This window comes from Gordionus sp. m RMFG-2023, chromosome 1, assembly GCF_954871325.1.
Source record: "Gordionus sp. m RMFG-2023 chromosome 1, tfGorSpeb1-WG-v2, whole genome shotgun sequence".
NCBI classification, from domain to species: domain Eukaryota; kingdom Metazoa; phylum Nematomorpha; class Gordioida; order Chordodea; family Parachordodidae; genus Gordionus; species Gordionus sp. m RMFG-2023.
In genome coordinates, this window is record NC_088775.1 from 14742648 (window position 1) to 14806162 (window position 63515).

The 63515-nt window shown below is 26.1% G+C and overlaps 6 protein-coding genes across 6 annotated transcripts; 2 read left to right on the forward strand and 4 right to left on the reverse strand.

Moving 5' to 3' along the window:
• Positions 1 to 700: 700 nt before the first annotated feature.
• On the reverse strand, positions 701 to 2079 carry LOC135922014 (tigger transposable element-derived protein 4-like). The gene is made up of 3 exons (XM_065456419.1): positions 1935 to 2079; positions 959 to 1894; positions 701 to 917 (listed from the first exon to the last, which is right to left on the reverse strand). The coding sequence occupies exons 1-2, from the start codon at positions 2062 to 2064 to the stop codon at positions 1110 to 1112; spliced, it is 915 nt and encodes a 304-aa protein (XP_065312491.1). The 5' UTR covers positions 2065 to 2079; the 3' UTR covers positions 701 to 917; positions 959 to 1109.
• Positions 2080 to 5878: 3799 nt separating this feature from the next.
• Positions 5879 to 6816, reverse strand: LOC135931981 (uncharacterized). Its single transcript, XM_065469303.1, has 3 exons — positions 6708 to 6816; positions 6300 to 6434; positions 5879 to 6180 (listed from the first exon to the last, which is right to left on the reverse strand). The coding sequence occupies exons 1-3, from the start codon at positions 6814 to 6816 to the stop codon at positions 5879 to 5881; spliced, it is 546 nt and encodes a 181-aa protein (XP_065325375.1).
• Positions 6817 to 21001: 14185 nt separating this feature from the next.
• LOC135931995 (meiosis-specific with OB domain-containing protein-like) lies at positions 21002 to 37907 on the forward strand. The gene is made up of 14 exons (XM_065469323.1): positions 21002 to 21113; positions 21195 to 21320; positions 25012 to 25087; positions 26762 to 26996; positions 27795 to 27898; positions 34417 to 34472; positions 34534 to 34629; positions 34919 to 35058; positions 35110 to 35175; positions 35341 to 35447; positions 36311 to 36456; positions 36964 to 37106; positions 37175 to 37261; positions 37842 to 37907. The coding sequence occupies exons 1-14, from the start codon at positions 21110 to 21112 to the stop codon at positions 37905 to 37907; spliced, it is 1452 nt and encodes a 483-aa protein (XP_065325395.1). The 5' UTR covers positions 21002 to 21109.
• A 69-nt stretch (positions 37908 to 37976) lies between these two features.
• On the reverse strand, positions 37977 to 40648 carry LOC135931773 (histone-lysine N-trimethyltransferase SMYD5-like). The gene is made up of 6 exons (XM_065469070.1): positions 40406 to 40648; positions 40162 to 40333; positions 39986 to 40092; positions 39805 to 39914; positions 38528 to 39426; positions 37977 to 38361 (listed from the first exon to the last, which is right to left on the reverse strand). The coding sequence occupies exons 1-6, from the start codon at positions 40641 to 40643 to the stop codon at positions 38076 to 38078; spliced, it is 1812 nt and encodes a 603-aa protein (XP_065325142.1). The 5' UTR covers positions 40644 to 40648; the 3' UTR covers positions 37977 to 38075.
• Positions 40649 to 47108: 6460 nt separating this feature from the next.
• Positions 47109 to 53224, forward strand: LOC135932004 (uncharacterized). Its single transcript, XM_065469336.1, has 5 exons — positions 47109 to 47143; positions 47287 to 47392; positions 51030 to 51215; positions 52139 to 52264; positions 53171 to 53224. Exons 2-5 carry the CDS (start codon positions 47300 to 47302, stop codon positions 53222 to 53224), a joined length of 459 nt encoding a protein of 152 aa, XP_065325408.1. The 5' UTR covers positions 47109 to 47143; positions 47287 to 47299.
• Positions 53225 to 55977: 2753 nt separating this feature from the next.
• LOC135931429 (ER lumen protein-retaining receptor 2-like) lies at positions 55978 to 56986 on the reverse strand. The gene is made up of 6 exons (XM_065468527.1): positions 56851 to 56986; positions 56658 to 56809; positions 56509 to 56616; positions 56397 to 56469; positions 56176 to 56355; positions 55978 to 56131 (listed from the first exon to the last, which is right to left on the reverse strand). The coding sequence occupies exons 1-6, from the start codon at positions 56939 to 56941 to the stop codon at positions 56097 to 56099; spliced, it is 639 nt and encodes a 212-aa protein (XP_065324599.1). The 5' UTR covers positions 56942 to 56986; the 3' UTR covers positions 55978 to 56096.
• Between the last annotated feature and the right edge of the window lie 6529 nt (positions 56987 to 63515).

The window sequence follows — 63515 nt, forward strand, 5'->3', positions numbered from 1 at the left end:
AATCAAATAATATTAAAATATCTGAAGCACTTGAAAGTAATGTGATATATTTTGATATATATATTTATATTTTCTCTAGATCTAGACATGATTATAGACAGAAAGGAACAAAGAAAACAAGACTTTTAATTATAAAAAGATTGTATTTATTTATGTATTAGCATTATAGTTGTTAATAAATTATTTTTTATTGAATAAAATTATAATTAAATTTGTTTACTTGATTTTATCTCATTTTTTTTAAGATATGTAAGAATTAAATCAAAAAAAAGCTTTTGTGAAAGATAATAACATTTTTTCCTTTACAATACCCTAATATTTATTTCCATTAATTTTAACTACTTTTGTCATTTTACCTTCATTAAATTTACTGAAATATAATTTTACACAAATATATTATCACTTTTTAAATTCTAATTTATTATTAAAGCCAAATTTTAAAATATTTAGCCTAAAAAACTGGAAACAATAAGATTAATATAAAAGAATTTAAGTTTATTAAGTGTTTTGTTTTCATTCACATGATATTTGATCTAAAATCCTGTGCCTATTCAAATCTTATGAATTCTAATATTATAAATGTAAATGTATTAACAGACCATGCTGGAATGAAAGTTTATTAATGCTTTATAACATAAGATTTTATTTGAACTAATTTTATTATACATGCATCACAATTATTATAAAATAATGTAAGATTTAATAAAAATATTTTGTGATAAGAGTTTGACTAGACTCTGGAGTAAATAATTCTTTTTCCACTATATTCTCTAGCTTTCTTAGTGAATCTTGATCCCTTAGATGTTCATGAGCATATTCAAGAAAAGTATAATAACCATTAAGAGCCTGATTTTTTGTAATTAAATGATCAGATATCTCTAGGTTCCCTTCGTCCTTGTCGGAGCTTTCATAACCTTCTATAAAAAATAAGATTAATTAAAATTTTAAGTAATTAAACCTTCCAACTCTAATCTTATCTGATTACAAATATCCTGATCATCTAAAATTCCATGGCAGCTAGCATCATCATCGTGTAACGCATATTCTTCAAATATGGGATCAAATTCATCTTCTTTGTTGTCAGTTAATGCTATATCATCCTCTGATTTTCAATCAAATGCCATAGACTTATCAAAAAATTTAGCTTCAATAAAACACTTTATGATTGTGGTACTTGTCACCTCACCCCATGCAAATTTTATAAGATAGAGGCTATCATAAAGTGTAAATCTTTTATAAAAAGAAGTGGTGTCATTTCCTTCCATCAATGTTATCATTTTTCTCATGATACCCTTTCTATAATGACATTTAAAGGATCTAATTGCACCCATGTCCAAAGGTTGAATTAATGATGTTGTATTTGGTAAAAAAATTAATTTTATATTGTTAAATGTTAATTTTGTTTTGTGACAAGATGCATTGTCACAAAACAATAAAATTTTCTTCTTTAATGAGGAATCCCATTCTTTAAGAATATCTTCAAAAGTTGAGGTTGTCACCCAGCTGCTTTTATTGGAGTAGTATTTAACTGGTAATTTTTTATTTTTAAAGCACCTAGGGTTTTTAAATTTCCCTACAACATATAACTTTTTATCAGGTCCATCCCCATTTATGATAAATAGAACTGTGACCTTTTCCTTGTCTGGTTTGAAGCCCAGTGGTTGAGTTCCACTAAATTCCATTGTGCCCTTTGGTAATGCTCGGTAGTATAGTCCTGTCTCATCACAATTGTAAATATTACTCCTTTGATAATCTTTAATCAGAGATGGGAGTGTATTTCTGCTCCATTCATTTGCATTAATAATATCTGCACTCCCCTTTTCACTGCAAACATTATGAAAATTTATATTCTGTCTTTTCATAAATCTTTGCAACCAGCTGCTAGTAGGAATGCCTATAATTTATATATATATATTATAAAAACTTATAATTACCTTCATTGAATGTTTGACTAAAAAACATAGCTTTTTCTAACATCACTGGCCCATTTAGACTGCAATTTTTACTTCGCATTTGGGTAAACCAAACCAATAAAGCTGCTTCTGTCTTTGGGTAACAACTCATTCTAACATTTTTAGTTGTAGGAGGTTTATTCCTTAGAAATTGTGAGCATAGATTTTTTTATTCGCTATTAAACGGTAGATTGTCGAGACGTGGCAATTGTAATTTGATGCTAATTGTGTTTTTGATGTAGTGTTTAATTTATCAATTATTTCTTTTTTATGCTTCAGGGTTAATGTTTGGAATGATTTTTTTACCATTTTTATATTAATTTCTGGCGTGGTAATGAATGAATGAATGAATGGAAAAAGGTTAAATAAAAAAAATGATGAATAATTTTTTTCGATAAATTTTTTTTATTTTTTCACTTATTTGATTAAATTAACGTTATTGTTATATAAATGGGACCTGAAAAATTTTGCAATTATCCGATATTTCGCAATTAACCGATTCGCAATTATAAATGTAATTTAACATTATACCATAGTAATTATTATCAAAATCGCGGGGTTTTTTCACATTTAAAAGTTTTTGCACTTAAGCGATATGCAATTAAACGGTTTTGACTGTATGCCTAAAAAAATTGGCATAAGAGAAATGAAGAAATCCAGATTGCGACTTACAGCCTACGATGGAAACTTGATTAAGATCCTTAGGACAACTCAAGTCAAAGTAAGTTATGAAGAAATCACTAAATATTTACTAGCAGTAGTTGTAGAGTCAAGAAAGAACAAGAATCTGGATCAATGTTTTTAAAAATATTTTAAATAAATTCATAGGAAATATCGACACCAAATATGAAGACGAAATTAATAAACTAATTAAAGATTGTGATTCCAAATTGACCAGAGAACCAATTAACAAAGTAAATGTCAAATTACAATTAAGATGTGACGCCCAACCTAAAATAATATTACCAAGACATATATCTTATTCAAAGATTAATCTTGTGGGCGAAGAACTAAATAGATGGATACATGGAAAAATTATTGAGCCGGTAAAAGATGTGCGATGGGCGAGTCCTATAACCGCAGTATACAAAGATGATGGGAGCATCAGGCTTTGCGCTGATTTTAAAGACACTATAAACCCAGCTCTAGAAGACTTCAGATACCCACTTCAACCTATAAATGATCTTATAGCTAAACTTTCGGAAGGAAAAAATTTTACCAAAATCGATTTCAAAAATGCTTTTCTACAAGTTCCGATCGATAAAAATAGTAGAAATCTTATGACTATATCCACACATAGGGATACTACCTATTTACCAGACTTCCTTTTGGGTTAAAAACTTCATTTGCTATATTCCAACAAATCATGGATCAGATTTTCGGTGATATGAAAGATGTTATATTTTATATTGAAGACTTAGTAATAACTGGAAGTAACGATGGAGCACATTTAAACAACCATCAAAAAGGTGTTTGAGAGAATTTTATCCTACGGTTTAGTACCTAACTTCGCCAAAAGCTTATTTTTTAAAAATAAAGTTAGGTTCCTGGGTCACGGTATAGACGACAAGGGGATTCATGCTAACCATAATAAAATTGAAGCGATATTTAACATGCCAGAGGCAAAATCAGCTGCTGAGTTACATTTCTGGGTATGGCTGGTTATTATAGAAAATTTTTGAATAACTTCGCTGATATTGCTGATCCGTTATACAAAATGGTCAACAAAGAAAAATGGGAATGGAACTTAAAACATTTCAGCAATTTTAATGATTTAAAAAAGTTGATTAGTCTCCCGCCAGCCTTGAGTATTTTAATCCGGAATTACCTATTGAGATTGCGAGTGATGCATCCAAATCTGGATTAGGGGCTATATTATTTCACACAGTGAAAGATAGCAAAGAAAAACCTATAGCTTTTGCGTCTAGAACCTTAGCAAAATCTGTAATAAATTATACCAATATTGAGTGTGAGGCTCTTGCCATAATGTTCTCAATTAAAAGATTTCAAGAATATTTGATTGGGACTAAATTTACTATCATCACGGACCATAAACCAATAGTCCATATTTTTACCAAGGGACTCAAGAACAATAGTACCATGTCCTTAAGGTTACAAAAGTGGAATATAACTTTGGGGGTTACGACTTCAACATAAAGTATAAAGCAGGTAAATAAAATGTTGTTCCTGACTGCCTTTCAAGATTACCACAAGAAATTGGTGATGATGTTATTGGAAATATTGAAATTGAAAATAACTTTGCAGATACACCTATTAATTTTAATAAAATACATGATGAAACATACAAAGATTTAGAATTATCTCAAGTAAGGAATAATGAGCCTATAAGAAATAAAACATATGAAAATATGGAATTAGAACTCAGCGTTATTAAAGATTGTCTTTTCAAAAACAACAAAATTATTATTCCATCAAGTTTAAAAAAAAATGTACTGCAGACATTACATGAAAGTCATTTGGGAGCTGGTAAAATCAAATCCTTAGCCAAAGATTTTATGTGTGGTCTGTATGAATAATGATATAGAAATGGAAGTTAAAAGTTGTGATGATTATAATATTTATCACGACAATCCTAATAAAATACAAAATCCATGGGTCTCGGCGACTAAACCATTTGAAAGGACCACATAGATTATGCGGGTCCATTTTGTACCAATATGGGATTGATATTTATATTACTGAGGCTAGTGGGAGAGACTGAACATAATGCAATATATATAAAATTTATTGAATTTGGTGATCTTACGGAATACCCTAAATGATTCTCTTTTATTTCAAATCTTTTATTTTATTCCACTTTTAATATTCCAAAAAATTATAATTTCGTAAAAATTCATAACGAAAATAAGTAATAAAAATTATATGTTTCTTTTTCAACTATCAAAAATATCCATATTCATAGACATTTTAAACAAATTATATTTATTTGCATACAAAAAAATCAATGAAAGTTCATTTATATAAATTTGAATACCACTCAATTAAGAAAAGCTCAACTAAATATATATTTGCATACAACACCTCCACCCTTTAAGATTATCTTTCCAAGGCTTCCTTCGTTAGTGCCCCACCTTCTCGCACTTCCAACTCTGAACCGCTCATTGAAGACGTTGTTGTCGTCGGACAAAACCTTAATTTATGCATTCCCCCGCATGCCCAACATGCTAATCGACTCTTCCGAACCCAATATGGCTCCACTCGTCGTTCTTTCCTTTGTCTTCTGGGTGTTTCCTGCAGTAACTCTCCGTATCTTTGTTGCGCTTCTACCCTTGCTGCTTCGATCCATATGTTTGATTCCGCCGATCCACCTGCTTCCCTGATTTCCATCTTGATAATCTTGTTTCCTACTCGGACATATGATGCCATCTATAAAATTACTATAAAAATATATATCTTTCCTAATCTTCTAATAATCTACTATTCACCTTATAATTTCTTCACCGTTTAAACCCTCATAATTAGGTCTATCATTAAATTTATTTCCTTGAGAATGATTATTCTCCTCATTGATCTCTTGAAATTATGATTCTCCTAATTATGTCTATAATCAATTTTCTTCATCTAACGATATGATTGTCAAATTAGATCTATCATCAATTTATCTTCTTTTACTTGTATCCCCTTATGATTCTCATCATTATGTCTATCATCAATATGATTCTCATAATTATGTCTATCCTCAATTTATCTCTTTAACAATTGATTCTCATAATTAAGTATATCATTAATATGATTCTCATAATAATGTCTATCATCAATTTATTTCTTTTAATTGTATCCCCTGATAAATTATGATTCTCATCATTTTGTCTATCATCAATATGATTCTCATAATTATGTCTATCCTCAATTTATCTCTTTAACAATTGATTCTCATAATAATGTCTATCATCAATTTATTTCTTCTAATTATCTCCCATATCTTTTACTTGCCCTAAGCTTCTCAGTCTTACTTGTTTTACGTGTCTAGTAAAAGTGCCTTCTTGCCCTTCAATTTCAATTTCTACTTCTACTTTCTTTTTTCCTATATTCTTACTTATTATACCCTTCCCCCATTTAACTGGACCTTCAAACAGTAGAATCCATACTAGACTTCCAACTTTAAATTTATCATCATATGTATCCTCCTTTTGCTTTATTCTTTCTTTCAGAAAATCTAATTCCTTTCTTGTTTTTCTACCTAAAAACATTTCTGATGGTGAATTTCCTTTGCTTGTTTTAGTATTGTTATATGCTAATAATAACAACCACCATTTTCCCTCTCCATATTTTTCTTTTTTAGCCAGCTTTTAACAATAGCTACCATTCTCTCGGCTTGCCCATTACTTCTCGGGTAATGTGGTGGCGATACTAAATGTTTAATATTCCACCTATCACACAATTGATTAAAAACTCTACCTTTAAATGCTGGGCCTCCATCCGAAACTAAAGTTTCCATTAATCCATATTTACCTGCAAAATCTTTTATTTTAGTCAACGCTATCTTTGTCGTTAAACCCGAAACCTATTGACAATCTATTTTCTTTCTTTCTTTCTTTCTTTCTTTCTTTCTTTCTTTCTTTCTTTCTTTCTTTCTTTCTTTCTTTCTTTCTTTCTTTCTTTCTTTCTTTCTTTCTTTCTTTTATCTTTCTTTTATCTTTCTTTTATCTTTCTTTTATCTTTCTTTTATCTTTCTTTTATCTTTCTTTTATCTTCTTTTTTCATATTCTAAAAAATCTACATGTATTCTTTTACATGGAATGTCCGTCTCTGGCCATTTATCTGCTTTATTCCTTGGTGGTACATTAGCCCTCATGTTACATGTCTCGCAGCTTCTAGCTAATTCTTCAATTTCACTATTCATCTTAAAATATATTCTCTTGCTTTATTCTTCATTCTTTCTATGCCTTGATGTCCTGAATGTAATACGTCTAATGTATCTTTTCTTAACTTAATCGGTATCACTAATCGATATCCTCTCAATAAACAATTGTCTTCTATATTTAATTCATTCCTTATATTTTTAAAAGCTTTGTCTTCACCTTTCCATTCTGCCTCTCCTTTCAAACAAGTTCTAATTCTTATTAATTCTTCATCTTTTTTGGATATTTCCTCTATTCTTTCAAACGTTATCGGTTCTTCTCTTGTATCTATCTTCAAATCTCTTATAACTTTGCTATTTAATATTTCCTCCTCTTCTATATATTCTAAACTATTGATTACTGTATCCTTGTTTGTACTGTCTTTTTTAAACAATCTCGATAATATGTCTGGTAAACAATTTTGTTTACCTGCTCTGAATCTTATTTCAAAATCGAAATTACCAACTAAAATTAACCATCTCTGTAGTCTTGGTGACATCATAAGTTCTTTATTTTCTTTTTTGCATAAATCTACCAACGGCTTATGATCCGTTCTTCCTATCAGATATTCTTTGCACTTCTCTAGCCCGAATTTCACAGCCAGAGCCTCTCTCTCGATCGTGGAGTAATTTTTCTCAGTGCTACAAAACCGTCTCGATAAAAATAAAATCGGTTTCTCAACCTTATCGGTCATCTGTAATAAAACTCCTCCTATACCTTCATTAGATGTATCAACCGCTAATATAATATCCAATTTCTCATTAAAACAATTTAAAATCGGTTTCTCTACCATCTTAATCTTCAATGTTTCGAAACTTTTCTCCTGTGTTTCTCCCCATTCACACTTTTTATTTTTCTTTAATAAATCATACAACGGTGAGGCGATTTCTGCAAAATCTTTAACAAACCGATGATAATAATTCGTTGCTCCCAAAAACGCCTGTACTTCCTTCTTATTATTTGGGGCTCTCATATTCATTATCTTATCTATATTCTTTGCAATTGGCGTAATTTCATCTCCCTTTATAATATGTCCTAAATACTTTATCTTTCTTGTTCTAAAAACACTTTTATTAATATTTTTAAACCATTTTCTAATATAATATCTAACACTTTAACTAACCTAGCATTGTGTTTTTCTTCTGTTCTACCAGATATCAAAACATCGTCTAAATGATACATTATTCCCTTTATTCCTTGAAATAATGCCGCCATCGTCTTTGAAATATTGGAGCTGATACTTTCAAACCAAATGGTAAACTCTATGAGTTGTAATCGTTAATATCTTACTTGTTCTCTCACTTACCTTTATTTGTAAGCAGAGTTGTTAAAATATAAAAATGTAGTATCTGTATCTAGATAGATTTTTTAGAAAGGTATCTGTCTGTATGTAGATAGATTTTTTAGAAAGGTATCTGTATCTCGATATTTTTTAGAGGTATCTGTATCTGTTTAGATACTTTTTAAGATACATTTTATATACCCCTTTTTTTATTATAAATAAAAATATTTGACTGTAAAATTTATTTTATTTCATCTGTTTACCACTCTTAGATGCCTTACTTAAAGGGATTGAGGATAGGTAAATTAATATAAAAAATTAAAAATATTTAATAATTTTAGGTTTATTGTGACCTTATTTGAAGATGATAATATTATAGCAACCACGCTCCACCCTTTTTTTAAACTTGATTGGACATGGTTGCAAATGGAAGAAAATCTTAATTAAAAAAACAATTGATACAAAGGTAAGCTGGTGAATTATCAAAGTCATCAACTGACTGCAAGCAAATAACCTGCCAAAAAAAACAAATAATTTAATTTCAGATTTTTTTCAGTACCCTACAGCAGATATAATTTCTATTAATGATTTAAATTTTGATAATCAACAAATTTTAAATAATTTTTTCAAAAATGAATGTAGAGATTTTAGCATTTTTAAAGAATACCCTGATATAAAATTGTTATTTATTAAATATAACACTACAATTCCTTCAAGCGCCCCTGTGAAGACTATTTAGTGTTGCTAAAAATGTCTTTACAGATAAACGAGGATGCCTAAATGATCAAAATTTTGAAAGTATTTTATTACTGAAATCCAGAGTTGTTAAAAGATACTTTTTAAATGGATCAAGATACAGACACATCGTCTAAAAAAATATCTAGATACCGATATTTTAATCAAAAATCTATCTAGATAAATATACAGATACCACATTTTTATATCTAGATACAGGATCTAGATACTTGTATCTAGATCTTTTAACAACTCTGCTGAAATCTAATAATTATTTATAATTATTTAATCATATATTTTCATATATTATATTAAAATCATTATTTTCATATATTATATTAAAATCATTATTTTCATATATTATATTAAAATCATTATTTTAGTTATATTCTGATAAATGTTATATCGCGTCAATAAATTTTTTAGCTCATTTCATGAATTTTCACAATATAATATTAATTTAGCTTTATGCAAACCTATAAGAGCATTTTTTAAAAATTGTATCTGTATCTTGATAACTTTTTAGACGCTGTATCTGTATCTAGATAACTTATGAGACTATGTATCTGTATCTGTATCTGTATCTAGATCCATTTAAAAAGTATCTTTTAACAACTCTGTTTGTAAGTAAGCATTCGAAAAATCTATTTTTGAAAAAATTGTTGCTCCTCTTAAATTAGCCAGCAATTGTTCTATTCTAGGTAATAAATATCTTTCGTTTATTACCCACGGGTTAACTGATACTCTATAGTCTATACACAGTCTTAAACTGTTGTCTGGTTTTCTTATGGGAACTAACGGTGTGCCCATACACTATGCACTATTGGTTTTATAATTCCTTCTTTTAACCATTTGTCTAATTCCTTATTTATATCTTCTATCCACGAAAACGGCAATCTTCTTGTGCTGCAATATTTAGGTCAATAACCTTGTTCTAATCGTATATCTACTTCAAAATCTCTAAGAGTCCCTAATTCTTCTTTAAAGACTTCCTTATATCTATTCAAAATAATCTTTATTTCTTTGTTAAAATTGTCCTCAACAACATTCAGTTCTACCCTTTTATTAATTTCTTGTTGTTTATCTTCGACTGTATTTACCTCTATTGTCTTTATATCTCTTATTTCCTTATTTTCTTCTAAGTTACTTCTATATCTAATTAAAAATTCTGGTGTTCGATTTTTGAGTATATCGAGAACTATATCCTGTTTAAAACTTAAACAAGGTAAATCAGTCTTCTCTTTATTCACACTTCTTATTATCTCATTCGTTATTTTGTTTTTCTCACGGACATTTTCAAACATAGACCACCAATTATAATCAGGACCTATCTTTTCAATGTCATTCCAACCTAAAATAGGCTCTATCTTTAGTGTCGTAATCCATAACTTTACTTCCTTATTTATATCTAACAATTTTATCACATAAAAACCTAAAATTTTAACCATGCTACCGTCTAATTGTCTAACCTTTATTCTCTTTGCAATGAATCTTTCTTTTGGAAAATATTTATTAAAATCTTTTACAGTCATTAGGTTAATCTCCGTTCCTGTATCCAATAAAAAACATATCTCTGCTTCTTCAGCCTTTATCTTGACTCTCGGACATTTATTTTTCATTAAAAAATCCTATAATTTAATTTTTCGTACATCTACACCAGTTCAACCTTTTATTCTATATATTTCAAAATTCCTACTTTCTATCTTTATATTTCTCTCTTTACCTATACTTTTATTATCATTATTCAAATTATAATTATCAACATTAAAACACTCATTATCATCACCGGATTTATCATTAACATAACAATACTTATTCTTACTTGAACTAAAATTATCAACATTAGAAAAATTATTATCATTACCAAATTTATCATTATAATTAAAATATTTATTCTTACCTGAATTAAAATTATCAACATTAGAAAAATTATTATCATTACAAAATTTATCATTAAAATTAAAATATTTATTCTTACCTGAATTAAAATTATCAACCTTAGAAAAATTATTATCATTACAAAATTTATCATTAAAATTAAAATATTTATTCTTACCTGAATTAAAATTATCAACATTAGAAAAATTATTATCATTATATCATTAAAATTAAAATATTTATTCTTACCTGAATTAAAATTATCAACATTAGAAAAATTATTATCATTACAAAATTTATCATTAAAATTAAAATATTTCTCTCTTAGTCATTTATTGCAATTTTCTTGTGTGTGTCCTTCTTGGGCACAATTATTGCACCTTACAATTGAATTGTTTACTCTGCAACTTATAGCCACGTGGCCATTTTTGCCACACCTCGCGCATCTTAGATTCTTTGTTATCTCACACTGGCGCGACATGTGGCCCGGCTGACCACAACTATAGCAAATTATCTGTCTGTAATTAACAGTTCGTATGAAGTTGTTTATATTTCTTTTCTTATCTTCCTCTCTTAATATATTCTTAATAATCTCTATCTTAACGTAAGTCGTATTTCTTCCTATAATTAAACCTAACGTGAAACTTAAAATTAGCAACAAAAATATAATTATACTTATATTTTCAAGTATTAAACTTAATAAATTTATTTGCGTAATATACATTAAAGTGTACTCAATACCACTTGATTAAAATAATTTTAACTAATCTTAAACAATTAAATAAATATAAACATACGAATAAAACCAATACAATGATCTAAAATTTATATAACATCAATAAGAAAACCGAAATTATCAAAAAAATTATATATATTTATTTATTTATTTTTTTTACCTGGTTCCAAAGTATAATTAGACTGACCTTCGGTCTTCTAAAGCCTGGATCAATGACTGTAAGGCACCACTGTACCAATATGGTATTGATATTTATATTGCTGAGGCTAGTGGGTGAGACTGAACATAATGCAATACATATATAATTTATTGATTTTGGTGATCTTACGGAATACCCTAAATGATTCTCTTTTATTTCAAATCTTTTATTTTATTCCACTTTTAATATTCCAAAAAATTATAATTTCGTAAAAATTCATAACAAAAATAAGTAATGAAAATTATATGTTTCCTTTTCAACTATCAAAAATATCCATATTCATAGACATTTTAAACAAATTATATTTATTTGCATACAAAAAAATCAATGAAAGTTCATTTATATAAATTTGAATACCACTCAATTAAGAAGGGCTCAACTAAATATAAATTTGCATACAACACATTTTTCATAAAAAATTGGTTAATAATAGTTGATGCTTACAGTAAATTTCCAATTATAGTTCCTGTTAAAAATATTACAATTGAGATTACGTTAAAAGAAATTTATAAGACTATTTCGCGATTTGGTATACCTTACTATAGTACGGGAAATGGTACTAATTTCACAAGTAAAGATTTTGAAAATTTTTGCAATGATTACGGCATAAGAGATAAGACATATACTAACATCCGCCTACCACCAGCAGTCCATGGCCAGGTAGAACGTATGGTGAGGACGTTTAAGGCACATATGAAAAGAAATATTAAGATTGATTTAAACACTTCACTCGACAAATTCTCATTCAACTACAGAAATACACCAAATGATACAACAGGAGTGGCACCTTCTAAAAGAATGTTTAATCGTGATATTAAAACTAAATGGGACTTATTTAAACAGATAGAAGAAAAGGAAATTAGAGTTGATAAAACGTTACCATTTAATAGAACTTTTAAAGTAGGGGATTTTGTGTGGCATAAAGTATAGAGAAATGATACATGGGACAAAGGGACAATCACATTGAAGGAAAGTGACACTATGTTCCAAGTTGATATAGATAAAGGCATTACAAGGAGACATCTGGACCAGTTAAGAAAAAAATGCTTTAATACATTTATATACCACAACTCTCAACCTAAGAATTTTTTAAAGGAGGGAAGTGTGGACGTAAATAAAAATGAAAATGTAACACCAATAACGAGACCAATAAGAATTAAGTAAAAACCTAATTATTTAAAAGATTAGGTTACTTAAGATATGAAAGTCAAATATAAAATAAAATAAAACTTTAAAAAAAAAATAAAAAATAAAACAAAAAATAAAAATTAACACTAAACAGCAAAAAAATAAATTAAACATTAAAATATGATATAACAATCTTGTTGATTTATTATATCGATATCTAATTATTCAATTATTCACATCATTCCGATTATTCATATATTCCAACATCCTACTTGATAATAATAATTTTACAACTGATGATAATAACAATCTTGAAAATTGATAATGATAACGACGGAGCACAACGACCAACGTACTCAAGTCGATATAAACAAACCAAAGCACAACTAAAAAAAAACAAAAATGATGTTAACAAACCAACGTGATAGAATCAAACCAACGATAACGCATGATGGGTGCTATTATGAAAACAGCCAAAATTGCAGACAATTTGAACAACAAGCTCTCGCATCTCAGAAGAGGGAGAATGTTAAATAATGGAAATTTATTAAATTTGTATTGATATTTTATATAACTTTAATTGGTATTATTTGAATATACCTTATTTAATATGTTGATGGAAACTTACGATTATTTTAACTTGTAACCTTATTTTTATTTAAATTGCTTTTGTAATATAATATATATACCTTATTTTTTATAATAATTTTTTAGTTAGTTAATTATTTTTTTAGAAAAATATAATAAATCTTTTAAAATCTTTAAATTCTTTTAAACACCATGTGATTACCATGATGATTTTTTGTCTTACTAACAAATATTTAAATTCTTGGTATAAGTAAATATTTAGTATACTTTAGTTCACTCTACCTTAAAAATGTATCAACCTATATAGCAGGATATATAATAGGTAAATTAGTATCTGAAAAAAAAGTAACATGTTATACCTATATAACAGCTATGATGGATAATCAAAAAATAGTGATGCGTATAATTTGATTAAAATAAAAAACATCAGGGGTTAATAATTCCTTCTAAAAGTATATCAATATTTTGCCAACTTTCTGAAAGTGCATTCCATGTTTTTGAGGAATCATTGTTAATAAAAAAAAATCTATTTTCAAAAGGATTGTATCATTTATTTTTTCTAAAGTAAATCAAACAAATATTTTTGATGAACTTATGTATCATATGCTTAATCAAGAAGCACTATTCACCCATTATCAAATTCTTATAACATTAATAATTGAATGTTATTTGCACACCCGATTTCATCATTATGGTGTTAATCAAAATAGAAAATCTAATATCAATATACGTCAGAAATTGACCAAAACAATTTTATTTAATGACCAATAAATAAATTTGTATATTGTGACTGAATTAAGATTAATTTATTTAATTGTATATTATTAAACTTATATCATACCATATATTTTTAAATGTTGATATTATATTTTGTTAGGAATATTTATTATATCTTATAAAATATTATTAGATTTATATTGCGACCGTATACTTTTAAATATTGATATATATTATTAATAATAAACATAAATATTACAAACAAGTAATGTTAAAAACATATTAAAAATAATAAATAATATAAAACTAATTGGGAAAATAAATACCAAGAGATAAGATTATACAAGGGAATAGAATATTGTAATAAAAGTAAAAATGTTTTAAATTTTCTCCATAATTAGGATAGGATTGCAAAATGTTAAGGTTAAATAGTTAATAAGGTCAAATTAACACAACTCCTTTAAATATTAATTCATAAGTATTTTAATTCTTTAATTATAATAAATATTAAAAACATTTTAAATTGGCCCTTAAGAAAATTAAGCAAACACATATTTATAATATGCACAAAATAAACAAATTGTTATATTATTAAGAATATACCTGAAGCTAAGCATTTATTTTTTAAGATAGAAGACAACAAATTTTTATATTATTGAGGGAACATTTAATCTACGAAAAATATAAAATATTTAATTTTATCCATAATTGGGAAAGGATGCCTAGAAGTGAAGATTTCTAAATTTTATTTAGCTTTAAAATTACTTTTGGGGTTTTTCTTAGTAAATTATTTATTTAGCTTGAATGCTTTAAAGATATAATTTAAGTTTGGATGTTAAAGCTAAACAGTCTTTTGTAATTTAATCATGATTCAAAACTCCTGATAATTCAGTTTACCGTATAAAGCTCATAATATTAAAGAGGGTAGCAAAGTATAATAAAAACAAATAACCAAAAGCAACTTTATTAGATAATATAAAATTTTTATCAAAATTTAAAATTTATTAATATTAATATAATAAAAAATTCATATTTTATCGAAAATATGTCTAATCATAAGAATGGCTTTGAATGATTTATTTTGAAGTCATTGCCTCAGTTTTACATATTTTTTTATTACAAATTTTACCATGTATGTAATCAACATGGCGTTAATGTCGTCTCCAGCTGATTTGCATTGATGCATACTTTTATGGATGAATTGTCAGCCTAGGTATTATTATATGTCATTGGGTTGGCGATACCAGTGAAGTTATCAACTATAAAAACAGAGGTGGAGCCCACTTGTGGCGAACCAGAATCATGACTAGTGTCAAAAAGAGAGTCCTCTAGCTGAACAATGATAGGCGAGACATTTTCCCTTAGGCAATTGGCGCCTAAGGAGGACCGGGAAGTGGAAGTTAAATTGTCTATAGGCCATTCCTGGATGCCTAAATCCTTCGACATAAATGAAACAAAATCTGATGTGGATTCGGGATGTCGACTGGTGGCAGGAGCGTTTTGGGAAACGAAGGCATAGGGGATGTGTTGTTGCTTCTGAGACCGCTGGACGTCTGCTCATCATCAGGAAAGAAATTTTGTCGCCTTAGTTGGTTTAAGTACTGATTTACTTGTTTAAACCAGTCAGGAAACACACTTTCCTCTTTGAACCGGTGGGCCGTAATCCGGTACCCGGTGCTCTCAGACATCAAATGAATCTAGCCGTGATTAATGGCAGATTCTAGTCCTTAAAAGGACCGTTGTGAATATGGCCCTGAAAATGGCCGTTTGGTTTTAAAAGAAAGGAGGGGGGAGAATTTAAGAAAGAAAGATAGGGGTGAGAGATAGAAGATGAGGAAGAAGTATAGTAATCACTAGTGTTGTTGAAAAGCCCAATTTGGGCATTTTTCAAAACGGCCCGATTAAGATTTTAGCTAAAATAATATTATGTAAGCATCGAGATTTAGCAAATAGATGTCCAAGCATTTCTGCTAGCTATGAGAAAAATCGTTGGGTTTAGATAATGTTATTTTGGTTATAATCCTAATCGAGCCGATTTTTAAAATTGATCCTAATCAGAATTTTTAACAAAATTAACAATCACTCACTTGATTATCACTTCTTTTTCTTTCTTTTGGAGGTGGGAATCTTCTTGTGGCTTTTACGCCCGTATGTGGACGCTGCTCTCGAGGCGCGTCCTTTTTGAAAAAAGTACCTGTTGAGGAAATTTCAATTTTCTCGGAGCCCATATACTATTATTGGTATAACGTATAGTGGGCTCTTTCTATGGGCCGATTCAATGGATGGCCATAGCATGTATTCTTTCTGTCAAAGCGTCACAGGATGCACCTGACGACCTTGCGGATATGTTTAAGTTAATGGCGATCTCGTTTATTGGCTTTGCATTTTAGTTTTCGCAGATAAGATATAAGGCCTTTCATTAGCTTTTGAAGATTGAATATTTAATCAGCTGGTAAGGGCGGAAATATGAGCGCACCTGTTGGTGTGCTTGCGAATCTGGCTCGGGGAGTAGATTCACCGCCCGTTCTTATACTGAATCGATCATCGAGATCGTCTTCGAACTCTGAACCAGACAAAGGCTGGGGTTTGCACGTTTTCACGATATTGAAGAGGGCTTCTCATATGTTCGGAAAAGAAATTTTGCCCGCTGGTAGAGCATGAGGTAGCAGAGGAGCGGATGTAACTTTAGCGTCCATACGTAATGTGAGAGCGGTGATGGCAACATAATTAATTATATAAGATAGATAACGAGGATGCTAATTTTTGGCCATATCTTCTTTATCTGGATGGCCACCTGGGTTTTCGGGTTGGTTGCAAATAGGAGGGGCCTGACCGTCCTGGTCTCGTGCTTTAACCATTTAAAGTTATATTCAATAGAAAAAGTAGTAAATTTTGAATAAAAGTGGAAGCCTTGCACATAATAAAATAGTAATAAAATGGCTAAATCTAATTCAAGGTTGTAAAGTTCTTATTTTATCTTAAAAGCAAAAAATTAATTGATAATAAAATTCATTTACAATTTTTAGCTGCATTTCTTTTGTAATGCTTTCAATTACAAATAAAGCATTCTAAAATAAAAAATATGTTCCATATCTAAACCGTTGTGCGCTCATAAATCTACTAACGATTCAAAATCTACATATTACACCTTTATTTAAAACATTGCTAGTAAAAACTACAAATGGCATTCCCCTATTTCTATTGGATGCTCTGTTTTTAAGAACCAATTAGAAGGAATTATTGGAATTATAAATGTATAATTGTATTAATATGTATAAATTCTATTTGTAAAATATTTTAATGAGACCTGGAGGGGTACCATTTGCATGGCCCGCTCGGATTTTTTTAAAAACTTTTTCGGCCAGGGCCTGCTTGGGTTTTATATTTTCAGGCAAGGCCAGGATTTTTTTTAAAAAATATTTTCAGGTCCGACCCGGATATATTTAAAAAAAATTAAAATACGGCCGACTAGTGTACCCAGGCTGGGCCGGGCCTGTAGGTCAATTTTCATGATAAAAAATATTAATAATATGCTAAAATACCATTATAAGTAAAAATCAAATTTTTTGGTCCCCTATTTTTTTCAAAGGGCATACTAAATTATCTCTGTAATATAATTTAATATTTAGGAAATTAATAATACATTTTTTTTAATTAGTACATAAAATATTAAAACATAGAACGCCTAATGGACCTTTTAGCGTGTTATGGGTCTCTTTTTTTAAAGACTTTTTTTATAGAAAAATGTTACCTATGTAAATAAATAAAAATACATCATCAATTATGTTAATTTTACCAGATTCTTCCATTATATAATCAACGGCAATAATTTGTTGTCAATTTAAAACTAACATAATTTTCAAAAAACCCACAAGAGTTTTACTAGTATTCGTGGCTTTAGCTAAACTCGTAGCTTCTGGTTTCTTCATAAATAGTTTTTTTAAATTAAAAAATGAATGCCTGTTTAAAAAAGGTTAATACATACCCGGGCAAACCCCACTTCAGGTAATAACATTTAATTAAAAGTTAAGTTTGAGATTTCAAATTAATATATATATTGTCAAAATTTTATGTATGCTATAATTGAGATTTAATTTAAAAAATTTATAAAAATTTTTAAAATGCTTAAATATTAAAAGTTATTTTTGTAGTGTTAAAATATATATTTTAATTTGCATTAAATAATTTTTAGGATAAATTTCTTCTGCGAAGTGAAAATTGAAACATTCATTACAATTCATTTAAAAATAATAAGGCCTGGTCCTGATCCACCTTTTTTACGCTGCGATTGAACCTAGTCAATGATATATAAATACTACTAAATTTTCGCGATTCATTCTTTAAGTGCACTTAACTGCATACATGGGAGTTAACCGCAGCGCCATTTTATGGTTTGCACATCGATTAAATGACATTAATATGAATTCTTATAACGATAAATACACTACTAGTCAACATGCAAGTCACAAAATGGCGCTACAGCTGACCCCTATTAAACACTTTTAAAATGAATCGCCAATCTAGTAATATATACACATCATTGGGCACAGTAATCGAAATTCACATTTTTAAATAATTAGTTTCACTGTTTTATAATAATAGATTTCACAGTTTTTAAATAGATTTGTTCAGCTTTTGATTCATGTTTTAACAGTTTCAAATAAAATTATTTTTCAGTTTTTGTTAGATTTTACCAGAGACCTGCAGGGCCGACCCGTGTACAGCCGAGCCATATATTTTAAAACCGAATATTTTAAAACGCCATCATTAGCTATAAAAATTAATTTAATATATTCTAAAATAATTCGGGTCGGGCCTATAAATATAAATCCGGGCAGGGCCGAAAGTATTTTTTTTAAAAATCCGGGCCGGGCCGTAATGGTACCTCTGCAAGTCTCTGGATTTTACTAAATGTAGTGGGTTTGGTGTCTAATAAATTTAGTATTTCTCCTTATCTAATATAAGCACTAACCTTATCTTTGTTTATAAATTAAAATAATATATATATTTTACAAGGTGTAATGCCTTTGATAAAATTTGGGGGCTTTTAAAGCTCGATAAAGCATAGCTATTGACATTCCTGTAAATTTAATATAACATGGTTTTACTCTATGATATTTAATTTAATATTTTATTACGCTTATTCATATTTTAAAAAATAAATAAAATATATTACATTTCATTATATAATAAAATCGTCTGGTATTTTTCCAAAAATATAATTTGAAATGTCAACAAAATGGCCAACAATTAAGAATTTTCATGTCAATGGCGGAGAACAACAAAACAGCCGTGAAGATCGTTGTAATATATCTGAAATAATAACACCTAGTGGTTACATAGTATACATATAATATGCGACAATTATCAACTTTTAACAATTATTTTTAGAATATTGTGGGAATTGTGATTGCCAAATGGAATAAAAGAAGCTTCACAGATAAAAATGGTAAGCAAATTTTATAAATAACTATTTTTTGTTATCTATTGAAATATGACTCCTGGCATTCCTTAAAAATAATTTAAAAATATAAAAATTAATGCAAAAATATAATTTACAAATTGTTTCATCCAGTTAAGCTTTATATAAAAGGATTTAATTAAATTTTTATATTTATTTTATAAAATTGCAATCAAAAAATATTGGTAAGCCTTGAGAATTCGCTAATAGATGTCTAGACTTTTGCACCATTTTTAGCAAAATTCTGGATATAATATTGAATTAGCTGTTTTTAAAAATCGGCTCAGCCGTTTAACACAAATGGTCAACCAAAATCAAATTATAATTTTAATAAATAATTAAAGTATGTATATTTTTTTAAATTAAATATTTTGTATAAGTAAAGTAATAAGATAGACCTCGTTTATAATAAACGCGATTTGTTCAATCGGTGCGGTATTTAGCACTGTCAAACCAATAAATAGGTAAAATTTATAAATATGAAGCGAAACGATGAAAAAGCTATGATAAAATTTGAAGAACATATGTTGCGAGGTAAATTATCATCCCTATTATAAATCAGCATGATTTAGATAGCATTAAATATCGCACCGCTTAAATAAAACGCGTTTATTATAAATGCAGCGATAGTCTTTTAAATTTAGGTTTAAAATATTTAATGATCAATACTATAATGTTTTTTATTATAGTATTACAGACCGTATGATTTTATAAAACTAGGCCAGTTAGAAAAATAAATTATAAACCCTAGTCAAGTCTAAATATTTTTTTTATTGAGGGTAAAATATATTTAAATTATACCAATTAACTAATTGGAAAAAAAGCAAACAATGAGCCATTTAAGATTCATTTACTGCTCAAAATTTTCGATTTTTTGTTGAAAAACTTTCAAAATAAAGCCAAATTTATTAAAAATTGATCAAAAATTCACCAATCCGAGCCGGATAGTTAAATAATCAAAACCTTAGAAATTCGGGTCGGGTTTAAAAATAAAAAACTGGTTCTTGAAGGATTAAAATTTTTTTTTAAACATATCCGGTTCGAACTCACCAATTTGACCTCTACAGACCTCTGGTATTTATTATTATATTCATCAATTGTTAAAAATATTGGAGCCAATCCCGTTTTTGACCAATCACATATGCTTCATTTATAGTAAGGGCGATTCGCTCATAATGAATTAATGAATAATGAAATCACAGCTGATTCATCACAACTATCATACTTTTTGAAATAGATATAAACAACTGTCGCGATTATCATATCGCTCAGTATTTATAAATTATATATCTACTATTAGCTTGATAAAAATTACGTAGCTAATATTTTCGTATAGCTTGAGCAAATTGCGTTTGCCATAAATGCAGTCCTATGATACTACCTAGATATACTATTTATTTATATTTATTTAAATGTCATACAAATCAGCTGGTGGCACGCTATTTTGATTTACCATATAAATAATTTACATTAAAAAATTTAAAAAAATTCATAGCTTCATTTATTTATAAAAAAAAGTTTAAATATGAAACCAAAATGGCTTGTTACTGGCTGATTTTTATTCTACTATCATGGGTAAATATTATATGCCATTACTTTAAATTAGATTTTAAATATTTCCATATTAAAAAATTTAATTTGTTTTACTCTGTCTAGGAAATAGTCGGTTTTGCTATAGTTTTCTCGTAAGAGATACCCCAGATGATTTTATAAATGTGACGTATTGGGGATCATCCGAAACAAATGACACCGCGTCTTCTAGGTTTAAAATAGGTGATCTAGGTAATAGCAGCTTTGATTATATTAACTTTTCCATTTTTTGTAAAGAGGCAAAAATATATTAGTATTATGATCCGTTTTCTCAGTTTAATTGAAAAACTTGTTTCGATAAATTTTATACATTAGCGAAGGCAAGGAGTTGGGGTCAACCCTCCCCCCTCCCCCCTTCAAATGTATAATTTAATTAAGTAAAATTTTGTGTTTTTATAATACTTTTTATTACTATCTAGATGAAAATTTCCATTCATTTTTCTTATTAAATTGATATAACCAGCTCTTTAAATTTCTATAAAAAAATCTCAGAAATTTCTACTTCTATTTTATAAAAAAGTGCATGAAATATAAATCCCAAAAGTTCTACGAATATACAATATTATAGGCATCTACATTTTTTACATCAAATTTTCACTTAAAAATTGGTTCATAAAAAAAATGAAAAAATGTGAGGCTTCACAGAGATACTATGATTCATTATGGGTGAAGTTTGACCTTTTTTAATTCCCAATAAAAGTGCACCTAGTATTAGTATTATTTTATTTTAAACTAAAATTTCTACTAGTTATTCACATATTGGCCTTAACGAGTTTGGAAAGCTTCATATTCTAGACTGCCTATTTAAATCGTAATATAATCAAAAAAAATTAAAAAAATTTATTACACTAAACAGATATCATATATTTGCTCACCAAATTAGTACTTCTCAAATTTTTACCCTAGAATGATGTCAATATTTGCAATTTTTACTTATTTTGCTAATAATGCGTTTTTTCTTTAAATTATCTACACACAAGTTGAAGCACTAAAATAAAGTAACACTAATTATTGACATGAGTTTTTTGATTTAATGCTTCCATAAGTTTAGCTGACTTTATACTTAAGGCATGAGATAAAAACTTTTATTTGGCTCATAACTCAGTTATTTAATTTGTGGTTGTCAAAGAATAATAAGTCACATTCAATATTATCATGAACCCGATCCTTACTTCTTTTATATTTCCTAATTTTTTTCTTTATACTGTCTACCCAACGGATTATTAGTATATATATACAATTAAACACTAACAGTGGCCTCTACAACGGGGGTGTGGGGGGTAACGAAGCAACTGCTTCTTAAAAATTTGTAGGGGGGGTGGGTACTCTTTTTTGGGAATTTTTTAATTAATAAATATTGTATCCCTATGATGATGGGGGTACTTTTTTAAATTATTTGTATTTTTAAATTTTTTAAAAATATTTTATAGGTTCTCAAATTATATATATATACAAAAAAAATGAATAAAAAAGAAGGGATATCAAAATTGATTAAAATCCAAACTATATTCCAATTATTTATTTGATAATTATATAATGCAAGTGGGGTGGTCTTGCACTGAGAATTTTCTTTCTTTCTTTCTTGATAAAAGTCTCGGAATCTGTAGTTAAAAACGGTCTTGAGATACAGATACGACGATAATAGTATTTATTTAAAGAAAAATTTTATTATCTAAAGAAAATTATTTTATTCTCTTTTTTTTCATTTAAAATACATACATATATATATATATGTATCAAAATTAAATATAATTTAATCTAACTAAATGTCCAATTTACATATCACGATCTACAATTATTGCCTTAAACATTAAACATTTAAATGGACATGTATATTAACACTTTAGATAATAATACATAAAGAAATATATTGTAATATGACATTAATGCCTTTATAAAACATTAAACTTTAAATTGAAATAAAACATTATTATATATTATATGTTACTAACATTATATAAATTAATTACTTTGGAAAAATCGTTATAAAAAAAATTCAAAAGAAATTGAATCTAGCAAATTCTTTTCAATTATACTTGATGGTATACATGATATTTCGAAATCAGAAGCAATAGCTTTTTTAGTAAGATATATTGAAAATGATAAATGACTAAGTCGTTTGAAAGATTGATATTTATATTATACGAGTAAACTTGGCTTGATATTAAAAAAAATATAATATGCAAATTTAGTTCCATGAATCCTCGAATTCTAGTTGGGCAAAGCTATGACGGCTATCAAACATGAGTGAAACGATCAGTGGAGTTTAGACTTTGACTTTGATTAAAACTGAGGCAACAAATGTAGATTTTATTTGGTGCTATTGTCATTGATGAAATTTATTCATTATTCAATTATGACATCGATAAAAGAACTAAAAATTTTTTAGGGATCTTAGAAAAGATTCACGTGTATTTCAATGATGTTAAAAGATATGCAGTGTTTCAAGCATGTCAAAGTGATGTAATGAGAAAATAGCAACGATTTTTACGCATCAAGAATATCACTCGGAAATTTAATTAAATTTGATTAGATTTTAAAATGTTTATTTTATATTTTTTTTATAGAAGCTGGTTATCATTAAATATAGCTATTGTAAATTTTTCTATACTTCATGTTGCCTAAAGGGCAGCTTAAGCAAATTTAAAGGATTCTGAAGATCCTGTCACTTCTATCATGGCTAGTGCTATAGCTTTTAGAAAAGAAAAATTTTATTTTATCACTTTGCGTTTTGGATAAAATATTGTTGATAACAAGCTTGGCTTGTACAATTGCTCATGTCGATTAATGTTTACAATAAATTAAATTCAATTGTCAAAATATTACCTGATAAATTTGAATGATGGCTTAAAAAGAGGATGTAATTATTACATATGATTTATAGGTTAAAAAAAACTAAAGACTTGTCAAATTCTGAGAATTGTAAATTTATTTATTAAAATATTTATATTATTTAGCTTCTTCTACTGATGTTGATGATTATGAAAATTGTGATTCAGACTTGGAAAACTATTCTTTTATTTTATATTAACGTTTACTTTTTAATTTTTCTGATTTTTCTAATTTGTCAATTTTATATAAATATTTATCAACTATTCCTGCCATCTCATGTACCGCCGAATGGGTCATGAGTAAAATTAAACTAATTAAGGCAAGACTACGTAGTACCAATAAATATTTTTTTCTAAATAATTTAACCATTTTATTAATGGAATAAAATTTATTTAAACAATTAAATATTGACGAAATTATAAATTCTTTCTCTTCCCCTAATGTGTCTAAATGATTAATTTAAAGAAAATATTTTTGGGTTATATATTTTTTCATTTTTATTTATAATATATATTAAGGATAAATCAATAAAATTTTTTATAATTTATAATTGAGGTTTGGGAGTCGAAAAATATTTAACTGCTTTTTTTGAAAAAAAATTCAGGGGGGGGGGGCTATTTTTTAGTGGTTCTGCTTTTATTGTTCAGAAAGTGTAGAAGCCTCTGAGTATTAAACTTAAAAAATTTTCAAAATAAATGCTTTCAGTCTCTTTTTAATTGTAAGGTTGAGCCAATATTTTGTTGCTAATAACTTTTCCTTCATACTGCCTTTGGTTAAAGCACTCATAGATACTAATAAAAAACGAATCATTGGCATTGATTTTAGAATGGATGCTTTCAATTGTTCAGCCATTTTAACAGACGGGGGGGGGGGATAAATAATCAAAATTTTTTTAAAGGATGGATTTAGCTGAAGGGCAGGCAAATGAAGGTTTCAAAAAATGTGATTCTCCCCCCTTCCCCACATACATAAATCATAACTACACCACTGCAAGTTCAAAATATAGTCTTATATTCAAATCTTTAATATATATTTTTTACAAACATTTTAGTGGACATATTGTGCGCAGAAATCGAACCTAAAACGGAAAACTTTACCGAATTCAAATATAAACCGTGGACACCAGTGTAATTTTTTTAAAAATATAAATTAAATACCATTGAATATAGTTTGATAAAAATGAGTGAAATTTGAGGGTGCCATTTTTAAAATTTGTGGGTAATCGGATCGTGGGTGTGAAATTGGAATTGGTTTGGTTTTATATTTTTATTTTTGTCATTTAATAAAAAAAATAAAAAATATAAATATAAAGTTGCGTATAAAAAAATATTTTTTGTTCTTTTTTTACTTTTCTTCTTTTAAAACATCGTAGTCCCAATATATCCTTCCTTTGTGTTGAGAAATAAAACTGATTTCTTCCATTAATCTGGAGAATCTTTATAATGGTAGTCCATACGGAGACCTAATATAAAATCGTCGGTAAGGCGATAGGTTAATAGGTTTTTCCGACATGCACAGTAGTTTCAATTTCAATAATATTATTAGTTAATTTATACGTTGTTTATTTTTTAAAGAAAACATCATATGATCAGCAAATGAAAATATACAATTTTTTTAAATTTACATCTAATAATATACTGTAGTGCTAAAAACTGATATTTGGATTATTATAAAATTTGGATTAAAAATGAAAAGCAAGTTAATTTATGATTAAATAATGATTTGAAAGAATGGTCTATTTTTTTTATAAAATAAGATTAAAATTTACATTAATGTCATTTAATTTAACGTAGTCTTACAATGTATCCGATTTTTTAAATAGACAAAAATTAGAGATTGATTCTGGTTCAGGCTTATGAAAAATATAATACATATTTAAGAATCCATTTTAAGGTTAGAGATTTTTGTAAAAAATAAAACTAAGGGTTTTATTCCGATTGTTTGAATTCGTTTTCTAAAATTTTACAAGAAAATAGATCAGTAATTTTAATGAAACTGGAAACCAATCCAAATCCACCCATAATATCATTTTTTGTATTTGTTCCGCTAATTCCACTTTTTTCAAGATGACCTTTAAAATATTTTACCAAATTTAAAAATTTCTTTTTTTATATGTTTGAAACAGAGTATTAAACACCTCTGAACCATTATAAAAAAAATTTGCAAGAAGAGAACCGTCATAAATACCTTCGAGCCTGTTTTAATCAATTTATAACGGTTTTTGAAATTATATTTATTCTCTTTGAATTGATGAACAGAATTCAAAATATTATTATAAAAAAAATACGTTTAAAATTATGTGCCAACAAAGATTAATATAAAAAAAATTCATAACCTATAAAAATCGTAGCAAACTGTAAAGAACCTGAAAGAACCGATTATGTATTTATAAAAAGAAACAAACCGAGATAAATTTTTAAAAAATAATCGGAATGGAACAACCCGTGTTTTAAAATTTTAAACTAAGAAATCGGAATGGAGGTGACCTGTTATATCTATCGCTTCGATTACCCTATTTGAAATTTTTATAAAAGATATCTTAAATTTAAAATTGACAAGGAAAATTATGGGATTAATGTATAAATTAGAGTTCAACTGCTCGATTTAAGCCGATCTATAAAAACGACTAACTTAGTATCAGTATTTTAGTCAGAAAAAATATGCCTAAGCTTCGAGATTTCGATGTAAATATCCAAATTTTTGTGCCATCTATGAGTTAAATCTTTAGGATTGTGCAAAATTTTTCCGGATAAAATATTGAGCCTACCGTTTTAAAATCTAAATATATATGAAAATTTTAGTTCATTCCACCTTAGCATAAAAGAAAAGCAAGGACAAATTATAACACTTAAGGAAGACTATTATAAGTCTCAGTTCCCTAACTCTCACTGTAGCCAAAGTATAGCCATAAATCCAAACATCATTAAATGTCCTAATAAGCCTGCCACCGATTGTTACACTATTTCAGAAATCTTAGCAAATAGCGATGATTTGGTTAATGTCGAATCTCTGAATTTATTAGGGATAGTTAAAAAGGTACTCATTATTTATCAATTAATATTTTTCTATAATAAATGCGTTATAATGCAACTCTATTTTTAATGGGTGATAATATTTGGACCATTCATTCATATTAAAGTTATAGATGAACGAAGGTTCAAAAAAAGTACCCATTAAACTAATGATATAATTAAAATAAAGTAAGAAATATAATTTTTTTAATGTGGACGTAGTCTTGAAAATGTAAGTCCGCCAAATGGTCTTATATTCCAATAACATATTATCAGGCACATCCCTAGCTTTTATCAAAAGGGGGTGCTAAATATTTTTTTAAACTTAATTTCATATAGTAATATTAGGCCTTCCTATTCTGCCGGATTTATGTCCATAGATTTATATCTTCTAATATAATTCATTATAATATATACATATTCGCTAGTAAGAATAATATCTAACATAAATGAAGAATCTTACTCAGATGTTTTACCCTGATCTGATACAATAAAAAAAATCTTAAATAACTAAATCTAATAGTTTGTATCGTTTAAATTTTCTTATCAAGATAATAATTGAGGAAGTACATTGAATATTTAAATTGTTATTTGGTTTAGTTTGTTTGATGAGTAAAATCATATTTGAAAGGAAAAAATTATTTACACAGCCTCAATATCTTTTGCATTTTACCTTATTCATACAACCTGGACTATTTAATGTATTTATATTAGGATGTTGACTTATACTTTGTGGGGTCTATCGAAGTTGCTTGGCCTCTCTGTCATTTATCCATCACTTTTGATTGACAAATTTTTTTTAATATCAAAATTGCATAACTAGATGTTCGAGCCGAAGAATTTGACATTAAAATCTAATTCCGAAAGCAAATTGAAATGCGAAATTATCGTGTGCGACGAAGCGCATCAAAGTTTGATGATAGTAATGTATGAGATTTTGATATTAAAAAAAATTTATTCATATTCTTTTTTTTAAAAAAAAATAAAAATAAATATTATTTCTAGTTTAGAATTGGCTTTACTTTTTTAAACTGAATCTGAAATAGTGTTATATTGTCCTCATTTTCTGCCCCTTGGTTCTCATAATGACTTAGGATCTCTCTATCATAAATCATTTATGAGAACAATTGAAAAATCTAATTTGTACCTTAAATGTAATTCTAGTATGTATAGAGTATACCTACCCTTTAAATATTCAGACAATTTTGGGTCGTAATATTTGTTTAATTATTATATAAAAAAACCAGATTTTGGAATGATTTTCAAATTAAAAATTTTAACAGGATGTGTGTTCCTGGTTCGAACTTATTTTTGATACTTACTTCTGTTTATACTAGGCTAAATATAGCTTTTGAAACAAGGACACTCTGTTTTGGTTTGTTTTAAGTGTTTGTGGCATTGTTATTTTTTGTATTTTTTTTTCTCGCTTTTTCTCTCTATAACACTTAAAGTTGTTTAGTCGAAGACAGCTGGCTGTTTTAGTAATAAGTCGAACTAGGACACACCCTCTAAGATTATTTTAAATGAAGATTGATCAAATTTCACTTAAAATTCTTATTCTTTATTTGTAAAATATCTTCAAAATTTTGGGTAAAAAAATTTTTTTAAAAAATCTGTATGAAGATTAATATAAATTAATTAGTAATTAGTGCTCACGGCAAAATTGTCTGGATTTAGTAATGGCCTAACCCAAGGAATCAGTAACCATATAGAATGTTTAACGATTTTAAAAAAACGTTCCTAAAATAATCGCTAACAACCTTTATTTTAATAAGTCTATGTTTATAATGATTTTAAGGTTACATATTTCATGTATTTATGAAATTTTAATTCGCATACAAATATAAATTGCAAGATATAAAATTTTTCAAAAAGATATAATATAAAAATAATTAACGATTTAAAAATTCATATATAATGAATGTAAAATTTAATAAATTAAACAATTTTTATAATAATAAATATATAATAAAAAAATTAAGTAATAAGAAAATTTCCTCAGGATGAAGCATTTTTTAAAAATTTAATTTGTGCGGTTTAATTTACAACAGAATAATACGAATATATATTTTATATTATAAAATGATATAGATTTAAAATTGATGAAAAAGATTTTTCATCTTTTTGGAAGAATATATAAATTGATAAATTATAAAATGAAAGAAATGTTAAAAGAAACTCCATATAATTAAGAAAATATATATCTTTATATAAAAAAAGGAAATTATGTTTTATATAATCAAAAAATAATTATTTTCCTAAAACTACAATATTTTTAAATTTAATCATTCTTTTCTATCAAAATGATGAGATGAAATGTTTTTATCTATCTATTTTTAATTAATATTTGCAAATAAATAAGGGATCCTAATACCTGATTATGCTCTTTAAAAAATTCTCTTTTAACTGCATTGGTTCACTTACTTTTTATTATTAATTGGAAACCTAGATAATTTTAAAAAATGATAATCATTTTTATTCAAAGCCACATCCTATTTTATATACAGTGTTGTGATGATTTAATGAAATATATTGACGATTTAATTAAAACACATGCATATATAATTATAATCTTTACACATGTACAACAAAAGAAATAATAAAAGAAATTTCAATAATGCTTTATCTATATTTTAATTATTTTTGCAAATATTATCATTTTATATGAATGGGTTTGAATTTAATCGTCAATATGTTTCATTATATCATCACAACACAACACTGTAATAATAAAGTGATCAGGAATAAAAATTTTAAAAGAAAAGGAAGTCGGAGAGATATTATTATATCTGCAAATTGAAAAATAGTAAAAAAATATGTATGTTAAAAAAAATATATTAATTAAAATTATTTTTACTTATGATGCTATCATAAAAATCACCCATATCTTTTAATGCTATAATTCATTCAAATTAATAATTAAAGAAAATTAATTGGCAATATATTTTTTCCGGCAATATGTTATTTTTCAACTTTATATAATTTTCGAGCTCTTTTTAAAAATTTAATTATCTGATTTTACCGGAAATGTATAGCATATGGAACACCTACTTTATGAATTCCAGATAATTTTGCCCTGAACTTTTAAACTTACTATAATTTATATTATTTTTTCCATATGTTTTTTATTTAAATAATTATAAATGATTCAAAAGTTAGCGGCAAAATAGTCTGGAATTCATAAGAAAGGAATTCTAAGCATGTCCAATAAAAACCAATTTTTAAATAAAAAACGCACTCAAAAAATTATTTAAAGTTGAAAAAATAACACATTGCCGGACAAAACACTTTACCACTATCATTACTTACAATTAAATTGTTATCTTAATATAGTATTGCATTTTGAATTAAAAAAGGTATTGTATTAAAATAAACTTATCTCTTCCATTGAAATTGCCATATGTATAGGTCATTTAGATTTAGTTTGTAAATATTTTGTTAATGGAAGAATATCCTGTAAAAACACATTTATTTAATTGATAAATTTAAATATGATAATTTATAGATGTTGGATAAAAATATTCATTTGAAAAATGTGTAATGTAGAGACATCAGTATTTGTTTGGTTACTTTTGACTGCATTGGTCCATTTACTTAAAAGAGCTTTATTGTTAATTGGAAACTTAAGTTATTTAAAAAAAATAATCATCATTTTGATTCAAAACCACATACTATTCTAAATAATAATAAAGTTAGGAATAAAAATAATAGAAAAAAAATCAGTATTAATATTATGTCTGTAAATTAAAAATAGTAAAAAATAATATTAATTAAAATTATAGAGTTATATTTTTACTCATGATATTATATATTATAATTCAGAGTTACCTTAATTTTTATTATATAAAGATTGTTAAAGGTTTAAGAAAATTTAAGAATGTATTATTAGTAAAAACAAAAAATATATAAATAAATTCTCACTCATATGGAAAAGATACATCCTTATTTTTTTTGAACAAACAACACTTTTACATGAATTTTAAATTTATGTCATTTTATTTTATATTACAAAATATATATTCATATTTGGTTGTAATTGAGCCGCTATTTTTTTTATATAAAAAAAATATGCAAATCAAATTTTTTAAATGCTATATCTAGCGGGAATTTTTTTGTTACTTTATTTTCTTATCAATATAAACGTAAAAGTCCTTCAAAAATGTCCTTATAATACTAGCAAATCTTTACTCTTTATCACTTTACAAAGTTCACGAATTTTATTAACATATTTAAATTGATAAACAATTTTTTTCCCCTTATGACCATTTTTGCCACATATTTGACAATTAGATAAATTATTATTTTTATTAATCAATAAAATATTCATCCTTATTAAAAAGAATATGATGGAGTTATGAAAAAATACAAAAAGAACTTACTTTCTATAAAGACTTTCAAAAATTATCGTAAAACTTACCTCTCAAAATTACAAGGAAATTTTACCTTAAAATTTAAGACAATCAATATAATTCGACACTTCAAAAGTTTATATTTTTATTGAATTTTGAACATGAAATAAATCAAGAAACAAAAATAATTTCAAATCCAAAAGAAAAATTGATAATTCGGAAAAAAACTTGATAAAAAAATCGTAAAAAAAATTAATAATGTTTCAAGCATAAATTAATAATGAATATCTTCATTTTACAAAAAAAAGATAATCATCAAAATGTCAATCATTGATAATATAAAAAAAATATTGATTTTAAAATGAAATATGTTACAAACTAGGACAGGTCATCCCTTTATGGGCCAACCAGTGACATTCCCTACGAAAATTTAAATATATAAATATTTATAAGAATTAATGTTATCCATATAAACAACAAAAAAAAATTACAATAATTTTCTTTATTCTTTGATATTCCAGGTTCTTTGTCTCCACCATTGAGCATCAAGTTCTCCCATGCTTGAATCTGCTGGTCTATGGGAGAGATGTAGTTATCGTGTTCCTGATCCATGGTCTGGGTTGATCCTTGATATTTACTGTTTGCTGGATTATTCATATCTTGTTCCTTTTTTTTATCAGGATATTTGTTTTCTTTCTGTCCATTATTCCCTTGATTAATCATCATGGACCAATTTTTAATAAATTTTTTATTGTTATTATCCTTTTTCTTACTGGTTTTGTGAAACGCTGCTCCGGAAGGACACTTTGAATCAAGTGTTCTTCAGAATTACATTTAAAACACCTTTTAAAAATTTCAGTAACGTTGTTCACAGGCATCATTCCTCCCATAGAATTGGATGTATCAAATCTCATTCCCATATCCTTGGGAATGATGGTTATTTGTACAAAGTGACTTTTAAAACTTATCAATTGCGATTGCGTCTCCATGATATGATAGGACAATTTTATTTAAGTTAATAGAACATTTTTCAAAAAAAATTTATTTATTAATTTTATTTTAAATTCATACCTTTTATATTAAAATAAATACTTAAACATATTGTATCAAACATGGTAAAAATTATTAACTTTAATTTCAAAAACAAAAACACTTTTTAATATGACATATTGTAACTATTTATCTCAAAACACTTTTCTTTTCAATAAAAATGGTCAACAATAAAATAGTCATTTTATCCGTGGTATACACAATTTATATTTCTGTTATTTTTAATAAATAACATTAAAATTACATTTCACTTATATATAACTTCAATCAAATCTTTTAATTTCTCTAATTCTTTTAGTATAACAACCGATATTTCCAGACATTCTGAATGTATTAATATTTTCATTTAATTTTTTAACCATATTTCACCATGATTAATTTAAAGTTACCTTAAATTACTTTACAAATCCATTATTTTATCCAAATAATTGTTTTATAAAGAGGAACCTTTATTCAAATCATTAGATATTTTTTTTAAATTTTTCATTTGTTCCTTCAGTTTATATTTAATTCACAATTAATAAGTGAAATTGGAATTTTAAAATATAAAAATGGATATCTATGATTTTATAAGTGATTCATACGACATTTAATATTTTATTCATTAATTTATATTTGATTATTAAAAATTGTCAATATTTTAATAATTACAAAAATAATATTATTAGTTAATGGGATTTACCAACAAAAACATTTTCATTAAAACACAAAGTTTTGTCTAACACATTCGTAATTATCAGATTTAAACATGATTTTTTTGAAATTTTTTTAGTTATTATATTATCATTAAATTCTTTATTAAGAACTTTATAATAAAAATCTTTATGGAGTAAAACTTTGCTAAATAAATTATAATTAAAATTAAAAACCATCATATAGTTTTCTTTTAAATCACTTTACAAAAATTTTTTAGTTGCACTTGTGGTTTATATTATTTCTAGATGTATATTAAAAAAAAAATTTTCCGTTAGATTTTGGCAAGTCACACTTACTTAGGCTAAGAATCCTGGTCAGTCCGGTATCAATTTCTAACTCTATAACTTCTTACTTTCTTAATATTTATTAATTATTTTATCTATAACTCGGGTAAATCATTTTTTTATTATAATACCACAAAAATATAATGAATTATTTTTAATAATACAAAAATTTTCTCCATTAATTCATAATTTTGCGTATGATCCAATAATCAAAATCAGAAAAAAAGAATTATAATATAATAATACATATTAAACTTCATTATTATTATTTATTTCCTTCCAATCAACCATAGATAATATTTGTTGATTGTCGGCTATGTTAAAACTAACTATAATTATATATTTAATAAAATTATGCAAGGCTGCGACACTTATTATATATTATTATTATAAAAATTGTTTAAAATATATTTAATTTTCATCATTCATTAAAATATGAATTTTTAAAAAATAATTAATTTTTTTTTATTATATTTTTTTGAAAAATGTTATATCTTGCAATTTATATGCGATTTAAATAAAAAATAAAACAAATTCATAAATACAATATAATATTTAACGTTAAAATCTATAAATAGAGAATTATTAAATTGAATGATATATCTAAAATGGCTGCCAAATGAACAATGTTTTTATAACATTATAAAATTGGGCATTGAGCAGTCCATGTAAATATTAGTCTATGTCCACAACTCAAATAAAATTTTGATTTAAAAACGATTAAAATTTACAGTAAATTAAAATACTATAAAAAAAATTAAAATATGAAGCAAAGTTAAAGTTAAACATGTATATAGGATTAAAAAGGTTAGAAGGATCTGGGTTTAAAAAGAAATTTTAATAATTTTTATTAATAAAATGTCAAATTTGACAGGTCATATGATTATGAATAATTTCCTAGACTATAATTAAATTTTAGTGTGAACTTTGTGGAATACATCCGGCCAAATCCATATTTTTCAAATTTAAAAATGACCCTCAGTAAAATGATTTAAAATTGAGATTCAGAAATCCCAAAACGACATATAAGTAAATATATTAAATATAAAATCGATAAATAATTTAGATGGGAAGAAGCGATCATCGATTGGGTGATGAAATGGAAGTTCGATATACCATTGAGTAATCAAAAAAATATATTGGATATAATTGTCTGATATAATTTATTAATCTCTATTTTAAGTGCTGTTTGCTTCGGATCTTCAGTTAAAGTTCAATACTTTTAGAAAAGCCTACGTGCTAAATACCACGCATAAAACGGTTTTCACCTTTGATCCAGGTCTTCAATCAAAACCAATTTTTAAATATATATTTTTTAAGAAAATGATGCATTATTTATAAACTCTTGTTTAGTGCTGTTAAACGGCTCAGCATTTAATCACGACTAATCCAATATTTTAGCCAAAAATATTACGCAAGCCTGGAGATTTTGCTCATAGATGGCAGAAAGGTTTGGACATCAATTAACAAAATTTTGAAGCTTGCCTAATATTAATTTAGCAAAAATCTTAACTTAAAATAGGTTAAATCTAGCCGTTTAACAATACTACTCTTGTTAAAATTATCAGATATACCAGAATACAGAGATAAATATCTCAACCTCATCAAGGAAGGCTCCTTAGTAAATGTACACATGTTTATGGAGGATGAAGATGATGAAATAGTTACGGATATAAGTAAGTTCGTGGAAATACCCACTGTCATACAGGTTAATTTAATTTTAAATGTTTTGCTAATAATCTCCCTTTTACATTAATAGTTGATTAGTATCGTAGATAAGCGTTTCGAAGATAGTTCGCTGATAAATCAATCGGATCTGCGCGAAGTTTACATATTTTAATAATACTTACCAATATAGTTTTATTATGTACTTTTTCAGAAAATAAAATAATTTTTCCTTTATTTCCCTTCTGAAAAAAGGGACATTACATGACTTTAAAAAAATACGCCAAATTAGTATGGTTTTTTCTCTTTCTCACTAAATAATTAGAGCGATACGAGTCCAAAATGGGATAAATTTTACTGCGTTTTGAGAGCTCACGTGTCTAATTTTGATATAGACACAGAATTGATGGAAAAGGTGATAGCTTGGAAATGGTAAACTTTAACTTCACGATATTTTTATATAACAAACAACTTTTTATATAAAAAATTTTAAATATTATTAAATCTTCAGGGTCTTTCTTTCTTTCTTTCTTTCTTTCTTTCTTTCTTTCTTTCTTTCTTTCTTTCTTTCTTTCTTTCTTTCTTTCTTTCTTTCTTTCTTTCTTTCTTTCTTTTTTTCTTTTTTTCTTTCTCCGCATTTAGTAAGAAAAAAACAAAAGACGTAGTGAGATTGATCGTATAGTATTCTTTCGAATTAGTGTAATTAGATCTCCTATCTTTAGCTAAGTCTAAAACGGCGTAGCCAAGTTTCTAAACCTAAATAATTTGGCTCGTGAGGTTTAATTCAATAACCTTTTAGGCTAAAAAACAAGAGCCAATATAGTAAATATTATTTAGAATTTACAACTTTACTTGTTATTACATAATTGTTGCTTTTCATATTTGGTAATAACTGCAAGTCATAAAATTTGTCTTTATACTTCTAGGCTATTTTTTAATCTATTTGTTGATATAATATTTAATTACCAGATATTTTTATAATTTGAACTAATTATAATTTCACTTTCTGATTTACCTTTTAAAACCTAAATTCTTTCTCTCTATTCTTTTTTCTTTATCATAACAGACTAAATTTATAGCTAAAACATGGTGACAAAATCGCTAACAATTAATAGCGAATGTATCTAACAATATCCCATAAATATTATCAAACTTCTTTATTAATATTAATGATTTCTAGAGAAAAGATATATAATACAATTAATCAGCTGTTAAATGATTTCGTGACTTGGCGTTTATTTAAAAATTTAGTCTTAATTCCTTTTTATTATATTTTCGATAAAATTTTATTTCAGCCAAATTTGCAATTGCAAAATAAACGAAATTAAGCTGAAAAAATTGTTTCTACAAAAGAACGAAAATGGAAGGCGTGCTAGTGTTATGAAAAAATTATGCACCAACATTAAATGTCAAAGTTATAAAAGTTTCGAGCAAATTAAAGGTATACATAACCATTTAAAAAAATATATGCAACCGCGAAAGAGTACGATGCCGTTCAAGGGATGCATATTACTTCGCTAAACGATAGCATAGTGGTATAATTTAACATTATATAATGTGGAAATTATGCATCACTTGAGCGACATCACAGTATTTCGTAGTTACTATAAACGAGGCCTAGCCCTAGTTCTAAATCTGTTAGTTTTTTACTCTTATATTTCCTTAGCTCTAATCGATTTTTGATGCAGCTGTCTAATAAATAATTATCAAAAAAGGATTAGAGCAATCGAAAGAAAAAACAGCTTTGGACAAGTAATTTTAAATCACCTACATACGACTTAGTCAAACTTCTAAACAAAAAAATTAATTTATCCAAAAAGTTGAATTATCTAACTAAAGATTTATATGATTTTTTTTAGGATGCTAAGCAGTTTTGGAGTTGGCCTTAGTTAGGTTTTAACTTAGTCTAAATAATAATTTATAATTTTGGATGGGCATTTTTTTGCAGGTTTGAAGATTGATGCGAATGATGATATAGATAGTGATGTCTATCCCATTTATAATATTAAAATGAATATCAGCGATTACACTGGGACGCTAGTAAATTGTGGCATAGTTTCTACTAAAACTAGATCTTTAATTGATCTCAAAGTAATTAAAAGATAATAAAAATATTATTTGTAATTTAATTTATGTTTGTTTTAAATTGTTAAAATTAGGAAGAAGAGTTTATTTTAGCTTCTCCAGAGCTAAAAACGATAAAGAAGTGGCAGTATTTGTTCGAACAATTCAACTTTTATATCGTGGTAAGAAATTATTTTATACATATATATTATGGTACTAGCAATGTCTGTAATAAGGTAATGTACGTGTAAATACTTTTGTCAATAGGTGTAATAAGTTTACAGAATTCTATGCAAATTTATAAATGACTTATCCTATAAATTTTAGACAATTTAGCCATGTATTTATGAACCATTTTTAATTTTATTATACTAGAAATAGAAAAATGATAACAACAATTTAGAAATTTTAGGTAAAAATTTATGGGTTGCTAGCTATTTATAGACATCTGCTAAAAAATAATATTTAAAAAAAAATTAGGTATCGCTTAAAAAAAAGCAATAATGTTTTGCTCAAGGTGAACAATAATTTTAGATGTGCTTAATCCTACGCCTAAAGCTGATTTAATTTTCGTAAGTAATAATGTATCCAAAGGCAACTGTTCTATTGGACAGTTATATGTGAATAATTTGCTTATGAGATATAAATCAGGTTTAGATGTACAGCCCCAAAGTAAATGTAGACCTTTTTGTCCCTAACCTCATGTTACTATTGCTATATATTTAATTTTGCATATTCTATTTATTTAATTTTTTAAATTAGGTAGTAGTCGATAATCAATTAAAACCAGTGATCAAGATTATAGATTTTCAAAAAATAAAACAATAAAATGATAATTCAAACATTCTTTTTTTTATTAAAAAAAAATTATATATTTTATTTTAATGGGGATAGATTATTAGTTGTTTCAATTTCAAAATATATATTTTTTCAAACAGATTAATAAAATTATAGCATCCGTATCAATATATATTTAAAATAAAATATAAAAATTTATCAATTTGGTAAAGCGATTTTAATGTTATCATTACTCATTAGTACATTATTACCGTCGTCAATAGATGTAGTTTTACTTTCTAGTTTCCGGCATATAGTTTTGTGTCCTGCATTCCAATGTAATTTTTGGCACTCTTTACTACAATACCATGCCCTTAAACATTGCCCACACCTTTTAAACATGGTCACATTTTTATGGCTTTCTAACGATGACCCATCGTTCGAGGCAATGTCGATATAGGCTCGTTTGTCACAATTAGCGCAGATGTTTTTGTCACCTTCAAATCTTAAAAATATTTAAACGAGTGATTTGAATAATAATAAATTTTATATGACAAAAATGCATTATATTAAGAAATACAAAAATGTGCATATCTTATGTTATACTATATTATTAAAATCATTATGTTATAAATAATCTAAGTGAATAATTTAAAAACGAATCGTCTTACTGGCAAGTTAAGCATTGACAATCGAAATCGTAGGCCCTACTCAGCCATGTTCTCCGCAAACCTTTGGGTAATTCATTATCAATATACTGTATAGTAATTTCCTCTCCAGCCATTATAGGTTTACGACACCTAACAAGGACTCCGAAACCCTCATCACTTCCCTCTCCCTCGCGCATTTTATTATCGCATTTTAAGGCTACTAAATCTTCTACGGTGGCATTAGCGTTGCAATCATGATTCAAACAAGCGTGAAGCTTAAATAAACCGCAAAATGTTTGGTCAGAACAATTGGTCGAGATTGGTTTGCCTATAAGCCGGGAAAAATGAGCCAAATGACTATTGTTAGATCTCAAGTTCTTCAGGAAGTTATTGTAAAGAGTTGAGTTGTAAATCGTCGAATTAAAGCTCTGCACGTTGTTAGCTACTTTATGATATATCAACGCAAAATCATTCAACGAGAGGGTTGCTATAATTAATTTTGAGTCGCCATACGAAGATAACGATTTACACACTATGGCATGTATATTCACGAATGAGTTTTTATCGCGAGGAAGAGTGTATTTAGATCCTGAAAATGTCAATAATTGTCTATATAAAACGTGTTGACCTAAATTAATAGATTTCAGTGAGTTCTTTTCAGGGTTCGTAGTTAGTTCTTTTAACGATAATATGATAAGTTTAACGATTAACATAGGACTAAACATGGCGTTCCAAAGTTTTTTATCAATATCGTCATAGGATTTGGAGCATAAATCATAAAGTTGAACGGAATCATTTCCTTTTCCAGGACATATGAATTGGTGGTAATTCTGCCAACTTAATCGTTTGCAATCTTGTGAGCAGTAATATTCCCATGAGCAATAATCACATTTTACATATTTAACGCTCGGCCAATAGGCCTAAGTTTATTTTTATTTTTTAATATAGATTAATTGAATGAATATAATACTTACTTTAACCTTTTTATCACATATTTTTTAAGCCTATAACTATAAATTAGACTTCAATAATAAGATTGTAACAATCCTATCTAAGTTTATATTAGGATAAAAAAAAATGATTACATAGCTTCACTAGATTTTCAGTTTACCGAAGCTCAATGGGTGCTCAAACTCTAAAATATAAACCAACATTTCTTTTAATTTATTTTTTTAGGGGGGGGGGGTGGCTTTTCGCCACTGCATAAATAATTGAGTTTTGGACATGTTTGCAAATATTTTATCTAATTTTAATCATAGGGTTTTTAAAAAAATTTTAAATATTTATTTAATTCAAACCTGTAATATGAATCTTTCATCTTCATCTAGTGTTCCCCAAATATCCCCATAATATTTTTCACATTTTAAAATAGATTTTGAACAATAGGAACAATATGTTTCAATAGAGGCTTTTGTTAAAAAGTTAGATTTAACAATATTATTATAAAAAAAATTAAATAAAATTTTTAAAAAAACTCACGATTATTTAAATTTGGACAGCTAACAAACGGAATTTCGCGAAGTATGGTGCTTCCTTTAGTTAGTATACCCTCTTTGGCATATATTCCTTTGCCCTTGATGCTAGTTCTGTATTTAAATTATTCAATTTGTTAATTTTTTTTCTTCCAAGATATGTAAGAAAGAGAAGAAAATAACCTAATATCGATGTCCAAACCTTTAGTCAATGGTAATAAATTAGTTTCTATAATAATATTTTGCCAAATTAAAAGCATTTCAATATTGAATTCCTCGTGCTTAGTGCTAATAAAATATTGCATAGACCAAGATTTAGCTAGATACACATATTTTAGTTTGATCAGAGATTGCACTTTAAAATATATATTATATGCAAATACATGGCGTGCAAAAAAAAATAACAAAAAAAATCTATTTTTATTACCTCCATATTCCCAAATTTGATCGGTTCTCAAATTTAAATCTGTGTTCAAGCAAATTTCGAATAAATCCAAAAATTTTCCATCATTATAATATTCTTGTATAGTCTCCTTCCTGAGAGGTTTCATATTATCAGGTGGATCATCAGCATTTTTATATTTGATTTTGAATAATTTTTCTAATGATTTATAATCTTTAGTAATTAATCTTTGTTCATCTCTATTGAAATATTCGTAAGGCATATCAAAAATATTCATAAGAATTATAGATGTAACAATGTTATTATCAATTAAATTTTTAACTTTTTATTTGTGTTTTTTATTTATAATTATTTTTTATAAGCATATGGTTTATATTTTAGTATATTGATTTCTTTTCATTTGTATTATTACATTAGATTTTTTTTATCATACTAATTTTTTTTCTTGAATTTTGTAAATTTAACGTATATTTTCTTTAAATACATAATAGAACCTACAACTGTAAAAAGTAGATGGATTCTTTTTTTTAAACTGAAAAAAAAAATTTATTAACAGCAGTTTCTAGAAGATAAACAATTTCTTTTACTGAGGTCGAAGATAAAGTGACAAAGATTCACTCATTACTCCTTCACTGGAAGAGAGTTAAATTAATTTAATCAACTAAAAAATTTTATAATAAAAAGTATGAGAGCTTTTATTCCGATCAAATTTTCATTAGATGGAGGTATATAAGATTTTAATCCAAAGGGAAGGTAGTGGGAGGGGGACTTTTAAATATAGGAATTAAATTAATAATCAGTCATAATTTTGAAACAACAAATTCTAGTAAATGTTTTATTTTAATTAGAATAATTTAAAAAATCAAATCATATGTAGGAAAAAAAGCATTACTTATAAAATCCATATATTTTATTCTTTCTTAATGTTTTTTCAAATAAACAGACGAAGCAAATTTTCCAAAATGTTTGACCGTTGTTTTATTCTTTACATATATCCTTGCTATAGATTAATATCTAACAAATAAAATCTTCTAGAAAATTTTAACCAATGAAAATTTAAGAATTATGAAAAACACCCGGGATACCTTTTAAACTTTCCGTTGCACGTCATAGTACTTCTTTATTTTTAAAAATAATTTTATATAAAAATGTATCCTAATTACATAAGTAAAATAAATGGTCAAATATTAAATTTATAGGTTTATCTATATTATATATATCACCCAAAAATACTTGTTATCACTTAAAACTCTCATATAATTTCCAAAAATAATTCAATCATCTTCATATTGTTATTCGTGACCCTAGATAAACTCATGGCAATGTTCTTATAAATATAGTTGGATTTGAAATAATTCCTACTTAAAAATGGCTAATATGCACCCCGCCAAAACATGCCCCAGGTCTTCACATTAAAATTTAATTTCAAGATACTAAATTACCATATATATTCTTAATATTTTTACATGAAAATTGTGGATACCTTATCATTTAGAATTGATATTTAGTCTCACATTTTTATAAAAAAATTTTATTAGAAATGAAAAAAATTAAAAAGTTACTTTTGATGTGTTAAATTAAAATTTGCATTTATTCATGAGCATATTTCTGCGAAAATTTCTAGAACCTTAGAAATATCTTATTAAAATACATTTACTGTTAAAATTTCAAATATCCAAGTTAAGTAATTTTAAAATTATTTGAGAATAAATTATCTGCTCCTGTATAACATTATCACCGGTTTCCCCTAGGTATAATTTATAAACTAAAAAAATATATGTCGTATTGGAATATGGAATCCGTGGGGATTTTGAATCTAGGGCGATTTTTACAAAATCCTGTTAATTGAGATTGATTTTTTTATATGTATTTAAATTCGTTTAACTTAAATTGCTATTATTTGAACATAACCTATTAAATATGTTAGCCTGTAACTTTGTTTTTCGCTTAAATTGTTTTTTTTATAATACATTATATATATATATATACCCTATTTTATATTCAATTTTTTAGTTATTTTTAGTTAGTATATTTTATAAAAGTAAATTTAAAATAAAGAAATTTTTATTTAACGTTTTCTAATTTTTTCCACCATATTATCCCATATGACCTTAAATGTATTCTAGAAATTGTAGAGTACCTACCCTATAAATTTCAGACAATTTTTTGGATACACATTTGCTTATTTTTAATATATATGAAAAAATAAAAATCAATATAAATATGTGTAGCACTAAAGTTCACGATAAAACTGTTTGAATTTACAGTGTGGGTACTCTATACATGCTGAAATACATTTGCAATTAAATCAGATTTGTCAAAAATAAAAATAACCCCCAGTAAATTATCAAGAATTGAGAGATTCCAAGTCCTAGTATGACATATATAATATGTAAGAAAAAACATTAAAAATAATTATATGCCGAAATTTTTCTTTATCTAACGGGCGTAAACACATGTAATGGGAATACAATGGGCATACTTATAATCCAATTTTTTGTCGAATATAGAAGGTTTCCGCAGCTATTTTAGGGTTATAGGAAATATTTCTACCGAATATTTTTAGAACTTCTGATTTGAAGTTTTGTATTTCATATCTCAAAATTCCATTTATAAATAAAAAAAAATATTTAGATATGCATCACTGTTAGTCTCCATTTCATATTGATTTAATTTATTTAAATTATTTATAGTCGATTTACTATTTATTTCTTGCTACTTTTTCTGCAGTCCTTAGGCAATGCTAAACTAAAGTAAACTCTAGGTATAGCCCTAGACAACAGCATGAAAAAATTTTGAGGGTGGTTTAATAGAAATAAACAAGTAGGTTTTGCATCGGTTGTCGACAATTTAAAAAGTTTATAAGATAATTACCTATAAATTTGTGGATAAGAATAAGGTAAATAACTTCCAAAAGTGATTGTATAATGCAAATACTATTTTTTTTTGACTGATTAAAAAGTAAAAAAATAAACATCATAAACGCCTCTAGGAAAATAAACACCTTAATCCTAGCTAAACTGTTGCATTTTTGCGTTACAAAATAATGCATTATGCTAATCGTAAACAAAAATAATGTTTTATTAAAATTATTAAGTTATTATTTAGATCCCCGTCTATGTAAATGAGTAAAAAACGCGTGATAATTGTAGATTTTTTCATACTTTAAGAGTTTTAACAAGTGGGATGTAGAACTTCTTATTTTTCGCTTGGGAGACTATGTAAATGTTGATTAAAGAAAAAGGATATATAAGGGAGAAATTATGATGCGAAAATTAATTATTTTTTTGTTTAACTTAGATTTTAATTTTTACTTTTTTACTTTTATTTTTTCTTATATTAATTTTATTTTTCTTTTATTTTGATTATGTTTTTCACTTTGTATTTGATTATAGTTATTTATTGAATAAAGTTCTGATTCCCAATATCAAATCTTCAAATTGTGACAACAAAATAATTTAAATATTTTCCGAGACCCGAGTCAAATATGAATAAAAATTTTTAGGTTAGGCCTCGTCTATGTCCATAACCTCTTATTTTACACGGTATTAATATAGCTATTTTAAGCGTTTAAAAAAATTATTAATGTAGAGTATATAATTTTTTAAATGTAATTAAATTTTATAAAATGGCAAAAGAATCTGCCCTAAAAAACTTTTTTACTATAAATAATAATTATTTTAAATTAGCAAGAAAGCGACTGAGTAGGGTTATAAATATTTATATCAGTAATAATAATAAATGATCAAGTTTGAATAAGATAGTATAAAATTAATTGGTTCTAAAAAATGAACCCACAAAGAAGATTAGTGCGATTTTAAAAATAAATAAAATAAGTTATTAATGGTAATTTACAATATATTTTATTGAGATGCAAATATATTTCGGGAAATTTGACGGGGGGGGGGGATTTCCACTGAGAACTATGAATTTGGGGAAAAGGGAAAATTGTGGAAATAACAGAAAATTGAAAAATTAAGGTAAAATATCTACACTTGAACATTTTAATTTTCAATGAATAATTATCAATTAATAGCAAGCAAGAGTCATATATTATTTGTTGTGATAATATTTATTGACTTCCCTAAAATTGCATCATCGTCACTTGAAAAATATGAAGTGTAAACAGTTAAGTTTTATTAAAATTTAAGTATGATGCTCAAATGAAAGCAATAACTGAATAGGTTGATTCAATCTTTTTTTGTAGGTTTTAGAGAGAATAGTCCTAATTCCTTTTTATTTTATAGGTTTTAGAAGGAATAGTCCAAAATGACTAATAGACATAACTACGCAGAGCATCGAAAATTTTTTATAAATAGCGTATAAAAGATTGATCTGAATCTGAGACAATCTCATGATAAATTTGGTATGAAATACTGTTGACTACCTTTAACGTCAATGAGATAACAATTTATTATTTGATTTAAAGGAAAATTTAATTTCGTAGTAAATTCTTGCTTATAATAATTGGCATAAATATATATAATTAAGTTTTTATTGTAATTTTCTAGAAAAGGGTAAAGGTTGCATGAAGAAATAAAGATATTAGCTATAAAAATACTTTGTTGCCCATTTTGATTTTAGGCCAATCAGAAAAACCAATCGAAATTCCATAATAAATATATTGTGTTCTCATAAATTATTTAAAAATAATAAGGGAGAAAATATATTCTTTTATAGAAAAGAAAGCTTCCGATCGGATAATTAGCTAAAAAAAGACTTGATTTGACTAAATTTTGGAATTAACATTTTTATAGTAAAATTAAATAATGACAATATTTTTATCGTCGTGATAAAATTTATAAAACAAAAAGTTACCTAGGCAGCGTCTACATGAGCGGGAGGGGTAGGAACAGTTTGCATCCTATTTTTTTGAGGGGGTAAGGGGTAAGCTGCTTTAATGGGGGTAGGATAATATTTTTGGGGGTTTATCTATTATTGAGATGAAATAGGACAAAATTTATTGCTGTAAAAATTAATGCTTTTATTATAGTATTATTATAATACAATTCATCGACCAAATCTATGCAAACAATCATTCACACTGTTTTCCAAATAAACTATCCTTTTAAATGTAATTTAAAATGTTTAGACATGCTCATAATGCCATAATAATAAATTCATTGTAAATAATGGAGGTTTTAATTGAATTTATTATCTAAAAAATAAATTCTTTATATTCATAAAATACGATAGTTGGTAGTAGAGATAGATTAATTTAAGTTATCCTTTATAAATTCTTTGAAAAGAGTATCAATAAATAAATAGGTGAAAATAGTGATAAAGAGACACATCTTGGCGGCAGGAATTTTTAAGGGGGGGGTAGGCAAAGGTTTTTGAAGGGGGTTTGCATTCAGTGAAAATCTTGTCATGTAGACGCTGTACCGAGGTTATGTCAATACTAATAATAAATTGTAAAATTATATCTCAAAAGAACATTTTGCTATGACAGTATTAATTTAAAATAATCTGATCAAAATATACGCCTACTTTATAAAATTTACATTATATATATCCTAAAATGATCTTTGCCTATCAAATTTTTAAATATTTTTTATTTGTATAGTCATAGTTTAGTATAATGATTTTAGACATTTAAAAATACATGTACTTTTGCCACTCACTCATAAATTTAAATTTCATTTTTATGCAAAGTTTATTTTTAAGTCATTGCTTAAAATATGCCTTTTTATCAAAAATAAAATCTCCTAATCAAAGTACAGATAAAAATACAATTAAAAATGGTCCACTTGGAGTTATGATGCTTAATAATATTTTTTTTGAATGGTTGATACTAATTATTATATTAAATTACTAGTTATAATAGGAAAAAATTTGTTATTGAGAAAGAATCTAACATGTTTATTTTAGAAATGACAAATAATATAACAGAAAATGATGTTAAAGGTATTAACATTTCTTTATACTGTTTTCATCAATATAAGGACTGTGAATACAATTTGTATGATATATATTTAAATTAAAGGTTTCCATTACCTAACCAAGATTAAACAACTTGTACAAGATATTTAATAGTTGGTTTAGGGTTTCACAATATTTTTTAAAGCTTGGAAATAGGCAATTATATGTCTTTCCTTCATAAATAATATATTGTATAAAAATATTTTATATGCTTGGCTGAAAAACATTTTCAAAAATCTTCATTGCCTAGTTCAGGTTGGGTCATGCATGAGAATCTCTAATTTAGATATAATAGATAGTTGATTATAGTGTTGTTAAATGGCTCATTTTGAGCCGATTTTTAAAAACGGTTAACTTAATATTTCATTCAGAAAAATAGTGCCTAAGCCTCGAGATTTCGATAATCGTAATATTACGCAAGCCTGAAGATTTTGCTCATTGAAGGAACAAAGGTCTATACATATATTTCATTCAGAAAAATAGTGCCTAAGCCTCGAGATTTCGATAATATATGTATAGACCTTTGTTCCTTCAATGAGCAAAATCTTCAAGCTTGCGTAATATTACGATTATCGAAATCTCGAGGCTTAGGCACTATTTTTCTGAATGAAATATTAAGTTAGCCGTTTTTAAAAATCGGCTCAAAATGAGCCATTTAACAACACTAGTTGATTAAATTTAGTAATTCTTAACTTTTATGAACTTATTTATTTTCTATAAAATCTCAGAACAATTATATCATTTTGAACAAACTCAATTTCCCAATCATATTCAATCATCATTTGGGTTGTGTAATATATTCCAATCAAAAAATCAAGAATTTACTCGTGATATATTAAAGTATAAAAAGAAATATTTTATTTCTTAAGTAAATTTTTTAATAATTTTATTTAGATTATTTATCAAATAAAAATTAAGAATTTGTTTTAATATTAGGTCATACTATCCTTAATCTAATACATTATTAATATAATTTTTTAAAGAATCCAAACCAACATGACTTTTTGTATAAATTATTTTTGTGAAGAAAAATTGTTGAAGCATTATTTAGAATATTGGAAGGCTAAAAGAATGGCATGGTGGAATCAAGTATAACATATTGTCAATAAATAATACTATAAAACATTCTAATTCTCATTAGAAGGGGTAGAAACATACATGGACACCCACAGCTAAAGACTTTTATGGGATATAACCTCATCAATATAATATTGACCTTACACATGGCCTGAAAAATATTAATGCTATATTTCTTTCCTATTTTCCCCTTTTGCATGATTGTATACAACCCCATAGTTATCGAGAAAAATTTTTTCAGCCTGCAATGGTGTCTAAATTTATTTCTAACAGTTTATGAAAAAATCCAACAAAAATAACAGCTCTCAAATTAACTCCCCCCCCCCTCAACTGAAGCTTTCTATGGGCCTGATTGTATATCAATTATAAAATAAATAAAAAATCAAGAATAAATGTTCATATCACTTGCTATAGATAGAATAGAATAAACTTTAAATCTTTCTATGTTTATTGCTGAATATTTCAATACTTAACATTAAAATAAATGAATATTTTTAGTTTAAAATATACCTAATTCCTTAGTAATAAGTTCAGCAAAGCTTAAATTTAAAGTTTTTTTTTAAATTGGGCTTGGAATTAATTTTTTAGCCACAAAGTAGTTCTTAGCATAAGAATCCTATACTGGATCTTTTTTTTGAGTCTGGTCAGATGTTTTAGAAGAAAATGCAAGCCCAGTCTGAAAAAATTTGATTTATTTTGTACACAAATCTGGTCCAACCACTCAAAAATTGGAAATTTTTTATTAGGTTTAAGTCCACCAGATATGATTTCTGACACATTGGATTGGGATATATACAAAAAGTTAAAATTAATTTAAATAGTTTTTCCTTGTGTTTGTGTATTAATATTTTATCCCGCGAAAATTCAAAGTAGGAATTCTTACATTTTTTAAAATCTTAAATACTAATGGATAAAAATTTTATTAGCCAAATTTTTGATTTATTTGCACTAATAACTATGATTAGAAAAAATTTCTAGAATATATGAAAGGTTCAGAATATCCAAAGGTACAGAATTTGGTGAATAGAATTTTTTCTGAGACTTCATATGAAACGAAAAAAGAAAATGCAAAAAGTCTGCCCAAAATGAACCTTCGAAATCAAGCGTTACAGTATTTGAAGAAGCAATTTTGATTGCCCTTTAATTAATATCGGAATAACTTGAACAAGATATTTAATCTGAAGGTTACACAGCAGTTTTATGCAGGGACCCGAAACAAAGCCATTTTTGCGTTCCCATTCCGGTTTCGGTTAAGAAAAATTGTTCCGTTCTACCTTTCGGAACGTTCCGGAAAGTTCCTAGAAAAATATCTATATATATTTTTTAAAATCTACACATTTTAATTCAATATTTTGATTTATCTGAACCATCTGCTCAAAATCATTTTTTAGTTGATTGAATATCATCCTTTTTGTTAGTTTTACTATGTTTTTCTTTTTTATCATTGGACCTTAGAAGCATTTCTAAATCGTCATATTCTTGTCTTTCAGAAGATGCATCCGAATTACTTATTATTTTTAAATCTTCATCCTTGAAATTTTAAATATGTTTCCATGTCTCTAATAAATGATTTATGGCCATATTATTTTCCTCTTCGTTCAAAAGAGATTTAAACCTAGGTTACAGATATAAGACAGAATAAAGTAATTAATTTATTACCATTTTTTCCCTTTTGTTGAGAGCTGAAATCATGCCTTGTGATAATAGGGAATCAATTTTTTGAAGTTTTATTTTACATTTGGTCCATTGATCTATAAAGTCACCTAGAAAAATGCTCACTTTTTGGAACTAAGTTTGCTTAACGCCTTTAATGAGGCCTCAACAGTTTTTCAATCTTCACCGGAGAAAAATTTTTAGGGTGTACCATTTGTAAGGATTAAGAAAATATAAAGAACTCAATATATGGACCTGTTAGATGGATTAAAATTTTTTATTTTTTTAATTATAGAAAGAAATAAGAAATTTATGTATAATTTCAGGAAGGTTCCTGAATGCACATTCCGATTCCGTTCCATGTCCCTGGTTTGATAAAATATTTTTCAAGAAAATGATATGGATTTGGTTGAGCTGTGATAATCGCGAATATTATTATATTATAACTTAGAAAACTGATATAATATCGATCAATATTTTTACGAGATTTGTGTGATTTTCGTGATAAAGAAGAAATTATATGATTTTGAAATTCGCAAGCCTCGACTTGCACTAAGACTAACAATTCATTTTTATATTAACATGGACTCAATTGAGGATTACTATAAAATAACCGTTATTATTTCACTTTTGGATACATTTTACAAATCAATCAACGATTTGTAGAAATCTCTCTGAGGATTAAATCTTGATATTGTAAAATTAAATATTTAGAACCATTTTATTCAGAGAATATAAATGTATTTGAAGACCAATTAATTTCGGAATTTAAATATTGGGATGAAAGATTAATATTCTCCAAGAACCCATGGAAGCATTGCATACTTTAAATTAGATTTTGAGTTTTTCTAAATATATTAAAATTACTGAATATTTTATCAACAATTACAATTAGTACAAGCATAAATGAGAGGACCTTTTCTTTTTCTGAGAATAAAAACATCTCTCGGAAACACGGCATCCGAAAATTGATTCAATGAACCAGTTCTGCTTAATATACATAGTTTTAATCCCCAATACAGAACAATAGCTTGAAGGATATTTGGATTAATTTAAATCAATATAATAACGTTTAATTCTATAATTTATCGTGGCTTTAACCTGTTTTTATAACTTTAAATATTTTTTTAAGCAATATTATATTCGCTCTTAAATATTTTTTTATTTTCCAATATTTTATTATTTATGTACGAAATTGTCATTTTTTAAAATATGATTTTCTACAATAAATTAAATGATTAGTTTTTTAATAAATTTTTTATGTTCCAAAAAAAAAACTATTTAAATATAAAATGTTGAAAAATATAAAAACTTTTTTAAAATGAAATATTTAGAACTAAGATAAGAAAATTTAAAATATAGATTTCTGCAAAACAAATGCTCTTATAAAATAACCGGCATATAGCCTCGAGGCAGAGGATATTTCTTAGCTAAAACCTCGGATTCGCTTTTTTTGAAATAGTCAGAAAAGGCTAAAAATGAAACTATCACATGACTCATCTATTATGAATCACTCTGAAATAATAAATGTGTTTTTAAAAAAAATTTATACAAAAAGATTGATTTTTTTTTGAAGATTTGTAAGAATTACAATTGGAAAAATGACCCAATTTTCTAATATATAAATGATATTTTGTAAATGTAAATATTATAGATTAATATAATAAGGAGAAATATTCTTGAGAATTATATTTTTCAAACCTGTTATGGTTTAAAAAAAAATTGAATTCGAACCCCGTTTGATTTATCACCTGATTTAAGCAAGGTCAAAAAAAATCTTTAAAATCTGGGGTTTGAAGCAGAGCCCTACTGATTAAATTTTTAGATCGAACCCGACCCGAATTTTTCATTTTAAAAAAAATGTAAATTACATTCGGGTTTCTGGGCGACTTGAGGAGTGCTCTAACTTAAAGATAATTTTAAAATTCAAATCTTTGACCTCTACAAATATATTAGATAGCATGGCAAAATCAATTTGTTTTTAATATTTGTTTAGTATATGCACACACCTTCGAATATCGATTATAAGCACATGTCCAAATATAAAAGTTCTAGTGAGGCACCTGACGGGAACTCTGACTCAAGGCTCGGTTATTACATTGCTTATAAAGAAAAACAAGCGAATACGGAAAAAATTGTAGAAAATATTGAACACAAAGGCAAATACGTATTAAAATTAAAGGTATGTATATAATAATAAAATATGCAATAAATCCTTTTAAAAATAAATTGTTTCAAGAGATTAGAATAATTCTCTATAAGGAATTGACAATTTTAGGTTTTTATCATTATTTAAAAAATAAAATATAATTTTGCTTAAATATTTTATAAAATAAAACAGTTTTTATTACTTAATTCAAAATTGAAATTTCCATTTTATAATTATTTAAAACACTTACTAACTTAAAAAAATATTGTAATTTTTTTCTTCTAATAATATTAAATTTTAGTATTGCAAACAAAATGATTGCTTAAATACACTAAAATAATGTTTAATTTCATTAAATACAATTAATTTTTTAATAGAACTTGGGAAAATATTTTGAAACTTAATATGGGCCTGAGAATTTTTTTTAATATTAAAAATGGGCCGGGTCTCTTCCTAAAAATATTTTTACTGCGGGCCTGAGCAAGGCCTGATCAAAAAAATTAAGACCCCATCTCGGTGTCCAATTTTTATTTAAAATAATTTTCATTTTAAAAAATAATAAAGTTGATTGACGTTTTGACATTTTTCAAAAAAATAGAACACTGATTAGAGGTCTGCAATGGCGTATTTTAACCCGAATACCCATCCACCCTTCGTTTTAAAAAATCTAAATCGCCCACTCACCCACCCATGTTTAAACTCTTTTAGAAAGGGCGGGCGTGGGCGGAAAATTGACCTCTAACACTGATCGGACTGTGCTGGGCTTAAAAATAATGCATGAAACAAATTGTTCAGCCCGAATTTTATTAGCGCGTCTAGTACAAGGTTTTTTTATAAAAAATTTCATACCAGTTCGAAAAAATATTTTGCATAAATTTCCCTGCCCCGTCAAAAAAATATTAATTAAAGACATAATTATAATTGTCCATTAAATTTCAATTTTATTTAAAATCTAGAATAAATCTCAGATGGTTCATGCTATTCAAATTACAAACTATTTAGATACTTGTTTGAATGTATTTCTTGATGATGCATTTTTGGAGAAGAATTCAAATAAATATTTAAATTCCCATCCTGATCAGGTTCATTTTTTGAATTTACACCTAAAAACCATTATTACTATGATTTATTTGAGCAAAAAAATCTTTGAAAATCACAAAATTGAAATTTTTTTAATAGGATCAGAATCAATTTTTAAAAAATGAAGGATTTTTTATGGGGTAATTAATTTGTGTATATGGTATTAAATATATTTATTAATATATTTTATAAAAATATTAAAATTTAGGAGAAAATGAGATAAATTTGTGAATCACACCTCATAATACAAAGCAACATCAAGACTTTCTAATAAATATCATCCATCTGCCATAAACTTCCTTATCCAAATCAATTGGTTCCAACATTTAAAATAAAAATAACTAAAAATCACATCTCTCTTTTTTGTTTGGGAGCTTTGGCTCATTTTTTATTCTGAATCTTGGCACCTTGATTATTTGTAACTTCCTTCACCAAATTAACTACATTTTCCTTATTATATCTGGGGGATATAATTGAAGTTATTAGGTATTTCAGAAGACATAATGAATAGCAATTATTTCTCTATTACATTCTTATTTTTTTTAAAAGGGGCAAAATAGGCATAAAATCGAGCCTGGCCTGTGGCAGACTTTGTAGATTTCTAGTCAACACATTCAACTTTAATTAATACTTAAAATGATAATTCACCCTCATAACTTTAATTATTTTTTTAGCCTGCATTATAAACCAAGAATAAATTTTTTTTAAAATATTGTTATACAAATTTTCTAAACTGACAAGAAATGTGATTTTAATTTATTTTTCCATTTCACTCCACAAAATAAAGCCAAAGTATATAACATCTATGATTATGTTTAAATCTGCCTTTGTGTTAGATCTAACAGGCTTCAAATTACATCTTTGGCATTCATGGCAATTTTTATTTACATTTTTGTACAAAATCTTAGATAGAAAAAGGCACATTTTACACTACCTGTTATACTATATGCAACAAGAAATGAGCCAAAATAATATAATATAAGCCTCGAGAATTAACAAATAGAGGTCAAACCTTTCTGCCATCTATGAGAAAAATCTCCAGGCTTACATAATATTATTTGGCTAAAATCTTAATAGGGTCGTTTTTAAAAATCAACCCGAATTGGGATCTTTAACAACCCTAGAATTACATTCACCTAGTGTTGTTAAATGACTCGATTTCGCCAATTTTTGAAAACAGTTCAAGATTTTTGAAAGTAAATTACCCAAGCTTATTGATTTTGCCCACAGATGGCAAAAAGGTTTGAACTTCTATTTGTAATATTTCTAGTTAAGTAATTTTGGCGAAAATCTTGATTTAGCCCTTTTTTAAAATCGGCTAAATAGGGCTATTTAAACAACAAAACATTCATCCATTAACATTGCAAATATTTTAAATGAGATTATTAACCTTTGGTGAATAAAAAAACAAAATACACTTAATTTGTGAAATTTAGTTTTTTTAAAATAGAAAATATTAATATTTTTATGATATTGGTTCAAAGATAGTAAATAAAAATCAATATAAATATTGGATCAGGTTTTTATTAATATCAGATTGGATTGGCACAGTCCTAAGTATTAGCCCTCTAAATCCATTTTCTAAGAATAGATATTGATGTATTGGCAAAAATATTTTTTAAAAATTTGTTTTTGTTTAAATCATTTTTTCGTTATTAATTTATGTGGGGGGAATTAGTGTTTTAACAAAAACTTTTGATTCAGCCTTAAGGTTTAAGATGTTGAAAAAATCACCTCAGTCCTGAAGTTAAATGATCAAAATTCTTAATATGTTGAAATTTCAAATAATCTTACTTATATTATATTTTTTATATTAGAATTTATATATGTGTGTCAATGGGTGAATTTTTCAACTGTAAAACATTTTTGAGCTTTTTTTTAAATTGAAAATCTCGATATTACCAGCCAGCATGTTAAGAAAACCTACTCCATGATTTTTAGAAAATTTAATGAACTTTTGAGCCTAATATAATTTAATTATATTAGTTTTCCCCAGTGTTGTTAAACGCTACTTTTAAAAGTAGCGCGCTATCGCTACCGCTACCGTTTTCAAATGAGTAGCGCGCTATTAGCTACTTTTTACGCTACCTTGATTTTTTTTTTAAATATTTTTTTTTACGTAACTTTATTTCCACAAATAAAATATTGATATAAAAACATGACTATAATTTGTTACATATATATATATAATTTATTTATTATTGCATTTTAATAATAATAACATTTTGGTACTGTCATCCCCAAGTCTAGAGCGACGGTCAGAAAGTATAAGCTTTGCCATACTAAATAATCGTTCAGCATTAGCACTTGAGGGCAACGCAGTATTAAATTTAATAAACAAACTTTTTATATGAAAAAAATCATCAAAAATATTTAAATTAGTATTTTTAGATTTAAAAAAAGCATCTAGAGGTTCAATAATATTATTATTATTTATTTCAAAAAAATCGTCTATGGAAGGCTGCGGTTTCGATCTTGCTATAGTATCGTGGTTAGGCATGCCATTTTTTAACGTTACCATCAGCCTATCAAGTTGCCCTTTAGATTTAGTCAAATTGGCCAATTTAACTTGAAACTAGGTCTTGAATTTTGGGAAAGGATCATCTATATTTTGCTCATTTTCCAAAGAAATTTCAATATCTTCAACAATCTCACACATAACAAGATTTATAATGCTTAATATAAAATGTAAAATGAAATATAAAATAAGATAAAAGCAAGGACATACCAATAACGGAATTTCAAAAATATATAATTTAATGAATGCGCGAAATATAAATTTAATACAGATTGCTATTTAACAACTGTTTATATCTAATATATAACATTAATGTATATTTTTAAATATAAATTTCAAAATTAAATTAAAAAAAAGGATTATAATTTTAGATTTTATAAAAAATATATTTTAATAATTTTTAGATAGAATTAGTAGCGAGCTACCGCTATCGCTATTTTTTTAAAAAAGTAGCGCGCTATTTTAACAACACTGGTTCCCATATGTATTTTTTTATAAATGATTTATATTTAATGGCAAAATTGTCTGAAATTCATAGGGTAGGCATTCTAAAAGTGCTGGAATACACTAAAAATCAGATTTTTAAATTTAGAAGAATGTTAGATAAAATTTATTTAAAAATAGCACATTGAGGCTAACAAGTATATGAAATACTCTATTTTTTAATTACAGGTTATGAAAATACATCCCAAGATTGCACCTTTTAAAGTTGTGTTATTAGTTGAAAATAATAATTTAAAAAAAGAATTAATAGAAATTGCAAATCACGTAAAGGATCAGTTGCTCAAAATTTGTGTAACCATTTTTGATCCATTGCTTTATGATGAAAAAACAAAAGAGGCACAGATATCTTTGTATAGATTATTTCATTTAAATATATAATTATTTTTGAATAAAGTTGTGATAGCATTGGAGTTCCTTATAATATTATTATAGAAGAATCGTGTCTTCAAAATGGAATAGCTTCAATAAGAAATAGAGACACCACAGTATTGGTAAATATAACTATAATAAAATTTATCTACATTTGTTTTTAGCAAGACATCCACATAACAGAAATTTGTAAATTTATGAATCTTCATCTCAATGTATATTAAATCATATGTAATAAAATTATACAAATAAAATTTTATTGCCATTCATATTTATATATAATTATCTAAAAGGTATAAAAATATATAAGGAAGAAAGACATATAATTAAAAAGTAACTAAGTTGTCAATCAAATTATATAATAGAAATTGGTAAAAAAATTTTGTATAATCAAGAACTTCAAATTAATATTAAATTACATATATAAAAATTCAATGTTTCAATTAAGCAGGTAGTTTCAAATTTTTTCCTTTAAGAACTATTGTAAAATAATAAATAATTGAAAATTTTAAAATCAAATACCTTTGGTTATATAAAGATAGAAGAAATCACAATATAAAATAGTTTGTACACATCCAGCAACTATTGCTATTAGATCACGATAACCTTCAAAATGATATCTATATATCCAGTTGAGTATATATAAGGCCCTGTATGAGCCCAGTGCAAAGAGATAGTGACTGGTTATGGTTTCAGCCTCACCTAATTTCAAGAATATTATAGAAATATAAAAACAATTATACCTGTTTTACTGACCATAAATAATTGAGGTAAAATGGCCACTGATTCAAGATAAATTGAAAAAGTCCATAATATCTACCAAAATTATTAAAATATGTTTTAAGAACATGTTACTTCTAGTAAAGAAAAATCATGATTAATAAGAATTGCTAACACAAGTGACGGAATAATTAGGGATTCAATTCGAAATGTATCATGGTTTCTATCATAAGTAGCTTTAAACTATTATGTATTTAAATTAGCAATTAAATAAATTTGGTAACTTTAAAATAAATTAGATATATTGTCGCATAAGATGCAACTAAGAATATGACCTTCATAGTTGAATTATACACAGAAACATATGTTAAAAATAAATCAACATATCTTGTGGTATAAGTCAAAGCAAATAAAAGCTGTGATTTGCCAGATATTCCTATATACATTTACTTTGATAAAGAAAATTATAATTTTTACCAGAACAAGACCTCGTTTTCCATATTTTTACAAGTAATATTATAATCGCTAATAAGTGGGATAAATCGCCAGTTAAACGAAAAACATTCATATTTGTTCAAAATATAAGCATCCAAAAACACGTGGCATCAACAACCTTTTCTATAAATGTTAAACATAAATCACGAATAATTCAAAGATCAACAACTTTATTATAACTTACTTAAATTAATTAGCAATTTATTTTTAAATTGACTTATACCTATTATTTAGATCTGTATTCTTAGATAATTCCCTTCAAATTGAAAGTCTTTTTGCGTCTTAAAGAAAGGGTGGAGGAGTGGGGTAGTGGAAATTTGCCTTATATATAGGGATAGGCCTTTTATTTTAAAATATCAATGTTAGCGTTAACTCTTAGATAAAAAAATTAAGTTATAATTACTGCAGACCATAGGCGTTGTTATCGTTAGGGGCACTGTCTTAAATATATTGAAATGGTTATTTGCATACAGCCATATAAACTTTGGTAAGCTCACTTATGGATTTTAATAGACTTAAAAGGGTGTAGGAGAGCCTTTATTGGAATTTATTAATAAATTTACTTTACTATGGATACAATGTAATCATGAGAAGTATATTGTTGTTGTCTTTGATACGAAGTTGAGGGATCAATGTCTGGTATAGATGTATGTATTATTTCTTTATAGTTTTTTTAATGATATATATAAAATCAAATCAATTCATGAATAATATTTAATTCAGGGATGTGAACTCTTCGACAAAAAAAAAGGGTCCGAGTCAGGTTTCAGGAATAAATTTTTTTAAAAAGTGTGTAAGTTTTGCAGTTGCAGAAATGTAGAAATTACATGTTTTTTAATTGCAAAACCTTAATAACATTACCATTATAATAAAATATAATTGCATGCACTACAAAACATGGATAGATTTTGCTAGAAGGGTGGGGTGACTCAGTGGCGTCACTAGGGGGCGCAGGGGCTCAAACTTCCTAGAAAATACATATAGAAATTGACACTGTAATTCTACCTACCGAGAAGGGTTTAACTCTGTTGGCGGCTTCTCCCCCTGAAAAAAATTTTTTTTAGTGGCTCTTTAATATCCCCTTGAATTAAAAGTAAATTTTTTTCATTGCCCCTAAAACGATTTTATTTATAATTCTATTAAATAATACATGGATTTAATTATATAAAAATTAATAAGACTATCTAAATTTTTATCAAATGAATACTATTTTAACTATTAGATTAGATTAATACATATAAATTATATTTAGAATATCAATATTACTCACTAAATATTAATTTAGCATTAACAGTTGAACCTTAATTGACTTTTATTTTTTAAATTATTATATAACCCTAATTAAATAATTATAATCATTTATTAATTGAAAATTATTATATAACCCTAATTAAATAATTATAATCATTTATTAATTGAAAATTAACAAATTTAATATTGTAATTAGCCGAGTTCAAAATTACTAATCAACTAAATTATTTATTTTTAAATTTAATAACCATGCCTCTTCCTAAAAATATTTTAAAGGTCCAGGGGCGTCGCTAGCTTTTACAATTTCAGGGGGCTCAACCCGGCCTTCGGCTCGCTTTTGTCCGGCCTTCGGCCGGGTTTTATATTAATATATTATACTTTCTTAAAATTTGCTAACTTTAAACAATTATTCCGAATTTCATATTTTGTCATTTATTATATTTTGCATACAAAATAAACTAGCATATAAATAATTAAAACAATACAAGACATTTTTAAAAATAATATTTTTTAATACAAAATCTATTTATTACAATATAAAATATTTTCGATAGCTGATATAAAAAAATTTTGCATCTGAGGAATTACAAGATAAAAAAAAAAGGTTAATTAATTCATATCATACATATGCATCAATTGATAATGGTTTTTAAGAACCACATAATATAATATAATTCTTACCATTTTACATTGACAAAAGGTCATGAAACTAATATAACCTTCTGTTATCATTTTAGACAATGTTTTATAGAATGAACTAATAAGGAAAAATTTATAGACCTTACCAAATCAATAATTCTTGAAGAAGAGAATATAAACGACCAATCCAAATAATAAACCTATATAGTGGTTAGAGCTTCCTCTTAGATAATATGATGGAAGCTAGATAAATAATCGAGAAAATATTGTGAGATATTAAATTTCCAAAAGATTATCTTCCATTTTTAATAATATATAAAAGACTACACTACACAGTTGACCATTATTGCTTATCTAAAATATGCAATCATGCTGTATTAATAATCATAAATTACATAGCCATAATAGATGCTGGTTAATTTGCAGTCATTGCCATGACACTCACGATGGTAACCCATATCAGAATTTATTATGTAAATTGATAAAAAACACTAAAAATCTTTAGAAGAAATTATGCAAATATATTGAAGCCTTGAGTTATTTACACGGCAAGGATGCCATATTAGTAATAAAACATTTTGTAACTATAAAATAAGAACCAGAGTGATATCATGAAAGCATTTAGATTTTATATATTATTGTAGCATCACCTCTAGTTGGTATATTTTATCTTAAAATAATAGTAGTTTGTAATTATATCAAAAATATATTCGTATTAAAAATTTAACTCATAACTTTCTTAAAAACACATAAAATAAGAGAAGAAAATATATCTAATTTATTATATCCATTGTGGGATAAATAATAGGACATTTAATTTTAATATTCTTATAAATATATAGATGGCGTTAAATAATTTAATACAAATTGTTACTTATATTTATATCAAAATCATTTATTAGTAAAATTTTAAAATATTATCTATAATATATTATATAACTGTCAAATACGTCTGTAAAAGTGGCATTTTACCTAATATTTTATAAATAATTTTATATTATAGAGGATTATAAACTATATGTCTACTATTTTATAAATAAATCTCTTATACTTATTTAGATTTGGACCTTGAAAATAATTTTAGGAAGAGACATGATAATTAAATTTAAAAATCAATAATATATGTGATTAGTGATTTTGAACTCGGCTAATACAATATTAAATTTGTTAATTTTCTATTAATAATAAATGATTATATATATTTAATTAGAGTTATATAATAATTTGAATAATAAAAGTCAATTAAGCTTCAACGGTTAATGCTAAATTAATATTTAGTGAGTGATATGATATATTTTTAACACAGAATTTGATTGCAAGCTGACATAGTGAAAATATAATTTATATGTATTAATCTAATCTAATAATTAAAATGGTATTCATTTAATAAAAGTTTAGATAGTCTTATTAATTCTTAAATAATAAAATTAATATATATTAGTCGATAGAATAATAAAAGAAATCGTTCAGAGGGCAATTAAAAAAATTTATTTTTAGTTCAAGGGGATATCAAGGAGCAATTTAAAAAAATTTTTTGCTTCAGAGGGCTATTCAAATTTTTCAGGAGGCTCGAGCCTCTTTCCTCCCCCCCCCAGTGACGCCACTGTAAAGGTCCAAACAATAAGAAAATTCTTTATAAAAAGTAAGTAGACATATAGTTTATAATCCTCTATTATATATAAGTGGTTATAAAATATTAGGTAAAATGCTATTTTCACATACGTATTTGACAGTTATACAATATATTACAGTTAATATTAATAAAAATTTATAATAAATGCTTTTGATAATAAATATAAGTAACAATTTGCATTCATTTTTTAACATCATCTATTTATTTAAAAATATTATTAAAAATTAGGCAAGTTATTATTCATCCCACTATGGATGTAATAAATTAGATTTATTTTCTTTTCTTTTTTTAAGTGTTTTTGAAAGCTATTTTTTTCTTTTTTGAAAAACAATTTGGATTTATTTTTCGAATTCAACTGGCGGAGTCGATAAATTTTGATCCTCTAGTTAAAATTTTAATACCAGTATATTTTTGATATTATTACAAACTACTATTATTTTAAGATATAATATATAAACTAGAGGTGATTCGACAACAATATATAAAATCTTAATTGCTTTCATCTGGTTCTTATTTTATAGTTACAAAATATTTCATTTCTAATATGGCATCCTTGCAGTGTAAATAACTCAAGACATCAATATATTTGCATATATTTTTCTAAAGATTTTTGGTGTTTATATTTTATCAATTTATCTAACATAATAAATTCTGATAGGATTTAACATCGTGAGTGTCATTCAATGATTATATCATTGATGTCATTGCTATGACTAGTGTTGTTAAACGGCTAAGCCGAGTCGACTTAACGAGCCTAGTTTCTAATAGATAAAACAAATATGAGCCGCATTGGTCGGCTCATTTAGTCGGCTCCCTTAGTCGGCTCGTGTATTTGACTCGTTGGGTCTGCTCAATTTTTTTGTTTTTTTATAAAATCTGGTAAATTGCTAAATTTTGGGAAACTGATTAATGTAAACAAAATTATAATAAGAATATGTTGTTTTTAAAGTTTTTCGAATTTTATTGACATAAATGGGCTAAAATAAGTATTGCTAACATGTTTAAATTTTTAGTGAAGATGTATAGATAAGTGACAATTGTCATAATCGTTAAATTTTTTCGATTTTTTTTGACGTAAATGGGCTAAAATAAGCATTGCTAACATGTTTAAATAAAATTTTAGTGAAGATGTATCCTAGATAAGTAACAATTGTCATAATCGTTGTTTTTAAAGTTTTTCGATTTTTTTTGACGTAAATGGGCCAAAATAAGCATTGCTAACATGTATAAATAAAATTTTAGTGAAGATGTACCATAGATAAGTGACAATTGTCATAATCGTTTTTTTTATAGTTTTTTGTCAATTTTTCTTAAACTTTCCTTTTTAATTTATTTCTAAATTTTTGCGATTTCTTTACGTTTTTTTTCTTACTGTATCTTTTCTCAATTTATTTCTAACTTTTTGCGATTTTCTTTACTTTTATTTTTCTTACTATATCTTCTCTCAATTTATATTTCTTCAATTTATAAATTTTAGTGTTGTTAAACGGCTCATTTTGAGTTGATTTTTTTAAAACGACTAACTCAATATTTTAACCAGAAAAATATTGTCTAAGCCTCGAGATTTCGATAATATATGCCAAGAGCCTTGCTCCTTCTATGAGCAAAACCTTCAGGCTTGCGTAATATTTTTATGCATGAAATATAGAGTTAGCAGTTTTTAAAAATCTGCTTAAAACGAGCCGTTTAACAACACTAATAAATTTAGGTCCATTTTTTTAAAACAATTTATGTTTTTTTTCATCATACATACAGACAAAATATTCTATTTATAATTTATTCATTTTAATCTTTTACATACATTTTTAACCTTTTCAATCTAGTCATTTGTTATCTTTATTTTTTTGAGCATTTATCTATTTTTTCTTCTCATTTTTGATAATTATTTTTTTAAAATTATATTTAATGTTTTTGGCAGACAATATAATTACAATTGCTAAATTATAAATTAATCATTTGGTTTACCTTAACTCTAATACTAAACGATATTTAAATTAATAAAATATAATTATTTTTAAATTCTTATTTTTAAAACGCATTAGAAAATTTTTATTATTTAAAACAATAGGGAAGACAGACTAAATAAAATTAATTTTTTTTAAGTATATTTCCATGGATTTTAATTCGAGTTATTTATATTCAGTTGAACAATTTTCACAGTCCCAACAAGAAATTACAGGGATAAGGTAAATTATATGTATATTTAATATTGAAGATGAGTTTTTCTTACATAATTTTGCTAAAATTTATAAATATTATATATTTTATTTTGTTAATTATAATAATTTAGATTTCGAAGTTAATTTGAATCAGCTTATTATTTTATTTAATCAACTAGCAATCCTGCTGCTCTTATTTATATTTAAATGAGGTTTTAACAATAGAATTAATGCCCAATATGCTAATTGGCTCAGCATCCGATTAGTGAATTTTTTTATTCCATCTCTCATAATTTTAGAGGAATATAAATAAATATTTTTTTAAAATTTATTATTAATCTTTTAAAAATTGAAGATGAGCCTATTCTTATTTGAAACTATAAATTTTTCAAACCACGCCAGGCCCGAATTATTTTTAAAAAAAATTATTTATTTTATATAGACGCATACTGAGTTTAGATGTAGTTGATGTTGGAAATGGATAGGTAAAATTCGATAAATATTTCTGATAATTCTAATATTAAAAATTATTTTATCCATACTCCCCCAAAAACGCATAGGAAATGTTCCTTATGCCAAAAGATGCATAGAGTTATTACAGCGACAGGTATATTTTTTTAAATAATCATTCATAATTTTTACCTATATTTTATGTGTATTAATTCAATAAAAGTACCAAATTAAAATCAGTTGTTTAACCCCCTTAAAAATATCGCGCGATATCTATCATTACCCATCAAAAAATGTAACGCGCTATTAGCTATTATTTTTTTTGCAACTTTGGCTAATTTTAGGTTACTTTTTATATAAAAAATTTAGAAATAAATTTATTTTATTTTTTGCTTATAATGAAATTGCATAATATAATATACATAAAAGTAGGATTTTCTATATTAATATCCTTTATTTTAAAATAAATTATAAGTGTTAGTATTTTTTATGCTAATACCTACCACTACCAAAAA

Bases quoted from the DNA above. Each gene is read 5' to 3' on its own strand.
- LOC135922014 (XM_065456419.1), bottom strand. From the start codon at position 2,064: ATGAGTTGTTACCCAAAGACAGAAGCAGCTTTATTGGTTTGGTTTACC. The intron at 1,895-1,934 runs GTAATTATAAGT...TATAAATTATAG, and splicing joins TAGTCAAACATTCAATGAAG to GCATTCCTACTAGCAGCTGG.
- LOC135931429 (XM_065468527.1), bottom strand. From the start codon at position 56,941: ATGAATGTTTTTCGTTTAACTGGCGATTTATCCCACTTATTAGCGATT. The intron at 56,810-56,850 runs GTAAAAATTATA...AAATGTATATAG, and splicing joins GAAAACGAGGTCTTGTTCTG to GAATATCTGGCAAATCACAG. The intron at 56,132-56,175 runs GTATTTGATTTT...ATTTTACAATAG, and splicing joins CTATCTTTATATAACCAAAG to TTCTTAAAGGAAAAAATTTG.
- LOC135931995 (XM_065469323.1), top strand. The intron at 35,448-36,310 runs GTAAACTTTAAC...ATTTTATTTCAG, and splicing joins AAGGTGATAGCTTGGAAATG to CCAAATTTGCAATTGCAAAA. The intron at 37,262-37,841 runs GTAAGAAATTAT...TTTTTAAATTAG, and splicing joins AATTCAACTTTTATATCGTG to GTAGTAGTCGATAATCAATT.
- LOC135931981 (XM_065469303.1), bottom strand. From the start codon at position 6,816: ATGAATAGTGAAATTGAAGAATTAGCTAGAAGCTGCGAGACATGTAAC. The intron at 6,435-6,707 runs GTAAAAGAATAC...CTAAAATAAAAG, and splicing joins GCCAGAGACGGACATTCCAT to ATTTTGCAGGTAAATATGGA. The intron at 6,181-6,299 runs GTAATGGGCAAG...AAACAAGCAAAG, and splicing joins GCCACCACATTACCCGAGAA to GAAATTCACCATCAGAAATG.
- LOC135932004 (XM_065469336.1), top strand. From the start codon at position 47,300: ATGACTTTTTGTATAAATTATTTTTGTGAAGAAAAATTGTTGAAGCAT. The intron at 47,393-51,029 runs GTATAACATATT...ATATTTGTTTAG, and splicing joins GAATGGCATGGTGGAATCAA to TATATGCACACACCTTCGAA. The intron at 51,216-52,138 runs GTATGTATATAA...TTTAAAATCTAG, and splicing joins AATACGTATTAAAATTAAAG to AATAAATCTCAGATGGTTCA.
- LOC135931773 (XM_065469070.1), bottom strand. From the start codon at position 40,643: ATGCCTTACGAATATTTCAATAGAGATGAACAAAGATTAATTACTAAA. The intron at 40,334-40,405 runs GTAATAAAAATA...TATATTTTAAAG, and splicing joins TCAAATTTGGGAATATGGAG to TGCAATCTCTGATCAAACTA. The intron at 40,093-40,161 runs GTTATTTTCTTC...ATTTAAATACAG, and splicing joins GGTTTGGACATCGATATTAG to AACTAGCATCAAGGGCAAAG.